This window comes from Schistocerca piceifrons, chromosome X (genome assembly GCF_021461385.2).
Source record: "Schistocerca piceifrons isolate TAMUIC-IGC-003096 chromosome X, iqSchPice1.1, whole genome shotgun sequence".
Classification (NCBI taxonomy): domain Eukaryota; kingdom Metazoa; phylum Arthropoda; class Insecta; order Orthoptera; family Acrididae; genus Schistocerca; species Schistocerca piceifrons.
This window is the reverse complement of record NC_060149.1, coordinates 775,820,954-775,893,042: the sequence shown is the minus strand read 5'-3', so window position 1 is coordinate 775,893,042 and position 72,089 is coordinate 775,820,954.

Here is a 72,089-nt window from a genome sequence, read left to right as displayed (position 1 = left end):
TACAAATTTCAAAACTCCGCCATCTCTCTCCCCACATCCACCACTGCTGGCGGCTCACCTCCAACTGCCTACGCCATTGTTTGCCGCCCGCTCCATTTCCCTATGCACAATTACCAAATTACTATGTCGAACATTAGTTAATTCATCACACGGTGGCGCTAACACAACAGGGGGTGGGTTGACTGGTATCTGAGAGCTCCAATGTTACATGCGTGTTGGAGCCCCTTATTGTATGCAACCCAAGGATAGGAAGAAGTCCAGTGCACATTCTGTGAGCATACCATGATGTGGAGTCACCCCAGATGTAGAATCGGTGCTTCCAGATGCCATGAAGAGCACAGGGTGCAGCCAGGTGGAGGTGGTGGCATTACTCGATACCAACGATGTGTGTCGCTTTAGGCTGAAAGACATTCACTCCGGTTTCAGGCGGCTGTCTGAAGTGGTAAAGACTTGCAAGATGAAGACGACAGGACTGGTTACGGACCTGTGGTACAGAGCTGAGTGGAGAGTCTGAATCACAAGCTCAGACGATTCTGCGACAGTGTAAGCTCCACTTTCCTCGACTTGCGCCACAAAATAGTGGGTTTTTGGATTCCACTTATTAAGTCACGGTCCATTGCACGCAGGAAGCAGCTACACGTATATCGGGGGCTGTGTGGAGAGGACTGGGAGGTTTTTAGGTTAGATAGTCTCAAAAATTACGGAAAGGTTATCGCTCTAAATGGATGCGGGACAAACACAGGACGAGGGTAGACCTAGCAACAATCGATATTGTACCTGTAAATTGTCGTAGCTGTGTTAGGAAACAACCAGAGTTCCGCCCACTAATAGAAAGCACTGAAGCTCAAATCTCAGCTAAATCCGGAGATAAGTTCGGCCGAAATTTTTACTTAGGACTTAAAGCTGCTCAGAAAGGACAAATTAAATACGGTTGCTGGTGGAGTGTTTATTGCTGTTGGATGTAGTTTACAGTGTAGGGAAATTGAAATACATTGTTCTTGTGAATTAGTGTGGAAAGAGGTTATACCTGACAACCGGAATAAATTAATAACTGGACCCTTTCACCGATCCGCGACTCAGGTGATACAGTTGCTGAACACTTAAAAGTAAACTTGTGATTTTTTTTTTTTCAAACAGGTACCCCACTCAACAGTTGTAGTTGGTGGTGAGTTTCATCTACCGTCGAAATGTTGACGAAAATACGTGTTTAAAGTCGTCGGTAGACTAAAAACGTCGTCCTGAATGCTTTCTCCGACAATTATTTTGAACAATTAGTTCAGGAGTCCACTGTAGTGTAAATGGTTGCGAAAACATGCAGTTGCTCCCTTTCCCCCTGACTACTAATACTCAAATAAATGTTTGAAGTAAAGGCTCGCCTCAAAAATGGAAATAATGGTTACCACTTGCCACGCGGATTTGTGATTATCACGGACAGTTCACTAAACGTTACTTTAGCAAAATCTAAGCGATCCAGGACGGTGTAGTCCTCTCGAGCTCACTAGGAGTTATCACAGAAAATACGCCTTTTGTCACAGTACGCCTCTGACGTCATCCACGGCAGAGCGCAATCCGACGTTTAACAGATGCGTATCTTACAGTGCCTGAGTGCGAAGTGAACCTTTCTCCTGCCTCTCGGGCTGTATTGATATATGTGCCGCAGCGGACGGCCGAGGGAATATCTGTCGTCATCTGCCTGATGGACACGGCAGCAGCCTCTAAACGACCGCTTTCTCGGACACATAATCTTTCATAACAAAGTTATGAATTAATTTAGAAGCTTCTTAATTCGTACATGTATTCTGGTAAGTTATTTGAAATCACAGAAAAAGTTTCAGCTCGCTTGAATAAAAACTTTGGCTTCTAGAATTTTTATAGTGGGAATAACGGTAGATCATTACCTCTGAACTACAACTTTAATAGAACTTGTATTGGCTGTTATTAATACTACAGTTCTAAAATTTGTTATACCTCTATTATTTAGTAGGTTTTATCATCTGCTGTAACCAAAATTTACTATCATAAAAATTACAGGTACTTAATCTACTACAAATGGGTATATTGTAGTTACAAATTTGATTTTCCTTAAATTACTCAAAAACTATAAGAGGTAGCTTAACTTGGTCTCTTTGTTATTATTTTTAAGTTAACCTGAAGCATCTTAGAAATTTTTACGTTTCTAAGCCTAGTATTTAGCGCCTTCAATTTTTCTTAAAAACGTGGATTCTGGGTGTAATTTTTACTCTTTTGCTTTGAAACTTGCACCACTTATTTATGACCTCCACAGGCACATTCTGATCAAATTCTGGCTTTCTAGCTTTATTATTTAGCGCCACTTATTTTTTTTAAAGTGTACTTTTGCGAAAACTATTGATTTAATTACCTTAAAACTTGATATTTAAAACGTCAGTACAATAAAATATATGTTGACAAATTTTGAAATGGAAATTTTGACTTTTAATTTTATACTTAATTATGGTGCAATACTTGTGCGCTAGGTGCAGCGTGTCAAAGTGATGTGGCGCTGCTAGCAGCGAACTGGGGTAAGTCCCGGTCCACTCGCTCGCCTCTGTATCTCACACACGATACAGCGCTTGTTTCGCTTCAACACAGTCGATTTGCTGTAGGTTCAAATGGCTCTAAGAACTATGAGACTTAACATCTGAGGTCATCAGTTCCCTTGACTTCGAACTACTTAAACCTAACTAACGTAAGGATATCACACACATCCATGCCCGAGGCAGGATTCGAACCAGCGACCGTAGCAGCAGCGCGGTTCCGGACTGAAGCGCCTAGAACCGCTCGGCACAACGGCCGGCTCACTAGGCAGCCGTCAAGGATAGTAAACAGGGGATATGTCGATACCAGGGTACAAAGTCTTTGCGAATTTCATTCCGTGTACTCAGATGGACAGTAACTATGCCTCGCAGGCAGACGCGTGAACAATATACCGTGACTGTGGCTATAATCTTAGCAAGGCTTGGGAACCAGCGATTGGGTTAATCAAGAGTAAATCGAGCAAACGTATAGTTGTGACGACCACGGCGGACAGAGCCATCACACCGACGTCATCTCAGACGCCGTCGCAATCTGTTCCACCGCGCGACCGTGGCGCGGGGCGCGGACGGCGGAGGGAGCGCGCCGCGGGCGGAGGGTATTTAAATCGGCCGCCGCCGCGACCGAACCCAGTTCCCTCTGAGCAGCCATAGCGTACGGATCTCCGTGCCGGCACGTTCACAGGAGCTCAGTCCGTCAGTTCACCTGATGATGGCGACATGTATGATCGCCGAAATATTGTGCCCGTTGAACACTGTAGACCGGCAGCACACCCGTGGATATTTTGAATATACGCACACGTCATCATTTGAGAGACGACTTTCAGTTCGGTTCAGAGAAGTCAGTTGGAGCAATCGGCGAATCGCTCGACATTTGAATAGGAACTATGTCACTATTTGACGACGTTTTGGCTGGAATGGGTGAAGCATGGCTGAATACAGCAACAAGAAGGAAGCAGTCGGCCCAGAGAGAGTACAGAACTTGAGGACCGAGCAATCCTCGGAATAACATGGTCAGTCGTCAGAGAGGAGCTCAGAGCTCCGTAGTCGTCATTATCTTCGATCCGAGGTGCAACTGGTGCTTCAGTGAGCACAAGTATCATTAATAGGCGTCCCACAGAAAAGGGCCTGAGCTCACGACGTCCCTTGCATCGACTTCCATTGACCTCTACACACCAACAAGCCCGTTGGTAGCGGTGTCGGGAAAATTCAGCCTGGAATCTCACTCACTGGAATAGAATTGTCTCCGATGAACAGCGAAGACTTGTCTACGGACTCCCCATTCAGCGGTGTGATACAAACCGGACTGTCGCCAGCCATACAACCATGATTTATGGTCTGCAGTAGCTTTTCATTTCATAGCATGACTCCTTTGGTTGTCATCCGCAGCTCCCATACAGCACTGTGGTAGGCCGACGATATTATACGCCTCGTTTTGTTTTCCTTCATGACAAGCCATCCTGGACTTGCATTTCAGCATCATAATGCCAGCCCGCAAGCGGCGAGGATTTCTACTGCTTGTCTCCATGCTTCCCGGATCTCTCCCCAGTTAAGAACGTTTGGAGAATTATGGACAGGGCCCTCCAACCAGCTCAGAATTTTGGAGATCTAACGCACCAGTTGGACATCCCTTAAGAGGACATCCAACTACTCTGTTTAATCAATGCCTGGAGGAAAAGCTGCTTGCATAAGGGACAGAGGAGGACCAACAGGTTATTGACTTCCTTAATTTCTGAAGCTCTTCCTCCTGAATCAATCATTCAATTTTTTCTGAATTGTAATCATTTGTTTGTATGTGCATTTATATCACATCCACCTTCCTTCATGCGGCGTCGTTTTATTTTATCTTAAGCCGTCCGGTGTGGCCAATCCGTTCTTGGCGCTTCAGCCTGGAACCGCGCGACCGCTACGGTCGCAGGTTCGATTCATGCCTCGGGCATGGATGTGTGTGATGTCCTTAGGTTAGTTAAGTTTAAGTAGCTCTAAATTCTAGGGCACTGATGACCTCAGATGTTAAGTCCCATAGTGCTCAGAGCCATTTGAACCATTTTATCTTAGTGTGTAATTAAAATACCCAACCGCCCTCCTGCATATACCCACCATATGTTACCAGTGGTAACGTGGCAGTGGTCAACAGCGCTGAGCTCGAGAGACTCTAAGTAAAGCTTACAACAAGGTCACATAGTTACAAAGACAATATACAGGGTGAGTCACCTAACATTACCGCTGGATATATTTCGTACACCACATCAAATACTGACGAATCAATTCCACAGACCGAACGTGAGGAGAGGGGCTAGTGTAATTGGTTAATACAAACCATAAAAAAATGCACTGAAGTATGTGTTTTAACACAAACCTACGTTTTTTTAAATGGAACCCCGTTAGTTTTGTTAGCACATCTGAACATATAAACAAATACGTAATCAGTGCCGTTTGTTGCATTGTAAAATGTTAATTACACCCGGAGATATTGTAACCTAAAGTTGACGCTTGAGTACCACTCCTCCGCTGTTCGATCGTGTGTATCGGAGAGCACCGAATTACGTAGGGATCCAAAGGGAACGGTGATGGACCTTAGGTACAGAAGAGACTGGAACAGCACATTACGTCCACATGCTAACACCTTTTTATTGGTCTTTTTCACTGACGCACATGTACATTACCATGAGGGGTGAGGTACACCTACACACGTGGTTTCCGTTTTCAATTATGGAGTGGAATAGAGTGTCTCCCGACATGTCAGGGCAATAGATGTTCAATGTTGTGGCCATCATTTCCTGCACACAATTGCAATCTCTGGCGTAATGAATGTCGTACACGCCGCAGTACATCTGGTGTAATGTCGCCGCAGGCTGCCACATTACGTTGTTTCATATCCTCTGGGGTTGTAGGCACATCACGGTACACATTCTCCTTTAACGTACCCCACAGAAAGAAGTCCAGAGATGTAAGATCAGGAGAATGGGCTGGCCAATTTATGCGTCCTCCACGTCCTATGAAACGCCCGTCGAACATCCTGTCGCCGGCCGAAGTGGCCGAGCGGTTAAAGGCGCTACAGTCTGGAACCGCACGACCGCTACGGTCGCAGGTTCGAATCCTGCCTCGGGCATGGATGTGTGTGATGTCCTTAGGTTAGTTAGGTTTAAGTAGTTCTAAGTTCTAGGGGACTGATGACCTCAGATGTTAAGTTCCATAGTGCTCAGAGCCATTTGAACCATTTGAACATCCTGTCAAGGGTCAGCCTATTGTTAATTGCGGAATGTGCAGGTGCACCATCATGCTGATACCACATACGTCAACGCGTTTCCAGTGGGACATTTTCGAGAAACGTTGGCAGATCATTCTGTAGAAACGCGATTTATGTTGTGTTTGTTACAACACGCAACTGAACGTCGGAGGTTTCAAGCGTCAACTTTAGGTTACAATATCTCCGGATGTAATTAACATTTTACAATGCAACAAACGGCACTGATTACGTATTTGTTTATATGTTCAGATGTGCTAACAAAACTAACGTGGTTCCATTTAAAAAAACGTAGGTTTGTGTTAAAAAACATACTTCCGTGCATTTTTGTATGGTTTGTATTAAACAATTACACTAGCCCCTCTCCTCACGTTCGGTCTGGTGTGGTTTACGAAATATATCCAGCGGTAACGTTAGGTGACTCACCCTGTATATCAGAAATATACGTACTCATATGCATACGGTTCTCGAATTTTGACAAGATCAATATGCAGTATTAAGGGAGGCCTCTTGGACCCTGTAATATGCTGTGGCAAAGAATACATGAGTATTTCATCTCAAAACCATATCAAGTCCCCTTAATGAAAGCAAGGGTCCAAAGCATCAGTACATACGAGGGTCACTCCAAAAGAAATGCACACTATTTTTTTTAAGTAGATATTTTATTCAACATGTTTGAAAGGCTTAAAATATGTAGATACATCCTTTAGGAACAATATTTTCATTTCTCCACATAATTTCCATCCCTCTCAACTGCCTTACGCCATCTTGAACCAGCGCCTGTATACCCGCACAGTAAAATTCTGAACCAACCGGTTGGAGCCACTATTTGGCAGCGTGAACAAGGGAGTTATCATCTTCAAACCTTGTTCCACAAAGAGAGTCTTTCAGTTTCCCAAAGAGATGATAGTCACATGGAGTCAGGACTGTAAGGCGGTTGTTTCAGTGTTGTACATACGAGTTCTGTGATCGCTTCCATGGTTTTTTGACTGACATGTGGCCGTGCATTGTCGTGCAACAGCAAAACATCCTGCTTTTGCCGATGTGGTCGAACACGACTCAGTCGAGCTTGAAGTTTCTTCAGTGTCGTCACATATTCATCAGAATTCATGGTGGTTCCATTTGGCATGATATCCACAAGCAAGAGTCCTTTGGGATCGAAAAACACAGTAGCCATAACTTTTCCAGCAGAATGTGTGGTTTTGAATTTTTTTTTCCTTGGGTGAATTGCATGATGCCACTCCATTGATTGCCTCTTCGTCCCTGGTGAAAAATGATGGAGCCATGTTTCATCACCTGTAACAATTCTTCCAAGAAATTCATCTCCACCATTCTCGTAGTGTTCCAAAAGTTCGCTACATACCGTTTTTCTTGTTTCTTTGTGAGCCACTGTCAACATCCTGGGAACCCACCTGGCACTAATCTTTTTCAACGCCAACACTTTCAGTATTCTGCAAACACTTCCTTCCCCTATCCCAACGTAGTGTGACAAATCGTTCACTGTGATGCGTCTGTCAGCAGTCACCAATTCGTTAACTCTCTGCACATTGTCTGGAGTGTGTGCAGTACGAGGCCTGCCGCTGCGAGGACAATCCTCAATATTGCCGTGCCCGCTTTCATCACGTAACCTGCTGGCCCACCGGCTAAATGTACTGCGATCGACAGCAGCATCTCCATACACCTTTCTCAACCTCTTGTGGATGTTTCCCACTGTCTCGTTTTCACAGCACAGGAATTCTACGACAGCACGTTGCTTCTGAGGAACATCAAGTGTAGCAGCCATCTTGAAGACATACTGTGATGGCGCCACTCACGGGAACAGGTTGAACTAAGTTTGGAAACAAGCGGGAATGATGTATCTACACACTGTAAAACTTTCACACATGCCGAATTAAAACTGTATTTTTACAAAAATAGTGTGCATTCCTTTTGCAGCGACCATCGTACATTAGCGCTCTTGCTATACCTCACTTAGTTGCTAATTATATGATGCAGTACACGTATTCATGTCTGATGTAACACACGTAAGTTTTTGAGGTGAAATACTAGTATAATATGATGTGCAAGGGGACTCCCTTGATACTAAACAGTGATCTTGCCAAAAGCCGAGAAGCATATGCATATGAGTAGGTATACCTTTGCTGTATATTATCTTTGGATGTACAGAGTGGTAATCATTAAACTTCAGCTACCTGAGCCAGTGCAGACAAAAAACTACCGTATGGGCACCCACATTTATAGGAATGATGCCCGTCCGGCTAGCTGTGCGGTCTAACGCACTGCTTCCCGAGCGGGAATGCGTGCCGGTCCCCGGCACGAATCCTCCCGGCGAATTAGTGTCGAGGTTCGGTGTGCCGGCCAGCCTGTGGATGGTTTTTAAGGCGGTTTTCCTTCTGCCTCGGCGAATGCGGGCTGGTTCCCCTTATTCGGCCTCAGTTAAACTACACTCCTGGAAATGGAAAAAAGAACACATTGACACCGGTGTGTCAGACCCACCATACTTGCTCCGGACACTGCGAGAGGGCTGTACAAGCAATAATCACACGCACGGCACAGCGGACACACCAGGAACCGCGGTGTTGGCCGTCGAATGGCGCTAGCTGCGCAGCATTTGTGCACCGCCGCCGTCAGTGTCAGCCAGTTTGCCGTGGCATACGGAGCTCCATCGCAGTCTTTAACACTGGTAGCACGCCGCGACAGCGCGGACGTGAACCGTATGTGCAGTTGACGGACTTTGAGCGAGGGCGTATAGTGGGCATGCGGGAGGCCGGGTGGACGTACCGCCGAATTGCTCAACACGTGGGGCGTGAGGTCTCCACAGCACATCGATGTTGTCGCCAGTGGTCGGCGGAAGGTGCACGTGCCCGTCGACCTGGGACCGGACCGCAGCGACGCACGGATGCACGCCAAGACCGTAGGATCCTACGCAGTGCCGTAGGGGACCGCACCGCCACTTCCCAGCAAATTAGGGACACTGTTGCTCCTGGGGTATCGGCGAGGACCATTCGCAACCGTCTCCATGAAGCTGGGCTACGGTCCCGCACACCGTTAGGCCGTCTTCCCCTCACGCCCCAACATCGTGCAGCCCGCCTCCAGTGGTGTCGCGACAGGCGTGAATGGAGGGACGAATGGAGACGTGTCGTCTTCAGCGATGAGAGTCGCTTCTGCCTTGGTGCCAATGATGGTCGTATGCGTGTTTGGCGCCGTGCAAGTGAGCGCCACAATCAGGACTGCATACGACCGAGGCACACAGGGCCAACACCCGGCATCATGGTGTGGGGAGCGATCTCCTACACTGGCCGTACACCACTGGTGATCGTCGAGGGGACACTGAATAGTGCACGGTACATCCAAACCGTCATCGAACCCATCGTTCTACCATTCCTAGACCGGCAAGGGAACTTGCTGTTCCAACAGGACAATGCACGTCCGCATGTATCCCGTGCCACCCAACGTGCTCTAGAAGGTGTAAGTCAACTGCCCTGGCCAGCAAGATCTCCGGATCTGTCCCCCATTGAGCATGTTTGGGACTGGATGAAGCGTCGTCTCACGCGGTCTGCACGTCCAGCACGAACGCTGGTCCAACTGAGGCGCCAGGTGGAAATGGCATGGCAAGCCGTTCCACAGGACTACATCCAGCATCTCTACGATCGTCTCCATGGGAGAATAGCAGCCTGCATTGCTGCGAGAGGTGGATATACACTGTACTAGTGCCGACATTGTGCATGCTCTGTTGCCTGTGTCTATGTGCCTGTGGTTCTGTCAGTGTGATCATGTGATGTATCTGACCCCAGGAATGTGTCAATAAAGTTTCCCCGTCCTGGGACAATGAATTCACGGTGTTCTTATTTCAATTTCCAGGAGTGTATGTCGGCCATTGCTGCACAAACACTGTCTCCACGTACGCGTACACCATAATTACTCTACCACGCAAACAATAGGTGTTACACTGGTCAGGTGTGAGACGTTCCCGGGGGTCCACTGGGGGCCGAACCGCACAGTAACCCTGGGTTCAGGGTGTGGCGGCGGTGGGGCGAGTGGACTGCTGTAGCCTGTTAGCGACATAGGCCGACTGCCAATTGCGCCTCCAACTGAAGAAGTTACTGTTGCCATGGCTGAGAGTTCTGGAAACAGTGTGTGATCTTCAAGCAGTGCACGAGAGGTGGTACAACAGCTGAACATTCTATAGTCGACCTTTCGCAAAGTGCTGCGAACAATTGTGAAATGGTATCTCTAGTGCGTTTCCAGGCTGCTTTGGTTACAGATGGGCGTCACACACAACGTATGTAACGTGAAATGTAAACATGGTGTGCATTTGAAAAACGTTAGACTCTCATGTGGAAATTAAAATGTCTTTCTTTCAATGGTTTATTCGTTATTTCTCTTCCGCATGTCCTTAAAAATGTTTTCACAAAGTTACGTTGTCCTACGATCATACGCTCTCTGAAGTACCGAAAGTTTAATTATAACCACCGCGTATGTGACCTTGCTGTAATCTTTACTTAACATCCCGCCCCCTCGCCTCTATCACCACTTATTAGATATGGTGCGTGTGTGGTGGGGGCGGGGTTAGGTATTTTAAAATATTTGTGGTACATACAGAATGTAACCACGTCTGGGAGGAAGAAAGCCAAGCCTAGATAAAGTGGGAGGATTAATCATTGGACTAACCATTCAACATTGTAAAAAACTGGAGGGTTCCTATACACTCACACCCAATCTCGGACTGGAACGGATGTTACGGAAAACGGTCCAAGCTTACGAATAAAGGACTACGAATAGGAACATGGAATGTAAGAACATTATACGATAAAAGACAGACGAAGATACTTGATGAAGAACTGGTAGAGTACAAGACGGATATTACAGCCCTGCGGGAGGTAAGATGGCTTGGGCAAAGCATGCACAGAGAGAAAAACTATAGAATCATATACAGAGGAAACAAACATGGTCACCATATATTTGGGACAGAATCTGCGATACATAATAAAATAATGCTCAATGTGATGAAACATGTCAATGAAAGAATATGCTACATCAGAATCAAAGGTAAATACAGAAACCTCTCATTAGTAAGTTTCCATGTCCCAACTGAGGACATGGAGAATGACAATAAAAGACGAATTCTATGTCACCTTAGACCAGATGTGCTCCATGTTACCACATTATGATATCAAAATTGTGCTGGGAGGCTTAAATGTCAAAATAGGACAAGAACACCAATGGCAACCATGTATAGGCATGTTGAGCTTGCACACTGAATCAAATGATAATGGTATAAGGCTCATCAACTTCGCCACAGTTAGAAACATGAAAATACTCAGTACATCATTTCGCCATAGAGGCGTAAATAAAGCAACAGGGACCTCACTGGATGGGCTAACTAGGAACCAGATACACTATGTGTTGATATACAAAAAACATAGAAAGGCAATAACACATGTTAGGACAATGAGAGGGGTTGAAATACGGTCAGATCATTCTCTTGAGCTAATAAAGATGGAAACAATCATTACCAAAACAACTACAGTATGTAAGAGCAACAGTGGCAAAAGAACCGAAAGAGTGAATGTGAGTAAACGAAAAGAAGGTGAATAAACAGTTTAAGATCAAGTTTAGAAGTAGATTCACAGAATTAGAGTACGAAAGCTATAGGAAAGAAGATGAAGATATCAATACAAACTGTAACAAGATAACAATAGTTATGAAGGAGGGAGCACAGGAACAATTAGGAGGTAACAATATTAACAATATCGAGCGCAAACCATAGTTCAGTGAAACATGTAATAAAGCATTTCTGGCCAGGAAGACAGTCAGACAGGCAATGATGAGCAATAATAAATATGAAAACGAAATGAAATACAGGACAGCCACGAGAGAAATGAAGAGAACAATCAGGTGAGAGGAAAGATCATTCATAAATAAATAGATAGAGAAGACAGAGGAGGACTATAGCCAGAACAATAGTAAACAGTTTTAGAGGACAATGAGAAACTAAAGAGAGGAGAACAGAGCTAGGCCTGTTGTAATGAAGGATGAGAATACAAAAGTTATTACTACAAATGAAGGGAATCTAGGTACTGGCAGAGATAATCAAAGAACTGCTTAACAACCCGGTAGACACCTACGACAGTGAAAACAGAGTAGAAAACAACCAGAACGTACAACTATTAGTCGAAGAACTAACTCTGAGAGAGGTGCAGGAGGCATAAAGAGATTGAAAAATAGGAAGGCCCCAGGCATGGACATGATATCTATCGGCAAAGCTCATCAAAGACGGGGTAGGCAAGACATATAAGTGGTTAGCCGATTTGATAAAAGAGGTGTGGAGGAAAGAAGTACTGCCGGAAGAATGGAAAACTATACAAGAACGGACACAAAATGTTGACACAGAACTATAGAGGGATATCTCTACCATCCACGTGCTATAAAATAATATCAAGAATTATACTGAACCGACTCAACCCACACAATGAAGAAATATTAGACACAACACAAGCAGGGTTAAGAAACGGTAATGCAACAACCGACCAAATATTCACACTAAAACAAATACTAGATAAGAACTGGGATCACAATCAGGATATTTTCTGTATGTTTATTGACTTGAACAAAGCATATGACAGCACAGTGAGAGAGGAGATGTGAAGGATAATGGCAGAGTGTGAGATAACGGACAAGTTGATAAAGCTAACTAAAATGTGTATGATGGAATCAAAGTATAGAGTGAAAGTACAGGGGGTCTCAGAAACATTTGAAGTAAAAGCAGGAGTGAGACAGGGATATACTATATCACCAATACTGTTCAGTTTGGCACTCAACAACAACCTGAGGAGAGTAACTTAAGAATCTGCAGGAGTCACCATAAGGAAAACGATAAATGTCTGGCTTTTGCGGATGATGATAGGAAAGAGCGTGGAAGACCTGGAGAAAATGGGAAGTTTACTCATGGGAGAAGCTAAGAAAGTAGGTCTAAGTATAAATTAAAATAAAACAAAGTTTATGGTAATAGGAAAAAGAGCTCAGTTAGCACTAAATCATCTAACAATCAGGAACCTAACATTCACTTACCTCGCTGTCAACATCAACCAACAAAATCTTGCAGAACAAGAGATCGTAAAGAGGAGAAGGGGAAGATGACTATGAGCTATAAATAACATCATAAGATCTAAGTTACTAGCCACGATGGCAAAAATAAGAATACATCAGACCATCATCAAACCAATAAAAAAAACTTGTCAATCACTTACTTTTTAAAATAAAGTACTGAGAAAAATATAAGGACAAATATATGGACCAGTGAAAGAAAATGAAGAGTGAAGAATAAGGAAAAACGGAGAATTCTGACAGCTATACACACACTACGGACACGTGAGGAGGAGAAGGGACAACACGGTAATAAAGGCAGTGATGGATGGAGACGCCAAACGAACGAGACCACTAGGACAGGTGAGAACGAGATGGGCGGATCATACCATCGGAGACATGCAGATACTGGGTCTGGGAGATGAAGATGCAGCTGACAAGAAGGTAGGCAAGGCTGGAATGAGTGAGGCCTATAAGTAAGTAAGTATATACAGGGTGGTCCATTGATCGTGACCGGGCCAAATATCTCACGAAGTAAGCGTCAAACGAAAAAACTACAAAGAACGAAACTCGTCTAGCTTGAACGGGGAAACCAGATGGCGCTATGATTGGCCCGCTAGATGGCGCTGCCATAGGTCAAACGTATATCAACTGCGTTTCTTTTAAAATAGGAACCCACATTTTTATTACATATTCGTGTAGTACGTAAAGAAATATGAATGTTTTAGTTGGACCGCTTTTTCGCTTTGTGATAGGTGGCGCTGTAATAGTCACAAACGTATAAGTACGTAGTATCACGTAGCATTACGCCAGTGCGGACGGTATTTGCTTTGTGATACATTGCCCGTGTTATAATGGACCGTTTACCAATTGCGAAAAAGGTCGATATCGTGTTGATGTATGGCTTTTGTGATCAAAATTCCCAGCGGACGAGTGCTATGTATGCTGCTCGGTATCCTGGACGACATCATCCAAGTGCCCGGACCGTTCGCCGGATAGTTACGTTATTTAAGGAAACAGGAAGTGTTCAGCCACATATGAAACGTCAACCACGACCTACAACAAATGATGATGCCCAGGTAGGTGTTTAGCTGCTGTCGCGGCTAATCCGCACATCAGTAGCAGACAAATTGCGCGAGAATCTAGAATCTCAAAAACGTCGGTGTTGAGAATGCTACATCAGCATCGATTGCACCCGTATCATATTTCTATGCTCCAGGAATTGCATGGTGACGACTTAGAACATGGTGCACAGTTCTGCCACTGTGCACAAGAGAAATTGCGGGACGATGACAGATTTTATCACGCGTTCTATTTAGCGACGAAGCGCCATTCACCAACAACGGTAACGTAAACCGGCATAATATGCACTATTGGGCAACGGAAAATCCAGCGACCTTGGTGGGTTAATGTACGGTGCGGCATTATTGAAGGAAGGATAATTGGCCCCCATTTTATCTATGGCAATCTAAATGGTGCAATGTATGCTGATTTCCTACGTAATGTTCTACCGATGTTACTGCTAGATGTTTCGCTGCATGACAGAATGGCGATGTACTTCAAACATGATGGATGTCCGGCACATAGCTCGCGTGCGGTTGAAGCGGTATTGAATAGCATATTCATGAGAGGTGGATTGGTCGTCGAAGCACGTTCACCGGATCTGACGTCCCCGGATTTCTTTCTGTGGGGAAAATTGAAGGATATTTGCTATCGTGATCCACCGACAGCGCCTGACAACATGCGTCAGCGCATTGTCAATGCATGTGCGAACATTACGGAAGGCGAACTACTCGCTGTTGAGAGGAATGTCGTTACACGTATTGCCAAATGCATTGAGGTTGACGGACATCATTTTGAGCATTTATTGCATTAATGTGGTATTTACAGGTAATCACGCTGTAACAGCATGCGTTCTCAGAAATGATGAGTTCACAAAGGTACATGTGTCATATTGGAACAACCGAAATAAAATTTTCAAACGTACCTAAGTTCTGTATTTTAATTTAAAAAACCCACCTGTTACCAACTGTTCATCTAAAATTGTGAGCCATATGTTTGTGACTGTTAGAGCGCCATCTATCATTACTTTACGTACTACAGGAATCTGTAACAAGAAATGGGGGTTCGTATTTAAAAAAGCGCAGTTGATATCCGTTTGACCTATGGCAGCGCCATCTAGCGGGCCAACAATAGCGCCATCTGGTTTCCCCCTTCAAGCTAGACAAATTTCGTTCTTTGTAGTTTTTTCGTTTGACGCTTATTTCGTGAGATATTTGGCCCGGTCACGATCAATGGACCACCCTGTAGAATGTAGATTTTACTTCTGCTCAAGCTTGGCTTGCTATTGCTAGGTACGGCATACCTGGAGAAACTCCCTACCTGAAGAACTTATCTACTAATAGACTGCCGGCTGTTGTGGCCGAGCACTTCTACGCGCTTCTGTCTGGAACTGCGCGTCCGCTACGACCGCAGGTTCGAATCCTGCCTCGGGCATGAATGTGCGTGATGTCCTTAGGTTCGTTAGGTTTAAGTAGTTCTAAGTTCTAGGGGACTGATGACCTCAGAAGTTAAGTCCCATAGTGCTCAGAGCCATTTGAACCATTTTACTAATAGACTAAAGACGGTATTGCATGGTCGTAGCGTTACACAAGCAAAACGAGAATAATGGAATGTAGTCGAATTAAATCGGGCGATGCTGCGGGAATTAGATTAGGAAATGAGACGCTTAAAGTAGTAAATGAGTTTTGCTATTTGAGGAGCAAAATAACTGATGACGGTCGAAGTAGACAGGATATAAAATATAGACTGGCAATGGCAAGGAAAGCGTTTCTGAAGAAGAGAAATTTGTTAACATCGAGTATAGATTTAAGTATCGACAAGTCGTTTCTGAAAGTATTTGCATGGAGTGTAGCCATGTCTGGAAGTGAAACGTGGACGATAAATAGTTTGGACAATAAGAGAATAGAAGCTTTCGAAATGTGGTGCTACAGAAGAATGCTGAAGATTAGACGGGTAGATCACATAACTAATGAGGAGGTATTGAATAGAATTGGAGAGAAGAGAAATTTGTGGCACAACTTGTCTAGAAGAAGAGATCGGTTGGTAGGGCATATTCTGAGGCATCAGGGGATCACCAATTTAGTATTGGAGGGCAGAGTGGAGGGTAAAAATCGTAGAGGGAGACCAAGAGATGAATACAGTAAACAGATTCAGAAGGATGTAGGTTGCAGTAGGTACTGAGAGATGAAGAAGCTTGCACAGGATAGAGTAGCATGGAGAGCTGCATCAAACCAGTCTCTGGACTGAAGACCATAAAAACAACAGCGTTATGTCCCCTGGGGGTGACCAAGTTTTTGTCTGATATGTTTAGAATCGTTTTATTGCCCGGCACGAAGACTGCGTGGCGTTTTAGTGGGTTGAATTGGTCAGGGCTCGTGTACGAAGTTCGGTGCGAAAAATAAAGAAAAAAAAAAACAGCGTCACCTCAGTGCAGGTAAATATTGCACGGCGCGGCGCAGCGTGTTTGGAATGTCGCCTTTGTTAGGAAGCTGTGGCCGTGGGCGCGTATTTGCGGTGAGTAAGGCGGCCCGGGGCTCGGAACTGGCAATATTATGCGCGCTCCTGCCGGTGGGCGGGCCGAGCGCCGAGCGGCCGTGAGCCAGCGCCCAGGAATCTCACCAGCGCCGAGGCTGCAGCTTTGTTTCCGCTTTAATTTATGCTTCCATTATCCGCCATTACGCGCTCGCAGGGCTGCTCGGCGAATCTACAGGCATCTGAGAGAACTACAACCGCGATACACAAGGGACGGTCAAAAAGTTTCCGTTCAAAGTCCGTACAGTCCAGAATCTATATGACGATCGGGTAAAATCCCTGTGAGAATTGAGGCATTTATCCCGCCGACGCACCAGGTCGAAGCTACATCTACACCTACAACTAAATACATACTCCGCAATCCATCATATGGTGCGTGGTGGAGGGTACCTCGTACCACAACTAGCATCTTCTCTCCCTGTTCCACACAAAAGCAGAATGAAGGAAAAATGACCGCCTATATGCCTCTGTACGAGCCCTAATCTCTCTTATCTTATCTTTGTGGTCTTTCCGCGAAATGTAAGTTGGCGGCAGTAAAATTGTACTGCAGTCAGCCTCAAATGCTGGTTCTCTAAATTTCCTCAGTAGCGATTCACGAAAAGAACGCCTCCTTTCCTCTAGCGACTCCCACCCGAGTTCCTGAAGCATTTCCGTAACACTCGCGTGATGACCAAATCTAGCAGCCCGCCTCTGAATTGCTTCTATGTCCTCCTTCAATCCGACCTGATAGGGATCCCAAACGCTCGAGCAGTACTCAAGAATAGGTAGTATTAGTGTTTTATAAGCGGTCTACTTTACAGATGAACCACATCTTCCCAAAATTCTACCAATGAACCGAAGACGACTATCCGCCTTCCCCACAACTGCCATTACATGCTTGTCCCACTTCATATCGCTCTGCGATGGTACGCCCAAATATTTAATCGACGTGACTGTGTCAAGCGCTACACTACTAATGGAGTATTCAGACATTACAGGATTCTTTTTCCTATTCATCCGCATTAATTTAAATTTATCTATATTTAGAGTTAGCTGCCATTCTTTACACCAATCACAAATCCTGTCCAAGTCATCTTGTATCCTCCTACAGTCACTCAACGACGACACCTTCCCGTACACCACAGCAAACAGCCGCACATTGCTATCCACGCTATCCAAAAGATCATTTATGTAGATAGAAAACAACAGTGGACCTACCATACTTCCCTGGGGCACTTCAGATGATACCCTCATCTCCGATGAACACTCACCATCGAGGACAACGTACTGGGTTCTATTACTTAAGAAGTCTTTGAGCCACTCACATATTTGGGAACCAATCCCATATGCTCGTATCTTAGTTAGGAGTCTGCAGTGGGGCACCGAGTCAAACGCTTTCCGGAAGTCAAGGAATATGGCATCCGTCTGATACCCTTCATCCATGGTTCGCAAGATATCATGTGAAAAAAGGGCGAGTTGCGTTTCGCAGGAGCGATGCTTTCTAGAGCCGTGCTGATGCATGGACAGCAACTTCTCTGTCTCAAGGAAATTCATTATATTCGAACTGAGAATATGTTCGAGAATCTTGCAACAAACCGATGTTAAGGATACTGGTCTGTAATTTTGAGGATCCGTCCTTCTACCCTTCTTATATACAGGTGTCACCTGCACTTTTTTCCAGTCGCTCGGGACTTTACGTTGGGCAAGAGATTCGCGATAAATGCAAGCTAAGTAAGTAGCCAATGCAGTAGAGTACTCTCTGTAAAACCGAATTGGAAACCCATCAGGACCTGGCGATTTGTTTATTTTCAACTCATTCAGCTGCTTCACAACCCCAGGGATGTCTGTCAGTATGTCCTCCATACGGGAAACTTTACGAGACTCAAACGGCGGTATGTTTGTACGATCCTCCTGCGATGCTTTCTAAAGCCGTGCTTATGTAAGGACAGCAACTTCTCTGTCTCAAGGAAATTCATATTATTTACCCGTTTGGTAAAACACCGTGCTTAACTGCCTGCTCCACTTCCTCGTCCTACAGCAATCGTCGGCTGTTCAAGGCCTTTTATAAGGGGCCGAAGGCGTGATAGTAGCGCGGAGAGAAACCAGGACTATAGGGCAGGTGCTCGGGTGTCACCCACTTGAGTTGGCGTTACGATATTTGTGGTATTGGGATGAATTGCGACCAGCGCGAAACTTGGCGCACCATTCCACAACGGTGGACATGCTGCCCCATACACATTCTTCATTCTCCGATGGATGTATTTCGGCAGCCAAGAAAATAACAGCATGTTGGTCCTATTTGGGCGCATTTGATAATAATGTCGCCATAGTTCATGTTTCCCCATTCACTACACGTGCTTCGGAAAGACAGGAATATCGCACTAATCCCCTGCCTACATGTCAGTGCTTATGTACCCGCGTCAGGGTCGTGATACATTGCATATATGCTGCCGCTCCGCCCTCAAACGGAAACTTTTCCATCATCCCTTATATGAATTCACTCCTCCAAACTATTACCCTCTCCGAATCAAATGTGCTTTCATAGTTTTCTTTCATATCTACAGGGTGCCTCCCCGATGAGGTTACAAACTTTCAGGGACAGTGGACAAAGATAAGTGGTTTAATTTGAGGTATGGGACCCTTGTCGGGAAACTAATGATTCGAAGGTTATAAACGAAAATCTTTTTGATATCTTTGTCCGTGGAATATATGTATCGGTACTGTGTTTGTTAAACTAATAGGGTAGCAAAATTTCAGAGGTGGTATTATCCATTTCTGTCCTCTGCTCTTGGTCTCGCGGTAGTGTTCTCACTTTCCGAGCACGGGGTCCCGGTTCGATTCCCGGCGGAGTCAGGAATTTTTCCTGTCTCGAGATGACTGGGTGTTGTGTCGTCTTCATCATCATCATTCATCCCTATCACGGTCGGAGGAAGGCAATGGCAAACCACCTCCCCCAGGACCTTGCCTAGTAAAGCGGTGCGGGTCCCCCGCATCGTTCCCCTACGCTCTGTAAAGAAGCATGGGACTTCACTTTCATTTCCATTATCTACATCTACATCTACAGCTATACTCCGCAAGCCACCTGACGGTGTGTGGCGGAGGGTACCTTGAGTACCTCTATCGGCTCTCCCTTCTAGTCCAGTCTCGTATCGTTCGTGGAAAGAAAGATTGTCGGTATGCCTCTGTGTGGGCTCTAATCTCTCTGATTTTATCCTCATGGTCTCTTCGCGAGATATCGTAGGAGGGAGCAATATAATGCTTGACTCCTCGGTGAGGGTCTGTTCTCGAAACTTCAACAAAAAAGCCCGTACCGAGCTACTGAGCGTCTCTCTTGCAGAGTCTTCCACTGGAGTCTTTCTATCATCTCCCTAACGCTTTCGCGATTACTAAACGACCGGTGGGCAGTACTCAAGCAGTGGGCGAACAAGTGTACTGTAACCTACTTCCTTTGTTTTCGGATTGCATTTCCTTAGGATTCTTCCAATGAATCTCAGTCTGTCATCTGCTTTACCGAATATTAATTTTATATGGTCATTCCATTTTAGATCACTCCTAATGCGTACTCCCAGATAATTTATGGAATTAACTGCTTCCAGTTGCTGTCCTGCTATTTTGTAGCTAAATGATAAAGGATCTTACACTTGACTACATTGAGGTTCAATTGCCATTCCCTGCACCATGCGTCAATTCGTTTCAGATCCTCCTGCATTTCAGTACAATTTTCCATTGTTACAACCTCTCGATATACTACAGCATCATCCGCAAAAAGCCTCAGTGAACTTCTGATGTTATCACAAGGTCATTTATATATATTGTGAATAGCAACGGTCTTACGATACTCCCCTTCGTCACACCTGAAATCACTCTTACTTCGGAAGACTTCTCTCCATTGAGAATGACATGCTGCGTTCTGTTATCTAGGAACTCTTCAATCCAATCACACAATTGGTCTGATAGTCCATATGCTCTTACTTTGTTCATTAAACGACTGTGGGGAACTGTATCAAACGCCTTGCGGAAGGCAAGAAACACTGCATCTACCTGGGAACCCGTGGCTATGGCCCTCTGACTCTCGTGGACGAATAGTGCGAAGTGGTTTTCACACGATCGTCTTTTTCGGAACCCATGCTGATTCCTACAGAGTAGATTTCTAGTCTCCAGAAAAGTCATTATACTCGAACATAATACGTGTTCCAAAATTCTATAACTGATCGACGTTAGAGATATATGTCCATAGTTCTGCACATCTGTTCGACGTCCCTTCTTGGAAACGGGGATGACCTGTGCCCTTTTCCAATCCTTTTGGACACTACGCTCTTCTAGAGACCTACGGTACAACGCTGCAAGAAGGGGGGGGGGGGGCAAGTTCCTTCGCGTACTCTGTGTAAAATTGAACTGGTATCCCATCATGTCCAGCGGGATTTACCTCTTTTGAGCTATTTTAATTGTTTTTCTATCTCTCTGTCATCTGTTTCGATATCTACCATTTTGTCATCTGTGCGACAATCTAGAGAAGGAACTACAGTGCAGTCTCCCTCTGTGAAACAGCTTTGGAAAAAGACATTTAGTATTTTGACCTTTAGTCTGTCATCCTCTGTTTCAGTACCATTTTGGTCACAGAGTGTCTGGACATTTTGTTTTGATCCAAAAAAAAAAAAATAGTTCAAATGGCTCTGAGCACTATGGGACTTAACATCTATGGTCATCAGTCCCCTAGAACTTAGAACTACTTAAACCTAAGTAACCTAAGTACATCACACAACACCCAGGCATCACGAGGCAGAGAAAATCCCTGACCCCTCCGAGAATCGAACCCGGGAACCCGGGCATGGGAAGCGAGAACGCTACCGCACGACCACGAGCTGCGGACTGTTTTGATCCACCTACCGCTTTGACATAAGATCAAAATTTCTTACGGACTGAAACAAGAAAAAAAGGTCTAGTACTCAAGGGTAGTAAAGCGCATACCATAAGACGTACAAGCACTTGTTCATCTTCGGTGCTGTGATACACCTACGGAATCGATGCGTACGGATCCGAAGAGTATGTCTAGTTTAAAGTTTTTACATAATACCGGTTCTTGAAACTCCGTAGCTCCGCTTTTTCGCGAGGTAACTGGCATATATGAGGGGCGTCCAATAAGTAACGCAACACATTGTTTCCTGAAAGCAAGTTGGTTTCATTCAGGATTCCAACATACCATACTATTCCCCGCACCGTTGGCTACAAAATCTTGTTTTTAAACACAATCTCCGTTCAATGCGACGGCCTTACACCATCTTACTCAGAAAACCTATATGCCCGCATGGGCATTTATTTAATTTTTCTGCTTACTTTGCTGACTGAAACTGAATACAAGTGAACCTGCTTAAACTGCTGAGCGAAACTAAACGTACTGTCTCTTTGCGTGGCTTTATCATTTCAACACTGACCTACAGCGCTTGCCCTGACAAACAGAACTCAAACTTTATCTATTCATTAATTACTCACAATATTCAAGGATAACGCCATCTGACTGCTTTAAAATTAACTCAAAAGCATGGTCCTGAACTAATGGAAATACATTTCATAAGTCACTTACCTCACAAAAATCTTCATTACACGAACTATTGCAATATAGCAAGCGCCAATACATCCAGCTAAATAAAAGATTCTCACTACTGAAAGCTCTAACTACTAATAGGCATGTGGTTAGCAAAGGAAAGATTTTGTTGCAGAGCAAACAGTGTACACTACTGGCCATTAAAACTGCTAACCACGAAGATGACGCGCTACAGACGCGAAATTTAACCGACAGGAAGAAGATGCTGTGATATGCAAATGATTAGCTTTTCAGAGCATTCACACAAGGTTGGCGCCGGTGCCGACACCTACAACGTGCTGACATGAGGAAAGTTTCCAACCGATGTCTCATACACAAACAGCAGTTAACCGGCATTGCCTGGTGAAACGTTGTTGTGATGCCTCGTGTAAGGAGGAGAAATGCGTACCATCACGTTTCCGACTTTGATAAAGGTCGGATTGTAGCCTATCGCGATTGCGGTTTATCGTATCGCGACATTGCTGCTCGCATTGGTCGAGATCCAATGACTGTTAGCAGAATATGGAATCGGTGGGTTCAGGCGGGTAATACGGAACGCCGTGCTCAATCCCAACGGCCTCGTATTACTAGCAGTCGAGATGACAGGCATCTTATCCGCATGGCTGTAACGGATCGTGCAGCCACGTCTCGATCCCTGAGTCAACAGATGGGGACGTTTGCCAGACAACAACCATCTGCACGAACTGCTCGACGACGTTTGCAGCAGCATGGACTATCAGGTCGGAGACCATGGTTGCGGTTACCCTTGACGCTGCATGCGACATGAGCGCTTACGATGGTGTACTCAACGACGAACCTGGGTGCACGAATGGCAAAACGTCATTTTTTCGGATGAATCCAGGTTCTGTTTACAGCATCATGATGGCCGCATCCGTGTTTGGCGACATCGCGGTGAACGCACATTGGAAGCGTGTATTCGTCATCGCCATACTGGCGTATCACCCGGCGTGATGGTATAGGGTGCCATCGGTTACAAGTCTCGGTCACCTCTTGTTCGCATTGACGGCACTTTGAACAGTGTACGTTACATTTCAGATGTGTTACGACCCGTGGTTCTACCCTTCATTCGATCCCTGCGAAATCCTACATTTCAGCAGTATAATGCACGACCGCATGTTGCAGGCCCGGTACGGGCCTTTCTGGATACAGAAAATGTTCGACTGCTGCCCTGGCTAGCACATTCTCCAGATCTCTCACCCACTGAAAACGTCTGATCAATGGTGACCGAGCAACTGACTCGTCACAATGTACCAGTCACTACTCTTGATGAACTGTGGTATTGTGTTGAAGCTGCATGGGCAGCTGTACCTGTACACGCCATCCAAGCTCTGTTTGACTCAATGTCCAGGCGTATCAAGGCCGTTATTACGGCCAGAGGTGATCGTTCTGGGTACTGATTTCTCAGGATCTATGCACCCTAATTGAGTGAAAATGTAATCACATGTTAGATCTAGTATAATATATTTGTCCAATGAATACCCGTTTATCATCTATATTTCTTCTTGGTGTAGCAATTTTAATGGCCAGTAGTGTATTTAACTTGAGAATGTGACAACCAGTTGAAAAATTATATTATCATCAGTAAGAAATCTCAATGACGGATATACATTCAGACCGTCCGCTCGCGCTAATGCTGCAAATCTCCAACACTGCTAAGTATTAACCTCTAACCCCCACTACTGCTGACTACTCACTCCCAACTTCCATCATTGCTGGCCGCTCACCTCCAACTGTCATACACGCTGACTGTTAAGCCCAGTTTACACGACGACATTGGGTTGCGCCACTCGTTCCGTGGTATGAGTTGCATGCAAGTGGTTTCATATATGACTGTAGACACGGCGACACCAGTATACACTTCAGTTTCGTCGTTTTGTGGGTCTCTGAGTCGTGTCTGAAATGAAAGTTTTGGCAGCTGCACGACGCACGAGTTGTGATGGAGTTAAAACTTGTTGCGTGTAATCGCTGCATAAGAAAAAAATAAGAAACGTATTTCGATTCGTGACTGGATGAAGAAAAGACGTCAGCTCGGTTGTTCAGCATCCTTGCTGAAATAATTTATAACCGTAGATCCAAGAAGTTTTTTTAATTATCTTAGAATGTCACCAGAACTGTTCACGTTTCTTCTAAATGTAATTAATTATGCGATGAGGAATAAAGGTACTGTAATGCATGAAGCACTGTCGCCAGAGCTGAAGTTACATATCATATTGCGTGCATTACAATCGAGAACAATCAGCGTGCTATAAGATGCGGTTTAAGTTGGTGGTGACGCAATTTTCATTAACACCCACAATTATTAACATTAACAGTAATAATTATTAACATTAACAGCAATTATTATTCGAAGCAGGCCACATTAAGAAGAGAATGATTTGCGAACTGCAATTATTATTCGAAGCAGGCCACATTAAGAAGAGAATGATTTGCAACCTACTCTCTTTAAAATAGATCTGAACAGTGGCAATATTTCAGAATTCTAACATATGTGAATGGGGAGCACTGCAGTGACGTTGTAAACAGATGAATATTGAATAAAGAATGTAGCTTCTTGAATTTTTATAGCCTTCCCTCCTGTCAACAATATTGCTTAAGAAAGAGTTGGGCAAGTCGAACGATGGGATTTCAGTCTTGTAGACGAGAGTATTGCCACAGCTAGAATTACACTTGCTTGTATTTTTCTTGATTCAGTTGTATATGTGCTCCAAACTCAATAAATTTTGCGCTGCAGCTCACATATTATCAAACCATCTATGTTATGATCGCACATGACGGTCTCAGCGGCAGCAATATGTCGCTTATTCTGGTAATCAGCATAACTGAAATCCCACAAACGCCTATCAAAGCATAGATATCCAAAAAGCGAACATTATTCTCCGTTCCCCACTTCATATTTCAGTTTGTCTACACTCTACGAAAACACACAACCTCAAAAACTCATGCAACTACGAGGTGCATTCAAGTTCTAAGGCCTCCGATTTTTTTTTTTCTCTGGACTGGAAAGAGATAGAAACATGCGCATTGTTTTAAAATGAGGCCGCGTTCATTGTCAATATGTCCCAGAGATGGCAGCACCATACGGCAGATGGAATTTTACTGCCAGCGGCGAGAATGAGAACTGTTTTAAATACTTAAAATGGCGACGTTTTCCTTACTTGAACAGCTTGCAATCATTCCTTTTCTGAATTTGCGAGGTGTGAAACCAATTGAAATTCATCGACAGTTGAAGGAGACATGTGGTGATGGAGTTATTGACGTGTCGAAAGTGCATTCATGGGTGCGACAGTTTAATGAAGGCAGAACTTCGTGTGACAACAAATCGAAACAACCTCGGGCTCGCACAAGCCGGTCTGACGACATGATCGAGAAAGTGGAGAGAATTGTTTTGGGGATCACCGAATGACTGTTGAACAGATCGCCTCCAGAGTTGGCATTTCTGTGGGTTCTGTGCACACAATCCTGCATGACGACCTGAAAATGCGAAAAGTGTCATCCAGGTGGGTGCCACGAATGCTGACGGACAACCACACGGCTACCCATGTGGCATGTTGCCAAGCAATGTTGATGCGCAACAACAGCACGAATGGGACTTTCTTTTCGTCGGTTGCGACAATGGATGAGACGTGGATGCCATTTTTCAATCCAGAAACAAAGCGCCAGTCAGCTCAATGGAAGCACACAGATTCACCGCCACCAAAAAAATTTCGGGTAACCGCCAGTGCTGAAAAAATGATGGTGTCCATGTTCTGGGACAGCGAGGGCGTAATCCTTACCCATTGCGTTCCAAACGGCACTACGGTAACAGGTGCATCCCACGAAAATGTTTTGAAGAACAAATTCCTTCCTGCACTCCAACAAAAACGTCCGGGAAGGGCTGCGCGTGTGCTGTGTCACCAAGACAACGCACCCGCACATCGAGCTAACGTTACGCAACAGTTTCTTCGTGATAACAACTTTGAAGTGGTTCCTCATGCTCCCTACTCACCTGACCTGGCTCCTAGTGACTTTTGGCTTTTTCCAACAATGAAAGACACTGTCCGTGGCCGCACATTCACCAGCAGTGCTGCTATTGCCTCAGCGATTTTCCAGTGGTGAAAACAGACTCCTAGAGAAGCCTTCGCCGCTGCCATGGAATCATGGCGTCAGCGTTGTGAAAAATGTGTACGTCTGCAGGGCGATTACGTCGAGATGTAACGCCAGTTTCATCGATTTCGGGTGAGTAGTTAATTAGAAAAAAAATCGGAGGCCTTAGAACTTGAATGCACCTCGTAGTGTCGCCAAAGTTGTAACACGCCGAAAGTGTTTAGTTTCACCAACAAGTTGCCCAAACGCGCGGCGCGCATGCGCAGTGGCCGGTAGCGCAGTTGCCTGCAACTAGTGTCGTCGTGTAAACTAGACTTTAACTTCCAACTCCTAGTCCGACCAGCCACAGAGTCCCTTACAAAGTGCGCACAGTGCTGCCCGAGTTATTAATGCAGAGCGCTACATAGCGCTGCCAACATACAAACACATAAACAGCCTACTTACAACAGGTCAACGTCGGGGCCAACGTTGTGCCGCATCATTAACGACTACATTATCTATGCACTGCTTCCCACGGGGTGCATCCTTCTTTAGGCCAAACAGATGAGAGTCGGAAGGTGCGACATCCGGACTGTAGGGTGCCGGAAGAAGAGCAGTCCAATGAAGTTGTGTGAGCTCCTCTCGGACAGACTTGTGTAAGGCCTTGCCTTGTTATGGAGAAGGAGTTCATTTGCATTTTTGTCGCTACAAACACGCTGAAGTCGTTTCTTCAATTTCCTGAGGATAGTACAATACACTTCATAGTTCACCGTTGTACCTTGAGGGAGGAAATCAAACAGAATAACCCCTTCAGAGTCCCAGAAGACCGTCACTATGTCTTAACCGGCTAAGGGAACGGCTTTGAATTCTTTCTTCGGAGGAGAAGTGGTGTGGCACCACTACATCTACATCGACATGGATACTCTGCAAATCACATTTAAGTGCCTGGCAGAGGATTCATCGAACCACCTTCACAATTCTTTATTATTCCAATCTCGTATAGAGCGCAGAAAGAATGAACACCTATATCTTTCCGTACGAGCTCTGATTTCCCTTATTTTATCGTGGTGATCGTTCCTCCCTATGTAGGTTGGTGTCAACAAAATATTTTCGCGTTCGGAGGAGAAAGTTGGTGATTGGAATTTCGTGAGAAGTTTCCGTCGCAACTAAAAACGCCTTTCTTTTAATGATTTCCAGCCTAAATCCTGTATCATTTCTGTGACATTCTCTCCCATATTTCGTGATAATACAAAACGTGCTGCCTTTCTTTGAACTTTTTCGATGTACTCCGTCAGTCCTATCTGGTAAGGATCCCACACCGCGCAGCAGTATTCTAAAAGAGGACGGACAAGCGTAGTGTAGGCAGTCTCCTTAGTAGGTCTGTTACATTTTCTAAGTGCCCTGACAATAAAAAGGAAGCCTTTGGTTAGCCTTCCTCACAACATTTTCTATGTGTTCTTTCCAATTTAAGTTGTTCGTAATTGTAATACCTAGGTATTAAGTTGAATTTACGGCTTTTAGATTAGACTGATTTATCGTGTAACCGAAGTTTAACGTGTTCCTTTTAGCACTCATGTGGATGACCTCACACTTTTCGTTATTTAGGGTCAACTGCCACTTTTCGCACCATTCAGATATTTTTTCTAAATCGTTTTGCAGTTTGTTTTGATCTTCTGATGACCTTACTAGTCGATAAACGACAGCGTCATCTGCAAACAACTGAAGACGGCAGCTCAGACTGTCTCCCAAATCGTTTATATAGATAAGGAACAGCAAAGGGCCTGTAACACTACCTTGGGGACCGCCAGAATTCACTTCTCTTTTACTCGATGACTTTCCGTCAATTACTACGAACTGTGACCTCTCTGGCAGGAAATCTCAGATCCAGTCACATAACTGAGACGATATCCCATAAGCATGCAATTTCACTACGAGCCGCTTGTGTGGTACAGTGTCAAACGCCTTCCGGAAATCCAAGAATATGGAATCGATCTGAAACCCCTTGCCGCGCGGGATTAGCCGAGCCGGTCTACGGCGCTGCAATCACGGAACTGTGCGGTAGGTCCCGGCGGAGGTTCGAGTCCTCCCTCGGGCATGGGTGTGTGTGTTTGTCCTTAGGATAATTTAGGTTAAGTAGTGTGTAAGCTTAGGGACTGATGACCTTAGCAGTTAAGTCCCATAAGATTTCACACACATTTGAACATTTTTTGAAATCCCTTGTCAATAGCACTCACCAGTTCATGTAAATAAAGAACTAGTTGTGTTTCACAGGAACGATGTTTTCTAAACCCATGTTGACTGTGTGTCAATAGACCGTTTCCTTCGAGATAATTCATAATGTTCGAACACAATATATGTTCTAAAATCCTGCTGCATATCAACGATAACGATATGGGCCTGTAATTTTGTGGATTACTCCTACTATCTTTCTTGAATATTGGTGTGACCTGTGCAGCTTTCCAGCCTTTGGGTACGGATCTTTCGTCGAGTTTACGGTTGTACCGGGTGATCAAAAAGTCAGTATAAATTTGAAAACTGAATAAATCACGGAATAACGTAGATAGAGAGGTACAAATTGACACACATGCGTGGAATGACATGGGGTTTTATTAGAACCAAAAAAATACAAAATCTCAAAAAATGTCCGACAGATGGCGCTTCATCTGATCAGAATAGCAATAATTAGCATAACAAAGTAAGACAAAGCAAAGATGATGTTCTTTACAGGAAATGCTCAATATGTCCACCATCTTTCCTCAACAATAACTGTAGTCGAGGAATAATGTTGTGAACAGCATGTAAAGCATGTCCGGAGTTATGGTGAGGCATTGGCGTCGGATGTTGTCTTTCAGCATCCCTAGAGAAGACGGACGATCACGATACACTTGCGACTTCAGGTAACCCCAAAGCCAATAATCGCACGGACTGAGGTCTGGGGACCTGGGAGGCCAAGCATGACGAAAGTGGCGGCTGAGCACACGATCATCACCAAACGACACGCGCAAGAGATCTTTCACGCGTCTAGCAATACTTTGTTGTTTTTGTTTTGGTTCTAATAAAACCCCATGTCATTCCAAGCATATGTGTCAATTTTTACCTCTCTATCTACATTATTCCGTGGTTTATTAAGTTTTCAAATTTATACTGACTTTTTCATCACCCGGTATATGATTGTTAAGTATGGAGCTAATGCATCAGCATACTCGGCACATCGGATACATGGATTGTCGTTTTGTTTCCGGTTCGAAGTGACGAATCCATGTGTCATCGCTTGCGACAGACAAAAAAATTGTCACGCTCTACCTTGTAACACATAACCAATTCCTCGCAGATGGTCCGTCATTGCTTTTTTTGGTCTTCTGTTAGGCGCTGAGGAACCCAGTGGGCTCACTCGTTTGAGTACCCAAACTGTGGATGAGTATGTCAGCATTACCGACAGAGACGTCCAGTTAAGCAACAGGTGTTTGATTGTGATCAGACGATCACCTCGAATGAGAGTGTCCGCACGTTCCAACATTGCAGGAGTCTTAGCTGTGTGCGGCCGGCCGGCACGCGGTAGATCGGACAGGATTGCGCCCCCTTGTTGCTATGACGTTAGAAGCCTCGCCCAAAGACTCACCGTACTTTTATCCTCTACCAGGTGTCCGTACACATTCTGCAAGCGCTTCTGAGTATCTGTGACGCTCTGGTTTTCCGCCAAAAGGAACTCGACGGCAGCTCTCTGCTTGGAAAGCACCTCAGTTACAGACGGCAGTTTGAAGGGCACGTATAGCGCCGCCACCTATCGGAACTTCATGAAACTTTAGTGGGAATATTCCACTACGCCCAGCAACAAATTCCGCATTTTTAAACCGAAATCTGCCGAGAAAAAAGGGTTGCATTACCTACTGAAAGCCCCTCGTATCTTCTCCAGTACGCCGATGACACCGCCTTCCTTGCCCTCGCCCCCACCCTCCAACGTTCCCAACACCTTTTCCAATCCCATCTTGACCGGTTCACTACTTGGTGCAACCAGTAGTTACTCAAGCTCAATCCTTCTAAGACCCAGGCGATCACTGTAGGCAAAACCACCCCTTCCTTCCGTCTCCTCGATTTCTATATCACCATTTATGGCGGTCCTATCGCACTCACGCCCACCCTCAAGTACCTTGGCGTCACCCTTGACCTTCGCCTCTCCTGGACCCCCCATCTCTGGACAATCTAAGCCAAGGCACACTCCCGACTCCGTCTCCTCAAGCTCCTTTCTGGCCGCACATGGGGTCTGGACCCCTCCACCATTCTTCATACCTATAAATCCCTCATCCGCCCTATCCTATACTATGCCCACCCTGCCTGGATCTCTGCCCCTCCTACCTTTTACAAATCCCTTCAAATCCTAGAACGCCATGCTCTCCGCCTTGCCTATCCCATCCGTCTCCCCTCCCCCACGCGGATCCTGTATGACCTTATTCCATTCCCACACCTCCTACTTTTCCTCGAACAGATACAGACCCTCTACACCTCCTGTAAACTTGATCCCCCTCACCCGCTTGTCTCTCCCATGCTCTCCCAGCCCCAACCACTGTCGCACCTGTTTTCCCACGTCCCACCTGCTCTCCATCTCTCCACTCTACATACCCTCGCCCAAGGTGGCATCCACCAACTCCCCTCCCTGATGATGCCCTCATCCCCTCCATCTACCCCTCCTGCCAACTTTGATCCTCCCCTTCCACACTGTGTTTTTTTCCTTAGGGCACCCTCTCTCCCTCCTCCCTTCCTCCCCCCTCCTCCCCCAGGCTTCCACTACCCCCCATACCTTCTTTCCTCCCCGTCCCATCTCCTCTGCCACTGGCATCTACACTCTCCCCTCTCCCTCCTCTTCCACCTTTTCCTCTTTTGGCAGGTCCCCGGACTCGCACACATCAAGTGAACATTTGCACGCGAGATCCTTGCCATCGGTTCTGTGTGCATGCTGTCGTGTTAGTGCTTCAGTGTTTTCACCGCCCACGCTCCACCGTTCACATGTGTCATCTCAGTCATCAGTGTTCATGTACAGTGCTGACCGTTTTTTATTTTTCTCCACCTGTGAACGGCTCCGTGTTTTTTACTCCTGTGTCTACTGTTTTTTGTCCACCATTATGTTTTGTTTTTCTGTTTCTTCCTTGATTCTATTTGTGTAAGGTGTTAAAATGACAATAAAGAAAAAAATATGCGCTTAGTCTTGCTTGGTACAGATTTTTTCCCCAGCATCCTTCCAATGAACTAACATCTGCCACCTGCCTTTCTGAATGCTGATCGTATGTGATTGTTCCGTTCATATCGATACAAACTGTTATACCCACGTGAATGAGCTGACTGATTCTAATAGTGACTCACACTGGATTTTACTTTCCAGAGTTCCGCGAAGTATACAGTTTTATATTTACCTATATTTGAATCAAGATTCCAATCTTTGCACCACTTTGAAATATAATCAAGATCTGACTGGATTTTTGTGCAGCGGTTTTCATATGGTGCTACATTTTAGACAACTGTATCAATTACAAAAAATCGTTGTTAACATTGTCTGCCGTGCCATTACTACACAACATGAGCAACAACGTCCCAACACACTTCCCTGCGGTACGTCTTAGTTATTTCTGCTTCTACCGATGTTCTCCCATCCCAGACAACTAACTGCATCCTTCCGAGCCCGTAATCCTCAATCAAGTCACAAATTTGGCTAGATACCCCATAATTATCGTACTTTTGTTCGTACATGGGTGTGGTACCGACTCATATGTTTTGTTATTGTATTAGACAACAGAATGGGCAAACATCGGAAAAGTTCAGTTACATTTTAACAGCTATGCCGTACCACTGAAATTTAGTGAACAAACCTTACACATTTCAGCTTAAAAGCTGGAAAATCTCTTTCACGACAGAAAAACAAGTTGCGCAGAGATTTAAAACACTTATTGACGATAGACTGTCTGCAGTTCGTGTCCCCAAACGCATCCACGTAAGTAAAGTCGTACTGACGTGATCCTGCGACCCTGGCAAAACTGCCAAAGTTGTTCTGCTGCCTGCAGTGGCGCAGTGAGGGAGGGGGCGGGGGGAGGGGGGGAGGCGCAAAGATATCTGTCATGCTCCGAGCACAGAATAGAAAGTGTAGAGAGCAGAGAAAGGAAAGCGGAGGGTGACTCCTGTGATTTGTATGAAGTCAAGCATTGCACTCGACCCCATATTGAAACCGAGTAAACTCGAAACGCTAGCTGCTTACTACTACGGTTAGAAATGGAGATTCTTACGAAACAGAACTAGTCTAACTGAATAACAAAAACCTTTACGAAAGGAAACGCTAATGAAACAAGGCGTGATACACGTTTAGTTAAAAACTTACGACATGAACTTTTCAATTAACTGCTGTTCGCATGTGGAAGCTGTGAACTGCTACTGCTTTTAGCTTCAGATGAAAATGAAGCTACTTTGTTTTTCCCTTGCAGTAATTTTAATTTACTCCTACATTTTATTTTTCTGTGACTGTGAGCTCATAAATCAACTTCGCTTCCAACAAAAACAGCGGTGATTGTACACTCTGCAGAAGTTTCATTGTTTGTATCAACGCTGGAATTTTCATTCGTATTTTCAACCTGAAAGTAACGCATAAATATTACTTCAAATAAAGTCAATAGGCTGATTAAAATTTAATTTACACAAATGTGTTTGATTAGGCTCAGACCTCAGTGTTCACTGTAGCATATTACTTGAAATGAAGCATATTCATTTTTTAAATGGCACTTGGTAAGTGTTGCAAGGAAACTTTTGTCAGAATTTGTCTTGAATACGCGCATCAAAAAAAGTTTTGCATAACCTCGATTTCGAGAGTTCCGGAACCTGTACAGAAAACTGGAATAGAGATCAACATAAACATCATTCCCGCCCTTTTTATGGCTCATGAAAACCACATATTGCATGTTGCACCACCATACAGCGAGACCTTCAGAGGTGTTGGTCCAGATTGCTGTACATATTGGTACCTCTAAATACCCAGTAGCACGTCCTCTTGCATTGATGCATGCCTGTATTCGTCGTAGCATACTATCCACAAGTTCATCAGGGCACTGTTGGTACAGATTGTCCCACTCCTCAATGGCGATCCGGCATAGATCCCTCAGAGTGGTTGGTGGGTCACGTCGTCCATAAACAGGCCTTTTTAATCCAGAATGAGATTTTCACTCTGCTAGGAAGTTTCATATCCCAGGCATGTTCGATAGGGTTCATGTCTGGAGAACATGCAGGCCACTCTAGTCGAGCGATGTCGTTATCCTGAAGGAAGTCATTCACATGATGTGCACGATGGGTGAGCGAATTGTCGTCCAGGAAGACGAATGCCTCGCCAATATGCTGCCGAAATGGTTGCACTATCGGTCCGAGGATGACATTCACGTATCGTACAGCCGTTATGGCGCTTTCCATGACCACCAGCGGCGTACGTCGGCCCCACATAATGCCACCGAAAACAGCAGGGAACCTCCACCATGCTGCATTCGCTGGTCAGTGTGTCTAAGGCGTTCAGCCTGACCGGGTTGCCTCCAAACACGTCTCCAACGATTGTCTGGTTGAAGGCATATGTGACACTCATCGGTGAAGAGAACGTGATGCCAATCCCGAGCGGTCCATGCGGCATGTCGTTGGGCCCATCTGTACCGCGCTGCATGGTGTCGTGGTTGCAAAGATTGGCTTCAAATGGCTCTGAGCACTATGGGACTCAAATGCTGTGGTCATCAGTCCCCTAGAACGTAGAACTACTTAAATCTAACTAACCTAAGGACATCACACACATCCATGCCCGAGGCAGGATTCGAACCTGCGACCGTAGCAGTCGCACGGTTCCGGACTGCGCGCCTAGAACCGCGAGACTACCGCGGCCAGCTGCAAAGATGGACCTCGCCATGGACGTCGGGAGTGGAGCTGCGCATCATGCACCCTATTGCGCACAGTTTGAGTCGTAACACGACGTCCTGTGGCTGCACGAAAAGCATTAGTCAACATGGTGGCGTAGCTGTCAGGGTTCCTCCGAACCATAATCCGTAGCTGGCGGTCATCCACTGCAGTAGTAGCCCTTGGGCGACCTGAGCGAGGCATATCATCGGCAATTCCTGTCTCTCGGTATCTCCTCCATGTCCGAACAACATCGCTTTGGTTCACTCCGAGATGCCTGGACACTTCCCTTGTTGAGAGCCCTTCCTGGCACAAAGTAACAATGCGGACGCCATCGAACCGCGGTATTGTCCGCCTAGGCATGGTTGAACTGCAGACAACACGAGCCGTGTAGTTCCCTCCTGGTGGAATGACTGGAACGTATCGGCTGTCGGACCCCCTCCATCTAATAGGCGCTGGTCATGCATGGTTGTTTACATCTTTGGGCAGGTTTAGTGACATCTCTGAAGAGTCAAAGTCTGTGATACAATATCCACAGTCATTTATTTTTATTATTTATTTATTTATTTATCTCTTGTTCTGGTGATCCATGTTGTGACACTATCACAGGATATGGAACGTGTCAATTTTACACGCTTTTGGCCAGAATTTATGGTAATACATAAAACAAAACAAAAACAGTAAACAGTAACTTAGGTCCCACTACAAAAAAATACATTTTAGAGATAGATAGAGATTACAAAACAAAAAAAGTAAACAGTTACTTAGGTCTCACTACAAAAATACATTGTAGAGATAGATAAAGATTACAAAATAATAAGTGTTACAGAGAAATAAATATTGCAAAATATATGTTTACAATAAAAATATTCGGTATTACAAATACAAATTCGGGCATACATTTGCAATTTACAATACAAGAGATGTTAAACACTGTAGTTCAGGAACTCTTCTAATGTATAAAATGATCCTTGCAATAGGAACTGCCTTAAGGTTTTTTTAAACAAGAGATCATCATCTACCAAACATTTAGTTCTTGAAGGGAGGGCATTAAAAATCTTACAGCCACTGAAATGGACTCCTTTCTGCACCATACTTAGATTAGGCTGTTCATAGTGGATATCATGTTTCCTTCTAGTATTGTGACTGTGATATGCACTATTCAGCTTAAAGATGGATTTTTCTTTCCTTATGAAGCACATCAACGAGAATATATATTGGGCAGTGGATGTAAGTATTTCAAGCTTCTTAAAAAGATTCCTGCATGTGGCTCTAGGATGGACTCCACACATAATCCTTATGGGTCTTTTTTGTACACACAGTACTTTTTTAGCCAGTGGCTGATTTCCCCAAAATATAATTTCAAATGCCATAATTGCATGAAAGTAACTATAATACGCTGATTTCATGGTTTCCATATTTCTATAAGAAGAAACAATGCGCAATGCGTATGTTGCTGAACTTAGTCATTTGCACAGATCCACGATGTGGTTTGACCAATTCAGTTTGCTATCAATATGCAAGCCTACGTATTTTGAGGAATCTACCCAGGTTATTGTCTGCGCATCTATCTTTACAAATATTTCCTCATCTTTGGATGTTTTGTGGAACTGAATGTAGTTTGTTTTACAGTAATTTAAAATAAGACCATTAATGTTGAACCAGTTCACCGTTTCATTTAAAACCTTATTTGCCGTTACCTTAAGTTTATCGACTGAATTATCAATAAGTAGTGTAGTGTCATAAGCGAAAATGGTGAATCTACAATATTCTGTAGAGAGAGGAAGATCATTTATAAATATAATAAAAAGTGGGGGCCCAGAACTGAGCCCTGCGGCACTCCACATGTGATGTTACCCCATTCTGAAGATAATGGGACACCATCTTGACTATCTACTACAACTTTTTGTTTCCTGTTTGACAGATATGAGTCGAGCCATTTCCCTGCTGCACCACTTATACCGAGATGTGCAGCTTTTTGTAAAAGAATTTGGTGATTTACCCAGGCAAATGCTTTTGTTAGGTCACAAAATATGCCAATCACTTTCAGTTTTTTGTTGATAGATTCCAAGAGTTTGCCAGTAAATGCAAATATTTCATTTTCTGTTGACAAACCTTTCTGAAATCCAGACTGACTTTTGCTGAAGCTATTGTGTTCGCTGAGATGCTTAACTATCCTGGCATGCATTAGTTTCTCTAAAACCTTTGAAAAGCTTGTCAGTAGTGATATTGGCCTATAGTTAGCAGTATCCGTCTTATCTCCCTTCTTATACAGCGATTTACAACTGCATACTTAAGCCTCTCAGGAACTATTCCTTGCTTAAATGACGCATCAAAAATGTGGCAAAGGACTTTACTTACATGGCTGGAGCAGTATTTTAATAATTTGTTAGAAATGTTGTCAATTCCAGCAGAGTTTTTACTTTTCAGGTATTTAATAACTCTTTCAATTTCTTGAACACTGACTGTTTTTACCTTCATGTGTTGTACTGAACCAGGTACTCTAGCTTTCATAAGATTGATGGCTTGCTTCATGGACCCTTGTAAACCTATTTTTTCTGTTACTGTTAAAAAATTGTTGTTGAATGTGTCTGCAACTGTTTTTGGATCACTAACAAGATTACCCTCACTTTTGATTTGGATATTTTCACTACAAATTGCATTTTTCCCCATTTCCTTCTTTACAAATTTCCAGATAGTTTTTACTTTATTGCTCTAGTTGTCAATTTCTGCCTTCAAGCACATGTTCTTTGCTGCCTGAATGGTCTTATTCAGAACTTTATTGTAGATTTTATAGTGTGTAAGCCTACTGTTATCATTTGAACTCCTGGCTGCAGCATATAGTTCTCTTCTTATTTTACAAGAGATTTTGATGCTTTTAGTAATCCAAGGCTTGTTTCCAGATTTGAACAGGTTTTCTCCCACTGATTTTTTAGGAAATGCTTCTTCAAAAAGGCTTGTAACTTCATTGATAAATATATTAAATTTTGAATTAACATCAACGTCTACCTTCAGGAGTTCTGAGAACTGAGTTGATGCAAAAAATTTTTTATGTGTATATGAGCTGTGTTGTCCGCAGCTCGTGGTGTAGTCGTGAGTCTGCCTTCGGCAGTGGTGAAGCGCGACACCTTGTTAGCGTCTCGGCTATTGTGCTGCTAGCGAGCGAGCGCACACTTGTTTACTCCCACGTAGCGGCTTGTCTCCGAGTCGGACTTCATCGACCATCATGGCGTATTCTTACCCCGAAGCCACAAGAAAGTTAACTTTTCCTTTGGGTCACGAAAGGTCCGAGGCGTATGAAGTATTACGTTTTATACGGGATGAAATGCGTCTCCCGCCGCATGATGTTCTTAGAACTCATTTTTCGATCCTCAGCACTACTGTGCACATAAAGCTGGCGAATGACGAGCTGTGCGCCGACATTGTGCGATGCCACGCTAACGTTCTCCAGTTCCGATATTCTGACAACATATACGAGGAGGGTTTTTTAAGTAAATACCGTTTTGAAATTTAAAAAAAAGACGTGCTAAGATATCTCAATAATTTTACTTTTACATGAAAGCCTGTACCTTAATCTACTTCTCTACATAATTTCCCTCAATATTGAGGCACTTGTCATAACGTTGTACCAGTTTTTGAATACCCCCTAATAGAAGTCTGCCACATGACTTGTTAACCACTGCGTCACCACTCCTTTGACTTCGTCATCGTCTTGAAGACGCTGACCGCCCAGGTCTTTCTTCAAGTGCAGGAACAGATGGTAGTTACTGGACGCAAGATCGGGGCTGTACGGAGGATGAGCTAGAGTTTCCCATCGAAAAGATGTGATGAGATCTTTGGTCTGCTTCGCCACATGCGGACGGGCATTGTCTTGCTGCAAAACGATGCCCTTGCTCAACTTTCAAGGACTGTTCTTTTGATCTGGTGTGACGTAGGCCACCCATGTTTCATCGTCCGTAACAATTTGGCTTAAGAAATCACCACCGTCGTTGTGGTACCGCTCAAGGAAAGTCAATGCACTGTCTAAACGTTCGGTTTTGTGCACATCCGTCAACATTTAAAGTACCCAACCACAATTGTCGGTAATTCAAGTGCTCGGTTACAATGCCATACAAAACACTTCGAGAAACATTAGGAAAGTCATCCCGCAAGGAGGAAATCGTAAAGCGTCTGTTTTCTCCCACCTTATTGTCCACTTCCTGCACCAAACTTTCATTAACGAACGAAGGACGCCCACTCCGTTGTTCATCATGCACTTTTGTGTGGCCATCTTTAAATGCTCTCACCCACTTTCTCACCATTCCATCACTCATAATGTTTTCTCCGTAAACTGCACAGATCTCACGACGAATATCGATCGCTTTTAGGCCTTTAGCACTAAGAAATCTTATAACAGCCCGTACTTCACAGCCGGCGGGAATCACGATTATGGGAGGCATCTTAAACACTCAGTACACAACGAAAACAAGGAAGAATCAGACTGTAATGGCGCCAGTGCGTAGGTTACGGTACAGGCGTTAATATAAAAATAAAATTATTGAGATATCTTTGCACGTCTTTTTTTAAATTCCAAAACGGTACTTACTTAAAAAAAACACGCCTCGTAGGACTGTCGTGGTTGATCACACTGGTTTTGGTCTCCGAACTTTGCGGGTTTTCGAACTCTCGTTTGAGATATCGTCGAACGCTGTGGTGGCTGCCTTTAAACCTTACGGCAACGTCGACAGTCACGTTGTTGAAATGTGAAAGACGTTCGAAACATACCGTGTTCTCATTGGTGACCGTCAGATAAAAATTGAACTACGAAAACATGTGCCTTCCTACTTGGTTATTGCCAACTGCATGGCTGTCATGCACGATGGCCAGCGGCGCACCTGTTCAGGTTGTGGCCGTAAAGGCCATGTCCGTGCTGAATGTCTCGGACGAAGACTGGTTCAGACACCGATAGGAGACTTTGCTCTTCCTGCGGCGCCCGCTATGTGTAAGAAGGCTGTTTATGTTTTTATGTTGGTAACGCCACGTAGCACACTGCATGAAAATCACTGACTGTGCTGTGTGAAGTCTGTGGCTGGTTTGCATTGTTGGAATATTTGCTATTGTAGTGTTGGGCAGTCGGATGTGAACAGCGCGTAGCGTTGCGCAGTTGGAGGTGAGTCGCCAGCAGTGGTGGATGTGGGGAGAGAGATGGCAGAATTTTGAGAGCGGACGATCTGGACGTGTGTCCATCAGAAGGAGAAAATTTGTAATATTGGATATCATGAACTGATGTATATATATGATGACTTTTGAACATTATTAAGGTAAATACATTGTTTGTTTATGTGACTGTAGGCTTTCCCGGCGTAAACTATTGATGAAGGTTTCTCGGGTCTCCAGCCGGGTGGTAGCGCTGATATCTCGCGACGTTTCGGGAAGTGTCATACTGCCCATCTTCAGGCGAAGATGGGTAGTATGACACTTCCCGAAACGTCGCTAGATATCAACGCTACCACCCGGCTGGAGACCCGAGAAACCTTCATCCACATTGTTTGTTCTCTATCAAAATCTTTCGTTTGCTAACTATGTCTATCAGTAGTTAGCGCCTTCAGTAGTTAGAATCATTTATTTAGCTGGCAGTATTGGCGCTCGCTGTATTGCAGTAGTTCGAGTAACGAAGATTTTTGTGAGGTAAGTGATTCATGAAAGGTATAGGTTATTGTTAGTCAGGGCCATTCTTTTGTAGGGATTATTGAAAGTCAGATTGCGTTGCGCTAAAAATATTTTGCGTCAGTTTAGTGTTGAAATAAATGGTTCAAATGGCTCTGAGCACTGTGGGACTTAACTGCTGTGGTCACCAGTGCCCTAGAACTTAGAACTACTTAAACCTAACTAACCTAAGGACATCACACACAGGATTCGAACCTGCGACCGTAGGGGTCGCGCGGTCCCAGACTGACGCGCCTAGAAACGCTCGGCCTCTCCGGCCGGCTTCAGTTTAGTGTTGATCAGAATAAGTAACGAGAGAAATGTCTGTGTACGTTCAGTTCTGCTCAGCTGTTTGAAAATCAAATGACTTAAGAGGTTTATCAGCACTGTAATTCAATAATTTTTCTAAGGGGACGTGACATATGTCACCTCTATCTTACGCGTTTGCGGCGGTGCTGCCACGTCTCGACGACGCGATGGACGTTCTGCCTGACTCTCCTACACTCCTGCCGGAGGCAATACAAATGAATGACGACCGTCAGTAGGCACAGGCTATCTGCCCCGATCCCATGGTTGTTTATCACAGAGCTGTACCGATCTCCGCTTTTCTGCCATCGCCGGCCGGGGTGGCCAAGCGGTTAAAGGCGCTACAGTCTGGAACCGCGCGACCGCTACGGTCCCAGGTTCGAATCCTGCCTCGGGCATGGATGTGTGTGATGTCCTTAGGTTAGTTAGGTTTAAGTAGTTCTAAGTTCTAGGGAACTGATGACCTTAGAAGTTAAGTCCCATAGTGCTCAGACCCATTTGAACCATTTTTTTCTGCCATCAAGCCACTTGTCGGACGACAGCCGCCCGCCATCCGACACGGAAGAGCATGTTAGGAAGCAACGGTGGCGAGAAACAGCGGAGAGAACGCCGTACCGCTTCTGATGATTGCCTCCATCGGATGTGTGCTCGAGACGACGACCGTGCTACTGATGGTGCGCTGTCCTCTGACGCCCTAACACGTAAGGACGCGACGTTGTCCTCGATGGTGAGTGTTCATCGGAGGTGAGGGTATCATCTGGAGTGCCCCAGGGAAGTGTGGTAGGTCCGCTGTTGTTTTCTATCTACATAAATGATCCGCTGTTTGCTGATGATGCTGTGGTGTACGGGAAGGTGTCGTCGTTGAGTGACTGTAGGAGGATACAAGGTGACTTGGACAGGATTTGTGATTGGTGTAAAGAATGGCAGCTAACTCTAAATATAGATAAATGTAAATTATTGCAGATGAATAGGAAAAAGAATCCTGTAATGTTTGAATACTCCATTAGTAGTGTAGCGCTTGACGCAGTCACGTCGATTAAATATTTGGGCGTAACATTGCAGAGCGGTATGAAGTGGGACAAGCATGTAATGGCAGTTGTGGGGAAGGCGGATAGTCGTCTTCGGTTCATTGGTAGAATTTTGGGAAGATGTGGTTCATCTGTAACGGAGACCGCTTATAAAACACTAATACGACCTATTCTTGAGTACTGCTCGAGCGTTTGGGATCCCTATCAGGTCGGATTGAAGGAGGACATAGAAGCAATTCAGAGGTGGGCTCCTAGATTTGTTACTGGTAGGTTTGATCATCACACGAGTGTTACGGAAATGCTTCAGGAACTCGGGTGGGAGTCTCTGGAGGAAAGGAGGCGTTCTTTTCGTGAATCGCTACTGAGGAAATTTAGAGAACCAGCATTTGAGGCTGACTGCAGTACAGTTTTACTGCCACCAACTTATATTTCGCGGAAAGACCACAAAGATAAGACAAGAGAGATCAGGGCTCGTACAGAGGCATATAGGCAGTCACTTTTCCCTCGTTCTGCTTGGGAGTGGAACAGGGAGAGAAGATGCTAGTTGTGGTACAAGGTACCCTCCGCCACGCACCGTATGGTGGATTGCGGAGTATGTATGTAGATGTAGATGTAGACGTCCTTCCCCGCCTCCGTCGCCAGTCAGCGCCCACCTCCGGACACAGACCTTCCCACACCAGCGTCTGATGCTGTTGCCTCCCTTTCTGTGTCTGACGCTACCTGTGGGAGATCTCTGATAGCGTTCCACTGAACCAGCCCTGTGAGGCGTCTGTCTCCTGAGCGGACGACGTCGATGCTGAGGATGGACATTCTGGAGGTGCACAGAGCTATGGACGCCCCTAGGTGGGGTCGGCTCCCTCCCCATCACAGCGATGTGCCCTTCTACTCGTGCCTAACAAGGAGTTCCCTGTGCTTTCCCCGTGTTTGGATCCCCTATCTCCTTGGCGATGGCAGCTTTCCAGACATACCGCATAGCCACAGTCAATGTCAACACCACTCGCGTACGCCTCAAACTGACTTTAGTCCAGGACATGCTGTATGCTGCGGGCGTTGACGCTGCTCTCCTTCAGGGGGTGGACATTGCAACTTCCTGTGCTCCCCGAGGTTTTACAGCATATGTCTCCCATGCTCACACTACTGGTAGTGGGGTGGCGATCCTCTTACGTGACGGTAATCCGCGCTGATCTACATCTACATCTACGTGATTACTCTGCTATTCACAATAAAGTGCCTGGCAGAGGGTTCAGTGAACCACCTTCAAGCTGTCTCTCTACCGTTCCTCTTTCGAACCGGTTCAATCCCGCGTCCGGCCATCCAGATATAGGTTTTCCGTGATTTCCCTAAATCGCTCCAGGCGAATGCCGGGATGGTTCCTTTGAAAGGGCACGGCCGGCTTCCTTCCCCGTCCTTCCCTAGTCTGATGAGACCGATGACCTCGCTGTTTGGTCTCTTCCCTGACACAATCCAATCCACTCTCGAACGGCGCTCGGGAGAAAGGAGCACTTAAATTTTTCTGTGAGAAACCTGATTTGTCTTATTTTTTCGTAATGATCATTTCTTCATATGTAGGTGGGTGCCAACAGAATATTTTCGCAATCGGAGGAAAAAACTGGTGATTGAAATTTCACGAGAAGATCCCATCGCAACGAAAAACGCCTTTGTTTTAATGACTGCCACTCCAATTCACGCATTATATCTGTGGCAATGTCTCCCCTGTTTCGCGATAATACAAAACGGGCTGCCCTTCTTTGAACTTTTTCAATGTCATCCGTCAGTCCCACCTGATGCGGAACCCACACCGCTCAGCAATACTCCAGAATGGGACGGACAACGTTGGTGTAAGCAGTCTCTCTAGCAGAAGACCTGTTGTACCTTCTAAGCGTTCTCCCAATGAATCGCAGTCTTTGGATTGCTCTATTCATAACATTATCTTTGTGATCGTTCCAATTTACGTTATTTGTAATTGTAATCCCTAAGTATTTAGTTGACTTTACAGCTTTCAGATTTGTGTGACTTATCGCGTAATCGAAATTTAGCGGATTTCTTTTAGTAATTATGTGAATAACTTCACACTTTTATTTATTCAGGGTCAATTGCCACTTTTCGTACCATACAGATATCTTCACTAAATTATTTTGCAGTGCGTTTTGGTCGTCTGATGACTTTACAAGTCGGTAAATGACAGCATCATCTGCAAACAATCTAAAAGGGCTCTCAGACTGTCTCCTATGTCGTTAATATAGATCAGGAACAATAGAGGGCCTATAACACTTCCTTGGGGGACGCCGGATATTACTTCTGTTTTACTCGATGACTTTCTGTCTTTTACTACAAACTGTGACCTTTCTGACACGAAATCATGAATCCAGTCGCACAACTGACGCGATATTCCATATGCACGCAGCTTGGTTAGAAGGTGCTTGCGAGGAACGGTGTCGAAAGCCTTCTGGAAATCTAAAAATATGAATCAATTTGACATCCCCTGTCGACAGCACTCATTACTTCACGAGTATAAAGGGCCAGTTGTGTTTCACAAGAACGACATTTTCTGGATCCGTGCTACGTATCAACAAATCGTTTTCTTCGGGGTAATTCATAACGTTCGAACACAGTACAAGTTCCAAAACCCTACTGCAAATCGACGTTGTGATATGGGCCTGTAATTCAGCGGATTACTCCAGTTTCCCTTTTTGGATATTGGTGTGACTTGAGCGATTTTCCAATCTTTAGGTACGGATCTTTCTGTGGGGGTTTGGTTGTATATAATTGCTAAATATGGAGCTATTGTATCAGCATACTCTGAAAGGAACCTGACTGGTATAGAATCTGGACCGGAGACCTTGCCTTTATTAAGTTATTTAAGCTGCTTTGCTACACCGAGGATATCTACTTCTATGTTTCTCATCTTGGCAGTTGCCCTTGATTGGAATTCAGGAATATTTACTTCGTCTACTTTGGTGAAGGAGTTTCGGAAAACCGTGTTTAATAACTCTGCTTTAGTGGCACTGTCAACAGTGACTTCACCGTTGTTATCGAGCAGTGAAGGTATTGCTTGCGTCTTGCCACTTTTGTGCTTGGACTGTGCGGCTGGTACCGGCGGAGGTTCGAGTCCTCTCTTGGGCATGGGTGTGTGTGTTTGTCCTTAGGATAATTTAGGTTAAGTAGTGTGTAAGCTTAGGGACTGATGACCTTAGCAGTTAAGTCCCATAAGATTTCACACACACCTGCATTTTTTTTACTGTTGTGCTTTATGTATGTCCGCCAGAATCTCTTAGGGTTTTCTGCCAAATTCCGAGACAGAGTTTCGTTGTGGAAATTATTAGGAGCATCTCGCAATGAAACAACGCTGCTCCTTTGCGTGTAGCTGCTACTATCCGATGCTTAGGACTCGATTTCTCAAGTGATCTGCGGCACACGATTGCCCTCAAATGCCGGCGCCTACTTTCCTAACTACGAGCTGGGTTCTTAGATCACCGTATACGAGCAATCGATCTTCTACACTGGACACAATATATAAATGTATATTTGGTGTCACGTATGCGGGGGCGCATGGCACAGACGTTTCCTATTCCGCTATATATGGCCCGCCGCATGCTAGCGGCATTGGGTTCATTTGTTTGCCACGGCTTGCTGTTCAAGATAAGGTAGGAGAACCTCACCCTCCCGCGGTGCAGGGGCGGTTTAAGTCTGTATCTGGTGCCTGACAAAGTGATAGCCCTTTTCATTAGCTCTCACATGGCGTTGTGGCTCCATAGTCCTATGTGCCTTACCAGGCTATTGCTGGAGGCCCTTGCAGCAGTGAGTACTACAATAAATCGTGATCACTAGTTTGAAAACCGTGCATTTACTTCCACGAACTGTTCACGAATGACAAGGGGACCGCGCCTACGTGTCCTCACCGATTTCCTCCACACTTACCGGTAAACGCAGAGCTTGGGCAGAAATGAAAGTGAGAGAAGGGGGAGCTGCAGACAGCCAAGTGTTTAGAAAAAGTTGCATTTTTGGCGCGAGTCGGGAGTGGCATGAGCCACTGTTGTTAGCGTAGGTTCTGGGCAGCGGCTGGCGCAGTGGAAAGAATACGGAAAGGTAACTTGAGGCTCACGGGCTCAATTTTTACGTTACTTACATTGAAAATAAACCGAACTAATGCTCTGTATATTGTAATCATCAATATTTTCATACAAGGCGTGAAAAAGAAAGACGAAGGCAAAATACACTCCTGGAAATTGAAATAAGAACACCGTGAATTCATTGTCCCAGGAAGGGGAAACTTTATTGACACATTCCTGGGGTCAGATACATCACATGATCACACTGACAGAACCACAGGCACATAGACACAGGCAACAGAGCATGCACAATGTCGGCACTAGTACAGTGTATATCCACCTTTCGCAGCAATGCAGGCTGCTATTCTCCCATGGAGACGATCGTAGAGATGCTGGATGTAGTCCTGTGGAACGGCTTGCCATGCCATTTCCACCTGGCGCCTCAGTTGGACCAGCGTTCGTGCTGGACGTGCAGACCGCGTGAGACGACGCTTCATCCAGTCCCAAACATGCTCAATGGGGGACAGATCCGGAGATCTTGCTGGCCAGGGTAGTTGACTTACACCTTCTAGAGCACGTTGGGTGGCACGGGATACATGCGGACGTGCATTGTCCTGTTGGAACAGCAAGTTCCCTTGCCGGTCTAGGAATGGTAGAACGATGGGTTCGATGACGGTTTGGATGTACCGTGCACTATTCAGTGTCCCCTCGACGATCACCAGTGGTGTACGGCCAGTGTAGGAGATCGCTCCCCACACCATGATGCCGGGTGTTGGCCCTGTGTGCCTCGGTCGTATGCAGTCCTGATTGTGGCGCTCACCTGCACGGCGCCAAACACGCATACGACCATCATTGGCACCAAGGCAGAAGCGACTCTCATCGCTGAAGACGACACGTCTCCATTCGTCCCTCCATTCACGCCTGTCGCGACACCACTGGAGGCGGGCTGCACGATGTTGGGGCGTGAGCGGAAGACGGCCTAACGGTGTGCGCGACCGTAGCCCAGCTTCATGGAGACGGTTGCGAATGGTCCTCGCCGATACCCCAGGAGCAACAGTGTCCCTAATCTGCTGGGAAGTGGCGGTGCGGTCCCCTACGGCACTGCGTAGGATCCTACGGTCTTGGCGTGCATCCGTGCGTCGCTGCGGTCCGGTCCCAGGTCGACGGGCACGTGCACCTTCCGCCGACCACTGGCGACAACATCGATGTACTGTGGAGACCTCACGCCCCACGTGTTGAGCAATTGGGCGGTACGTCCACCCGGCCTCCCGCATGCCCACTATACGCCCTCGCTCAAAGTCCGTCAACTGCACATACGGTTCACGTCCACGCTGTCGCGGCATGCTACCAGTGTTAAAGACTGCGATGGAGCTCCGTATGCCACGGCAAACTGGCTGACACTGACGGCGGCGGTGCACAAATGCTGCGCAGCTAGCGCCATTCGACGGCCAACACCGCGGTTCCTGGTGTGTCCGCTGTGCCGTGCGTGTGATCATTGCTTGTACAGCCCTCTCGCAGTGTCCGGAGCAAGTATGGTGGGTCTGACACACCGGTGTCAATGTGTTCTTTTTTCCATTTCCAGGAGTGTACACTGAAGCGCCAAAGAAATTTGTATAGGCATGCGTATTTAAATACAGAGATGTATAAACGGGAAGAATAAGGCGCGGTAGTCGGCAACGCCTGTATAAAACAACATCAGATCGGTTACTGTTGCTACAATGGCAGGTTATCAAGATTTAAGTGAGTCTGAACATGGTATTATAGTCGGCGCATGAGCGATGAGATACAGCACCTCCGAGGTAGCGATGAAGTGGGGATTTTCCCGTACGACCACTTCACGAGTGTACCGCGCATATGAGGAATCCGGTAAAACGTGCAGCCTCCGACATCGCTGCGGCCGGAGAAGATCCTGCAAGAACGGGACCAACGACGACTGAAGAGAATCGTTCAACGTCACAGAAGCGCAACCTTCCGCAAATTGCTGCAGATATCAATGCTGCGCCATCAGCAAGTGTCAGCGGGCGAACCATTCAACGAAGCATAGTCGATATGGGCTTTCGGAGCCGAAGGCGCACTCGTGCACCCTAGATGACTCCACGACACAAAGTTTTACGCCCTATCTGGGCCCGTCAACACCGGCATTGGGCTGTTGATGACTGGAAACATGAAGCCTGATCGGACGAGTCTCGTTATCAATTGTATCGAGCGGATGGGCGTGCACGCGCATGGAGACAACCTCATGAATCCATGGACCCTGCATATTAGCAGGGGACTGTTCAAGCTGGTGGAGGCTCTGTAATGGAGTGGGGCATGTGCATTTGAAGTGATATGGAACCCCTGACACGTCTAAATACGACTGTGACAGGTGGCACGAACATAAGTATCCTGTCTAATCATCTGCATCCATTCATGCCCATTGTGCATTCCAACGGACAAGGGCAATTCCAGCAGGACAATGCGACACCTCCCACACGTCCAGAATTGCTACAAAGTGGCTCAAGGAACACTTTTCTGAGTTTAAAGACTTCCGCTGGCCGCCACACTCCCCAGACATGAATATTATTTAGCATATCTGGGATGCCTTGCCAACGTGCTGTTCAGAAGAGATCTCCAACCTCTCGTACTTTTACAGATTTATGGACAGCCCTGCAGGATTCATGGTGTAAATCCCCCCCGCACTACTTCAGACTCTAATCGAATCCATACCACGTCGTATTGCGGCACTTCTGTGTGCCCGTGGGGGCTCTACACGATATTAGGCAGATGTACCAGTTTCTTTTGCTCTTCAGTGTATAAGAATGTCGTCATTACCATTGAAAGTCTTGGAAACTTATAACAGTTTTATACAAAAGCTTTTTATTCTTGTCTTGAAGCCCTACGTACAGGAGAACAAAGTTCGTCTGTTAAAAAGAGGAGAGGACAAACATATCCATAATTATACGACGAGATTTTTCAAGATGAAGAAGTATTGTCATCGTGCAGAGTTAAAGTGATTCCCCCAGATGCACTAGGCTAGTGCAAACCTGCAATGTCTGTTTCTATCACCAGGCAAAGAATTTGATCAGGAAACTTCAAAACTCTTTTCTCACTGAGAAAAAAAAAAGAAATCACATCCCGAGAAGACTGCATCAAAATATATACTCTTGTACACCACCGGCTATCTTCGCCAATTTTTGGCGACATGATGCGTTACGTGTAATTTTCTGCCAAAGTGTACGATGAGAGGGAACTTTTTATGAACATAAGCCAAGCTTGCTTTTCCATTGAAACTTTCAAACAACTAAGTAACTGTAAAGATGCGACGTTTATGACGTACGAATCAAGCCGAGAGAATTACTGCATTCCCTGTTTTTACGATTAATATCATCCCAGCAAGTGTAAATCATAAACTGTAACATAAAGAAATCATTTAATTTTACAAATGTAGTTCCCGTGTACAATCGCTTCTTGGAAAATTATATGTAATCCCAGATTTTTCTTTGTCTTTTCTTTTCATTCCTTTTATGAACGTATTAATAAATACATTATATTAGACATCATTTCCCTTTTATTTTGCAGTGTAAGTAAAGTAAAAATTCAAAATACAAAAGATTAAAAAGCTTCTGCAGGTGGACTCGAACCCCCAACAAAAGGCTTATCATTCCACACTCCTTCGACTATGCCACGCCTTTGATGGGAACTGTGCTACCTTATTGCTTATGCCTCACCTGAGTCGCGCTAAAAATGCTATTTTTTAAACGCCTGATCACCTGTAGCACCCACTTGTGTCCCTTGCATTTCTGGCCAAGCCCTACTCGTACCAAAATTTCGAAGAAATCGGTGATAATTAATAGGCGCGGTTCCCGTGTGGGCTGCAGGTTTCTTGTGCGTGGCGCGCTCAAATAAAGTACTTTAACTTCCATTTTGTCCGCCCCTGGTAGCTGAGTGGTCAGCTCGACAGAATGTCAATCCTAAGGGCCCAGGTTCGATTCCCGGCTGGGTCGGAGATTCTCTCCGCTCAGGGACTGGGTGTTGTGTTGTCCTAATCATCATTATTTCATCTCGATCGACGTACAAGTCGTCGAAGTGGCGTCAAATCGAAAGACTTGCACCTGGCGAACGGTCTACCTGATGGGAGGCCCAGGCCGTATTTTCCCCATACTGTGGTGCTATAGGGCTTTCCGTCCAACTTTAAAAACAATTACGATATGTTAGCTACATTTAATGCACAGAAACGTATCATCTAAAATGAACCAAACGTAAAGTAGTCAGCGACCACATTTTTCGCTGCAAATCCTTCAGATTTTATGCTACAGAGTACTTGGAAATTAAGTAGTTATCACAGTAACTATGACCCATATTGAAAAATAGACGTTTCATCATCAAGCTGTGATATGAAACTATAAGATACGAAAGAAATAAATTTTATATGCCAATTATTTTCCACAGGATCGAATGAGGCACATTAGACACGGCAGTGAAGAACATGTGTGAAACAAGTCGTCTTTAATTTTTTAAAGGGAAAGGAGAGCCTCTACCGAAAATCTAACTGCAGGAGGTCATGAGCGTTGCTTCATTTACATACAATATACTTTACAGTTTAATGAGCTTTTATTGTTTGCAGCAAGAAAATCGGAAAACCCACTTTTCTCATTTACTGCTATCCGCCGTGTGGTGTCACCGCCAGACACCACACTTGCTAGGTGGTAGCTTAAATCGGCCGCGGTGCATTTAGTACATGTCGGACCCGCGTGTCGCCACTGTGTGATCGCAGACCGAGCGCCACCACAAGGCAGGTCTCGAGATACGGACGAGCACTCGCCCCAGTTGTACGACGACATTGCTAGCGACAATACGGACGAAGCCTTCCTCTCATTTGCCGAGAGACAGTTAGAATAGCCTTCTGCTAAGTCCATGGCTACGACCTAGCAAGGCGCCATTAGCCTTACATAGTTTGAGAGTTATAGTATAAATGTCTCCAGAAGAATGCTGTATTCATCAACGAATAAAGTTAAGTATAAAGCAGCTACGTACTTTTCTTGCTACCATTCAATAGTTATCCTGTTCCAGAATTCACGCCCATCTGCGTTAGATAGCGTGCCTATCGGCCCCCTCAAAATAACACTGTGTCGGCACTTCTGTCGACACATCATTTGGCGACGAGGCTTAAAGGATCGTGTTCTTTCTCCTTGCTTTGCTCTGATTTATTTGTGTCATGGCTTCGCCACAATCTCCAGATGTACTGTCCGAATTTTATCGCTTGCAGAATCAGCAGACGCAGGCGTTATTGGATGCCCTTGGACAGCTCGTCCAGGGTCAACGTGCCATTCAAACCGATGCGGCAGCCGCCGCTTCACCGCTACCGCAGCCACAACATGCAGTTGCACCGCCGTTTCGCAGTTTTGATGCGGCGCACGAATCGTGGACAGAATGGTCACGACAGTTCGCCTTCCATCTAGCCGCCTACAGAATTCAAGGTAATGAGCGGCAGCCGTTTTTGCTTTCTTCTGTCGGTGTGTCCACATACCGTGTGATAGTGAAATTGTTTCCCCGACGCGACGTAGCAACTCTGTCCTACGAGGAAATTTTGTCTGCTTTAGATGCCTATTTCAAAGAAACAGTTAATGTGGTTGCAAAACGGTATACGTTTTTTCGTACGAAACATACGGCCGGTCAAACTAATAGGGAGTGGGTAGCAACATTGCAAGGACTTACTAGGGACTGTGCCTTTGATTGTGACTGTGGCCTTTCTTATTCAGATACAATGGTATGTGATGCAATTGCACAGAACGTTTCTGATGTTCGCATACGGGAGCACATTTTGAAACTAGTTAATCCCTCCCTTCAACAAGTGATAGACATATTGGATAGACAAGACACACTTGACTGTGCTCAGGAATCTTTTGAAACTTCGCCAGCAGTGTGTAACATTAACCGGCCCGCCGGGCGAGCTGCGCGGCCCGGTCAACTGCCCTCGCGCACACAAACGCAGCTGCCGCCGCGCTCTAAACCAGGTGTGCCGCGCCAGCCCACACATGCAGTGAAATCATGCCCGCGGTGTGCTACTAGACATTCGCGTGAACATTGCCCGTCACGCCAAGCTATTTGCTTTTTCTGTAATAGGAAAGGACATGTTCAAAGTGTTTGCCAGAAAAAGCTCCGATCAGACAATCACAATCATTCCAGGCCCTTTGCTTCGCGCCGGAATCGTACCATGGACACTCAGGATCGTGGACCTTCGCCCATGGACATTCATGTAGTTAATTCCGATTCGTCCAGTGCCACTTTCTCTAACAGTGACTGTGTTCGTCCCACACAAACTGTGCGTCGACGTCGCCGGAAATCACGTCAATTAGCAAGTGCTTCTGTATAAGTCTGTTCAAATTGCACAAAACAGTCGCTCTTGTCGTCAGCAGGACAATAAACTTTTTGTAGATTTGGACTTTAATGGAAAGGTCATACCATTCCAGCTCGATACCAGAGCTGCAGTTTCATTGCTCAATCACGACACGTACAAACAACTGGGCGCACCTCCGTTGCGTGCCGCAAATGTTAAGTTACATAGTTATTCAGGACAGAATATACCTGTGTTAGGACAGTGCACTCTTCTTGCAACATACAAGGGACATACAAAACTTGTGCCATTTTACGTTCTTCGTTCTTCTACTGCAGTGAACTTGTTTAGTTTAGATTTATTTCAGTTGTTTAACATGTCTATTGTAAATCAGGTCCTATCAGTGAATCAAACTGTGCCTTCAGACAGTGTTTCTCGTCTGTGTGACGAATTTGCAGACAGTTTTGCACCGGGCCTTGGTTGTGCTAAGAACTATGAAGCACAATTGGACCTGAAAGTCCACGCGCAACCGAAATTTTTCCGAGCGCGCAATGTTCCCCACGCATTGCGTGATGCGGTCGCACGACCGTTAAAGGATATAGCATCACAAGGTGTAAGTGAATGTGCGCAATGCCTCTTCCACTTCAGCTCCGCTTCCTCGCTTACGCCGTACAGGTGTTCCGTTTATCTGGACGACGGAATGCGAACGCGCCTTTCGCCAGTTGAAATCGGCGTTGCTTTCTAATACTTGCCTTACGCCTTTCGATCCCCGGAAACCCCTTTTGTTGATGGTAGATGCATCGGATTTCGGGATCGGTGCTGTGCTCGCGCACAAAGTTGGCTCGCATGATCGCCCTATTGCCTTTGCATCAAAATTGCTCTTGTCTGCGCAAAGAAATTACTCACAGATAGAGAAAGAAGCTTTGGCTCTCGTGTTTGGTGTTACTAAGTTCCATGATTTCTTGTATGGTCGTCACTTTACCATCATCACAGACCACAAACCTTTGACAACACTTTTTCATCCGAACAAGCCTGTACCTCCGCGTACAGCGCAGAAATTCATTCGCTGGTCTATTTTCCTCTCGCAGTACCACTACGATATCTTGTATCGGTCCACTGCTAAGCACGGCAACGCTGATGCGTTGTCCCGTTTGCCTGTTGCTGAGGATCAAGCATTCGATTCTTCCGAACTTGCTTGCATGTTAATTGATTCGGAAACGGATGAAGTGGTCGAATCGTTTCCGATTGATTTTCGTCGTGTAGCTACCGCCACAGCTGCTGACCCTGTCCTTGCTACTGTTTTGCGTTTTGTTGCTACGCAATGGCCTTTGTCAAAGTCTCGGATTGCGGATCCGTTGGTTCGCCGATTTTTTGCTCACAAGGAGAGACTTTTTGTTCGACGTGGTGTTTTGTTGTTGCGTTCTGATAATGATCAGTCCAGAGTCGTGGTCCCACGGTCGTTACAGTCCTCTGTTTTACGGCTTCTTCACCAAGGACATTGGGGTATAGTGCGAACGAAACAACTTGCTCGTCAGCACTGTACTTGGTTCGGAATCGATGCTGCAATTACGAATATGTGTTCTTCTTGCATGGCGTGTGCCAAACAACAATCCGCACCGCCGCGGAAAGTCTTTGCATGGCCAAACGCCACTTCCCCTTGGCAACGCTTGCACATTGATTTTGCTGGTCCATTCTGGAATGCTCAATGGTTGGTTCTGGTTGACGCCTTCAGTCATTTTCCTTTTGTTGTCCGGATGTCTTCCACGTCGTCCTCTGCCACCATCCAAGCGTTGTCTGCTATCTTTTGCATTGAAGGTCTTCCGTAGACTATTGTTTCCGACAATGGCCCACAATTCATGTCCGCTGAATTTCAGTCATTCTGCCAGGCGAATGGTATTCAACATCTGACATCCGCGCCGATTTCGCCTCAGTCAAACGGTGCCGCTGAACGATTGGTCCGGACTTTCAAGTCACAGATGTTAAAGTTGAAAGAGTCGCATTCTCGGGAGGACGCGCTGTTGCTCTTTTTGTCTTCGTATCGCTCTCAGCCCCGAGATGGTCGCTCGCCGGCTGAGTTGCTCCACGGTCGTCCTCATAGAACCTTGATGTCTTTGCTGCATCCGCCGCATCGGGTTCCTGTGCAGCGGCAGTCCCCTGCTTTTGCTCCAGTCGACGTTGTATTTTATCGCAACTATCGAGGTTCACGGCGTTGGCTCGCAGGGCGCATTCTTCGCTGCCTCGGCCGCGCGATGTATTTGGTTTTGGGGGCCTCTGGTGAGGTGCTTCGGCATCTCAATCAGCTGCGCCTCTGTCGTCGCACGGGTTCTGCCGCTCCCCGTCTGCTTTCAGCGATGGTGCCGTCCGGTCAGCGCCCTGGGGACCCATCTACTGGCTCGCCTCATCCCCAGGTGTTACCGACGATGCCTTCCATTTTTCCCCATGGCGACGCGCCGCCGCAGCAGCCGGCGCCGCCGCCGCCGCCGCCGCCTGTTCTCCCGCCGGCGCCGCCCGCATTCGACGCTTCGCCGCAGCCGCCAAGCGCCTCCCTGGGTCACGCGCCGCCGATCGCGTCCCGTGACCAGCTGTCCTCCGCCATGGAACTCCCGCCCGCTCCGGACCACATGACGTCTTCGCGCGTCGGCTACCCCGACGCAATGGAGGTCGACCCTTCGGCCCCTCCTGTCTCTTTCCGGGCGCATACGCCGCATGTTGACGTGCACCCTGGACTAGGTTTTCAGGCGTTTCCTAGCTCCCCTCGGACCGAATGGCCGGGTGCGGGTGGCACACCCTCGCCTGTTGTTAGGCTCCCCACCTCATCGCATACGTCAACATGGGGTCCTCCCCACGGCGGGTGGAAGCCTTATCTCACGACCGTTCGCCGATTTGCGGGGGAGGAATGTGGTGTCACCACCAGACACCACACTTGCTAGGTGGTAGCTTAAATCGGCCGCGGTCCATTTAGTACATGTCGGACCCGCGTGTCGCCACTGTGTGATCGCAGACCGAGCGCCACCACAAGGCAGGTCTCGAGATACGGACGAGCACTCGCTCCAGTTGTACGACGACATTGCTAGCGACAATACGGACGAAGCCTTCCTCTCATTTGCCGAGAGACAGTTAGAATAGCCTTCTGCTAAGTCCATGGCTACGACCTAGCAAGGCGCCATTAGCCTTACATAGTTTGAGAGTTATAGTATAAATGTCTCCAGAAGAACGCTGTATTCATCAACGAATAAAGTTAAGTATAAAGCAGCTACGTACTTTTCTTGCTACCATTCAATAGTTATCCTGTTCCAGAATTCACGCCCGTCTGCGTTAGATAGCATGCCTATCGGCCCCCTCAAAATAACACTGTGTCGGCACTTCTGTCGACACATCACGCCGCTTCTTGGGAATCGCTCGTTACTTTCCCGTGTGGCCCTTTCTCTTTAATGCTCATAATATGTTTCTAACTTTTACTGTTCACCAAACAACTGTTTTCTTGTAGTTAAGCCCAGCAGCTAAAATGTACAATTAATAAAATAAATAAAACGTATACATTCGCCTTTGGCTTCAAACACAGCTGTTTACTGGGTTTCAATACGGGAGTCTTCGCACATGAGCTATAAATTTTGGCGCGCGGATTTCACCTGAGTTTCTACACAGTGTACTTTCTATTCTGTGCCCCGGGCGCCACTTGCAGAGGGGCGCCAAAGATCTCCGGAATGGGCATATCAGAGTAAATTCTGCATATTATATTACTGTACGTGTTTCTGGAGACGGGGGGGGGGGGGGGGGGGGAGACAGCAAAATGTGTCGTATCCCGGGCGCCCAGGAGGTTATTGGGAGGGGGACATTAAGTGTCGTGCCCCGAGCGTCAGTTATGATGTTCACTGCGTCACTGGCCACCCCTCTCCCCTCACCCCCCCCCCCCCCAAACAAACTCGTAGACTACTTATTTATGCTTCGGTTAAGTAGAATATTTGCCGTTTTTTTTATTTTATCCTCTAGGTTACATCTGAGGCCCTACAATACTGCAGCAGCAAAAAATTCACTGTTGAACATGAATGAGCTGTGCAGCCGGTGGCTGTATAAACAAGTACACTGTTGACACATAAAATATGTTATCTAAGTACATCAGTTCCATAATAGTCTTTTTTATGACACTGCCTGCATGAAACGACACTCTACAAATGACTGCGACACTAACCTTCGTTTTTAGTCACGAGCCGAGGAAAAGGCTTCTTCTCGTAGACAGAAGATGGGAACATGGGGTTGTGGGACATCTCACATACATTCCCCAATTAATTCTTATACCGCCTTTCTGTCACCTTCTTTTTTTCCAGTTTCTGTGTCCCTTTTGTCACTGTGCCCTTGGTGGAGGCCTACTCATATTACGGCACATCTAAGTAGTAGGGCAAACTTCGTTTTGATGCATTTTGTTAGTACAGGTTGCCTACGTTAGGGACAGGTAGGGACTAAGGGGAAAACCTATTGTTCTCCTCTGACTGACAGGTCATTAACCTATTGTTCTTCTTTCATTGTTCTGCTAAAAGGATCCTTCCTTTGGTTTGACAGGTCCTTAACACATTGTTCCCCACCTCTCCCCACCACCGCCCAACCCCTCAGGAAACTTCCAATCCACCCTTTCCTCCTCAATGATACAAGTACACTTTCAGGTCTGCGTTATTCGAATACTCCCTCTCACTCTTATCAATTTGATTGATTACTTAATTAAATCGATCAGTTAACTAACCCCTCCCCTTTGGCACCCCCTCACCTTCTTCTCACTTCTGCCTCTCCCCTCCTCTACTTGGAAACTGGTGGCTCTGTGGTGCAGAGGAAAGATCTAACGACACGAAAATCAAGGGTACATAGTTTATTTATTAAAAAAAATCAGTTTGCAGAGGCTGGATTTCTCCCACTCCTGCTTTTTGGAAAGCCACAGTTCTTCTAAGAAGTAATTAAATCGCTCACCTTTCTTTTTTTATTCTGATTGCGCAAGGAATACAGTCATGAAACACACATCACACGTAATTAGACAGTTAAAAATCTGTCGATCACAAAGCACGTGCTGCCCCCTGTCCTCTGTCCACTGAACTCCACAGAATGCCACTGCACATGCCGCCAGAAGTCGGGGTGCACCTGCAGCACCCCACAAAGCGTTGACGTTGCTGTCAGCTGCCGAGCGACATGCAGTTGTCCATTCAGGTCCCGCAAGCATGAGGCGGCAGAACCCCTTTTATATTTGACACCTCAGAAATTCCTGTTGAAACATGTGTTTACCTAGTCAAAGTGGCTGATGCATAGCCTTTGTACCTGCATCCAGCAAGATGTCTGCCTAGCGGCTCACCCTCACAGGCGCAGATAAAAGGTGGCCAGTGTTATACTGATGTCGCATTTCTATGTAAATAACAGTCAAGTCTCTGGATGTGCTATAGAAATCATGTTGCAATGCTTCCTAGAATAACACAGGATGCATTGTCCCTAGTGAACCTAATGGGACAGCCTGGCCCTACTTTCAACCTACATCTCAGAAATGGTAATTGATTGCACTTGTTCTCACCGCTGAAAGCCTTCATCATGCCTGTGCATGCTTGCAAAAACACCGTTAATCATAAAACCAATCTTGTTGTTTGGAAAGAGAGCACTGTCTGAGCACAGATGGGAAAGTCAGAAGAATTAAGCAAACAGAATTCACAAGTTACTCCCAGAACTTTCCATGGATACCTTGCCCCCACCTTGTTCAAAACGGTCTGTAGAGGCTCCTATTTCCTAGCACCAAAGATGTCTTGTGAATGAATGGAGCATTCTGATTGGCTCTTACTGAATTTACCTTCCAAACTGCTGCTGCTGCTGCTGCCTGTGTGTCCTATCATGAGGAGGTACGGATTTTATGTGGAAAACTGCGATAGACGTAAGGGGAATGAGAGATTTTTTTATTTGGAAAATTATGGACATTGACATTCGTTTTAGAGCCACAGCCGTCATGCGGAGACATTTCCAGTATATTGCTCAGTGTCGGACTGCAGCAGCAATCCTAATATTTAATTGTTTTTACACTGATGAATATGTGCCTGGTTCCCAATGTTTTTGTGAGTCGGGAGATGGCCGTAGAAAGTGTAGCGGCAACCAAACAGGTTGGGGCTGTAAACAGCATCTCAGCAGACGTCTTTGTTCCATACTGGGGCTTGCCCATCCTTGACTTCGCCTGGATGGGTGAATAGTGAACTAATACACAGTTTCCATTGAGTTGCCTTCGAGTCCATTGTGTTGCATGTATACTCTGTAGGAATTTGAGAAGATTCAGCACAATGAGTGTTTGCACTAGCGGTATTGATAGCATTCGAACTCCTGCCACTCAGTTCCTCTTCGGGTGAGAGGTCATCCATGGTTAGCTGGCCTCTCTCTGGCAGACAAGCACTTCCGCAGCTGCTGTCATGGGCCACGTTTATTGTGGCAGCTTCCTCCATCGGCGCTGCATTGCAGCACAGTAACTACATAGGATGTGCTTGACAGTCTATAGACCACTTTTGCAGGCTTTAAATGCCAGTGCAATACGACGATCTGTACAACATATTTTTGCAGCTGAAAGTCTCATCTGCAGAAAAAAATGGCAGACAGTGGTCCCACACAGGCAGCAGCAGCAGTTTGGCAGGTAAATTCAGTAAGAGCCAATCAGAATGCTCCATTCATTAACAAGACATCCTTGGTGCTGACCAAAACGAGATTCTACAGACCGTTTGGAACAAGATGGGCCAAGGTATCTACGAAAAGTTCTGAGAGTAACTTGCGAATTCTGTTTGCATAATTTTTCTGATTTTCCCATCCGTGCTCAGACAGTACTCTCTTTCCAAACAACAAGAATGCTTTCATGTTTAATAGTGTTTTCACAAGCATGCATAGGCATGATGAAGGCTTTTATTAGTGAGAATAAGGGTGAACGATTACCATTTCTGAAAGCAGGACAGCATAACACATGATAGACGACAGACTGTCCCATTAGCATTGCTAGGAAGAGTGCATCCTGTGTTATTCAGGGAAGCATTGCAACAGATTTCTACAACACGTCCAGAGGGAGACTTGGCTGTTATTTACATAGACATGTGACATCGGTATAACACTGACAACCTTTTAGCTGCACCTGCGATGGTGAGCTGCTATGCAGGCATCTTGCTGGACTGCATGTACAAAGGCTATGCGTCAGCCACTTTGACTAGGTAAACACATGTTTTGATGGGAATTCTCAGGTGTCAAACAGGAAAGGGATGCCACCGCCTCATGCTTGTGGGACCCGAACCGACACCTGCCCGTGGCTCGCCAGTGACGGCCACCTCGGCGCTTTACAGGGGGCCGCCGGTGTACCCCGACTTCTATCAGCGTATGTGGTGGCGTTCTGTGCAGTCCAGTGGACAGGGGACAGCTGGCAGTGCGTGCTTCACGATCGAAAGATTTTTAACGGTGTAATTGCATGTGATGTATGTTTCATGACGATATTCCTTGTGTAATCAGAATAAAAAAAGAAAGGTGATCGATTTAATTACTTTTTACAAGAACTGCAGCTTCCAAAAAAGCAGAGAATGACGAGCAAAAGAAATCCAACCTCTGAAAACAGATTATTTTTATATAAATAAACAATATACCCTTCATTTTTGTGTCATGAGATGCAGCCTCTCTACAACATAGCCACCAATTTCCAGGTAGAGGAAGGGAGGGGCTGATGGGAGGAGGAGGTGAGGGGGTTACCAGAGTGATGGGTGAATTAATTGATCAATTTAATTAAGTAATCAATCAAACTGATAAGTGTGGGGTATTCGAATAGCTCAGACCTGGAAGTGTACCTGTATCAGCGAGGGGGAGAGGATGGGAAGAAAGTTTCCTGAAGGGTGGGGGGGTTGGGGGAGGGGTGGAGGAACAATGGGTTAAGGACCTTTCAGTCAAAAGGAAGGATCCTTTTAGCAGAACAATAGGTCAAAGACCTGTCAATCAAAGGACCACTACAGTAGGTAAATGATCTGTCAATCAAAGGAGAACAATAGGTTTGCCCCTGAGTGCATACCTGCCCCTGATGTAGGCAACCGGCACTAACAAAATTCATCATAACGAAGTTTGCCCTTATGGTGCTGCCATGCACGCAAGTTCGATAGCATTTAGACGTGGAGACCTCGCTCGAAATTCGATACAGTAAATGTCATCACTTAAATTGAGTGGGCTAATGCCACTGGATATTTATCCGTTTTGAAGATGTGCCGCTATAACGTCAGAATTTCTCAGCTTGACACAAAGTATTAAGCTAGCGTAGACTCAATATCTGGGCAGCCTGCTACATACAGGCGTGTAGTGAACACAGCAATACGTTGCGAGGTAATCGCCACAGAACGTGAGATGATAATCGATGCAAGACTCATGGATAACAGCATATCGAAGTTTACTCAAGAATTCGGTTTTCCGAAGTCAACAATGTCTAGGGTGGATCTTTAGTATCACAGAGATACTGTTACCACGCGCGTAAACCGTCGCGAAGGGCGACCACAAGCGTTTGGCGAACAGACGCCTGCGCCTCCACAAAGCCATATGGGCCCATGGTCGGTCTACTGTTAATTAGATTTCCTCCAATTCTCATATGGGATGTCAGGATGCCCATTTCTACCATGTCATTACGGAGGCTAATCCACCCCATAAGTTTCGGCAGTCGACGATCGTCTCGTGTGCCTTTGCCTTCCTATCGCTATCGGCCACTCAATACATGAAATGGTCTTGCGTTGCTGATGACCACGATCTGCATTGTTATCTATCGCTACCTACATAGTGAGTCATAAAATACGATTGTACTTGGCTGTTAACTTGCTTGAGAGGCTGAGAGTGTAGTCGCCTGCCCACCTACACTGTGCAACACAATTCATGGGTCATTTCTTTGAAACCCCCCCCCCCTCCCATTTTCTCCCACTGCGACGCAGACGTCTGTATCGGTGCACCATTCCCCCTTTCAATTATCGAACAAACGAAAGTATGGCTGACATAGTGTTTAGTGTATATGGGATTGTAAAACAGTTAAGATCCTTAGACGCCAGAAAGGCATCTGGCTCAGACGGTATCCCCGTAAAATTTTATGTTGACTACGCTACAAATATAGCACCATTCTTATCCGTCATCTATCAGAGATCATTGGAAGGGCGGAAAAATCCACGGGACTGGAAGAAGGGTTGGGGTTGGGTTGTTTGGGGGAGGAGACCAGACAGCGAGGTCATCGGTCTCATTGGTTTAGGGAAGGACGGGGAAGGAAGTCGGCCGTGCCCTTTCAAAGGAACCATCCCGGCATTTCCCTGGAGCTATTTAGGGAAATCACGGAAAACCTAAATCAGGATGGCTGGACGCGGGATTGAACCGTCGTCCTCCCGAATGCGAGTCCAGTGTCTAACCACTGCGCCACCTCGCTCGGTCTGGAAGAAGGCCCAGGTCAAAGCAATCTATAAAAACGGTAGAAAATAGGATGCACGTAACTACCGGCCAATTTCACTGACATCGATTTGTTGTAGAATCATGGGACATATTTTGTGCTCAGACATAATGACATTTCTAGACTCTGAGAAGCTCATCCGCAGAAACCAGCACGGTTTTAGGAAACAGTGGTCATGCGAGACACAGCTGGCCCTTTTTGTGAACGATATACAACAGGCTGTAGATACCGGCTCCCAGGTTGATGCCATATTTCTCGACTTTCGAAAGGTGTTCGACTCAGGTCCACACTGTCGCTTGCTACAAAAAGTGCACGCTTACGGTCTATCCAATGACATATGCGGTTGGATAGAAAGTTTTCTAACAGACAGGGAGCAGTATGTCGTCCTGAACGGGGTAACTTCAACAGAAAAAAGAGTAACTTCAGGTGTGCCCCACGGCAGCGTAATAGGTCCTCTGCTTTTTACGATTTACATAAACGATCTGGTTGATGGTATTGACAGCGGCCTTAGACTGTTTACCGGTGATGCTGTAGTCTACAGGAAAGTAGACCGCTACGGTCGCAGGTTCGAATCCTGCCTCGGGCGTGGATGGGTGTGATGTCCTTAGGTTAGTTAGGTTTAAGTAGTTCTAAGTTCTAGGGGACTGATGACCTGAGATGTTAAGTCCCATAGTGCTCAGAGCCATTTGAACCATTTGAACCTACTGCGTATAACAAGGCGAAAATCCCCATTAATGTACAAGTACAAAATAAATGATAAGTCTTTGGAAGCGGTAACATCAGTCAGCCGGCCGCAGTGGCCGAGCGGTTCTAGGCGCTTCAGACTGGAACCGCGCGACCGCTACGGTCGCAGGTTCGAATCCTGCCTCGGGCATGGATGTGTGTGATGTCCTTAGGTTAGTTCGGTTTAAGTAGTGCTAAGTTCTAGGGGACTGATGACCTCAGATGTTAAGTCCTATAGTGCTCAGAGCCATTTGAACCATTTTTGAACATCACTCAAGTATCTGGGTGTGACTATGCGAAATGATCTCAAATGGAATGATCAGATAACACAAGTAATGGTTAAGGCGAACTCTAGATTGCTGTTTATTGGTAGAGTCCTGAAGTGATGCAGTCCTTCAACAAAGGAGATAGCTTACAATACGTTAGTTTGTCCAGTTTTAAAGTATTGTTCGTCTGTATGGGACCCTTACCAGTTGGGGTCTGATTCAAGAGATTGAGAAGGTCCAAAGAAGAGTGGCAAGATTCGTGACTGGTACATTTAGCCATCGCGAGAGCGTTACAAATCTCATAGGAAGTTTGAAGTGGGACACACTTGCAGATAGACAACACGCTAAACAGAAGGGGCTGCTCACTAAATTCCGAAATCCAGTCTACACCGAGAATGTAGAGCATATATTATTACCACCAACTTTCAAATCGCGTAATGATCATCATTCAAAGCTAAGGGAAATAAGAGCTCGTACTGAGGCGTTCAGACAGTCGTTTTTCCCTAGCGGGATCCGCGAGTGGAACAGAGGGGGGGGGGGGGGGGATTTGACTTTGGCGCGTATTGTGCCCTCCGCCACACACCGCTTTGTGGTTAGCGGAATATATTTGTAGATGTAGATGAAAAGCGAGGCGCCCTGCAACATCATCCTCGCGCTCGGAGACGCTTCAGACAGCATGGTGTCGACACATGCCGAAAAAGGCCAGAGCTCAGGTGTTCTTGTTCGGTGTAAGATGGGTTAATGATGTCACATTGACATCAAATTTCACCACAGTTCTTCTCAACATCACCGTAGACATGTCACACGATACGAAGGTCATCACACATTGCTTACTCACATCACACACCTTCTCTTGATGTCTCTGCAATGGAAGTCAAAAGCGCGGCGTCCAGCGATGAAATTACATGGTTTCCTTATGAGAGACCGCAGAAAACATAACAGACACACCGCAGTTCAGAGACGACACGAAAAGGCCCCGGGAGTTGGTATAAAGGGACGTCGAAGAAACCACGCCTTGCCTTGGGACGTTCATTTACAAACGTTTCGCGGTCGAAAACGACAGTTTGCAATGCGATGTGCAGCAGAATGATGTTCTTGACAACCTTAGAGATTGCTGACATCCCCAGGACGATTCAGAACCATTCTATAACGACACCATGATGTTACAATCCCACTGAACGTGATCTAACCTCTAGTGCGGAGCGCGATTGCAATTTTTGTTCTGGTATACAGATGGAACCACTATGAACTTTTCAAAATTATTCGAAGAAATTTGAACGTGGTCCGAAGCATCAAAGGGAGTTTATGCTCTTTCAGCTCTCCTCTTTCGCGCCCTATGGTGGCATGATCACGGTGGAGTGTGACATTGACAAGCACTTGAACAAAAGGGGAAAGGTTCCGTTTAAGACCCCCCTCCCCACACACACACATACCGCACAGTTCGGCAAGACCCTACGTGCCTCTCACGATGGGCATTTGAAAAATGTCTCTATACTGAGACATGCATTCACCTGTGGCTACATGTTGGTGGTATAGGCAACCCTACTGCTACAACCTCAGTTGAGTGTCGCTATATCGCTGCATTAACGCCTGCTGGTTGCATGTGAAATATGAGGGCTGTCAAAAGTGTTACGAGGTGTGTTTTTTAAATGAGTACTGCTTTGAAATTAAAGAAATACGTGCTAAGATGTCTCAATAATTTTATTTTTCCATGAAAGCCTGTACCTTAATCTACTTTTCTACATAATTTCCCTCAATATTGAGGCACTTGTCATAACGTTGTACCATTTTTGAATACCATCCTCATAGAAGTCTGCCGCCTGACTTGTTAACCACTGCATCATCACTCTTTTGACTTCGTCATCGTCTTGAAGACGCTGACCGCCCAGGTGTTTCTTCAAGTGCAGGAACAGATGGTAGTCACTGGACGCAAGATCGGGGCTGTACGTAGGATGATCTAGAGTTTCCCATCGAAAAGATGTGATGAGGTCTTTGGTCTGATTCGCCACATGCGGACTAGCATTGTCTTGCAGCAAAACGATGCCCTTACTCAACTTCCATGGACTGTTCTGTTGATCTGGTGTGACGTAGGCCACCCATGTTTCATCGCCCGTAACAATTTGGCTTAAGAAATCATCACCCTCGTTGTGGTACCGCTCAAGGAAAGTCAATACACTGTCTAAACGTTTGGTTTTGTGCACATCCGCCAACATTTTCGGTACCCAACGTGCGCACAATTTTCGGTAATTCAAGTGCTTTGTCACAGTGCCATGCAAAACACTACGAGAAACATTAGGAAAATCATCCCGCAAGGAGGAAATCGTAAAGCGTCTGTTTTCTCTCGTCTTATTGTCCATTTCCTGCACCAAACTTTCATTAACGACCCGAAGGACGGCCACTCCGTTGTTCATCATGCACAATTGTGCGGCCGTCTTTAAATGCTTTCACCCACTTTCTTACCATTCCATCACTCATAATGTTTTCTCCGTAAACTGCACAGATCTCACGATGAATATCGATCGCTTTTAGGCCTTTAGCACTAAGAAATCTTATAACAGCCCGTAATTCACAGTCGGCGGGACTCACGATTATCGGAGGCATCTTAAACACTCAGTACACAACGTAAACAAGTAACAATCAGACTGTAATGGCTGGCTAAATGGCTCTGAGCACTATGGGACTTAACATCTGTGGTCATCAGTCCCCTAGAACTTAGAACTACTTAAACCTAACTAACCTAAGGACATCAACACATCCATGCCCGAGGCAGGATTCGAACCTGCGACCGTAGCAGTCATGCGGTTCCGGACTGAGCGCCTGAACCGCTAGACCACCGCGGCCGGCAGACTGTAATGGCGTCAGTGCGTAGATTAAGGTACAGGCTTTAACGTAAAAATAAAATTATTGAGATATCTTAGCATGTCTTTTTAATTTCAAAACGGTACTTACATAAAAAAACACGCCTCGTACATGTTCCGCTGGTGCGTAGTAGTCCGTGTATGCATTTCTCTGTACAGGGACATTTTTCAAGTGCTCAAAAAACGTGTGCAGATGGCACCGAGGGTGTTGTCGAACTGGGAGTTCGTAGAAGGACCCTTTCTCACTTCATAAACGTACATATCACTGTTGCACACCCCCATGATCATTCCACAGGAGGGCGCGAAGCAGGAGGGCTGGAAAAGCATAAACACCCTTTGTTGCATCAGGCCATATTCAAATTACATTGAGTGGTTTTGCACAGTCCCTAGTGAATCCACAATTTATACCAGAAGAAAAATTCCGGTCGCACTACAATCCAAAGGGGTCATATCACGTTCAATGAGGCTGCAGCACCGCGATGTCCAAAGAGTAGAGTGGAATCGTCCGGGAGGAGTCAGTAGTGTTGAACGTTGTGAAGAAAGTTGTTTAAGTAGTGTGTAGGCTTAGGGACCGATGATCTAAGTACACTGGTGCTCATAAATTAAGGATAATTGCAGAATGTGGTGCCATACAACGTGGCACTACACAAAACTGGCGCTAATAGCATAGGCACATAGGGAACACACACGACACAGATCTTTAAGTCCACGGTATTGGTGATAAGTTGAGAAAACCGTCCCGAAACACATGTGCTACAAAACGCCACTGTTTCCTGCGCATATACCCCGACATCAATATGGGATATGATCACCATGCACATGTACACAGGCAGCACAACGGGTTGGTATACTCTGGATCAGTTAGTCGAGTAGCTGCTGGGGTATAGCCTCCAATTCTTGCACCAGTACATGTCGGAGCTCCTGAAGTGTCCTATGGGTTTGAAGACGTGCAGCAATACGTCGACCGAGAGCATTCCAGACGTGCTCGATGGGGTTTAGGTCTGGAGAACAGGCAGGCCACTCCATTCGCCTGATATATTCTGTTTCAAGGTACTCCTCCACGATGGCAGCTCGGTGGGGCCGTGCGTTATCATCCATCAGGAGGATGGTAGGACCCACTGCACCCCTGAAAAGGCGGACATACTGGTGCAAAATGACGTCCCGATACACCTCACCTGTTACTGTTCTTCTGTAAAAGACATGCAAGGGTGCACGTGCGCCAATCATAATCCCACCCCACACCATCATACCACGACCTCCATACAGGTCCCTTTAAAGGACATTAAGGGGTTGGTATCTGGTTCCTGGTCCACGCCAGATGAAAACCCGGCGAGAATCACTCCTCCATGAACATATCTTGGGACCTCTGTTCCAATGACCATATACTGTGTTCCTGACATCAGGCTTTACGGGCACTCCTGTGACCAGGGGTCAGTGGAATGCACCTTGCAGGTCTCCGGGCGAATAAACCATGTCTGTTCAGTCGTCTATAGACTGTGTGTCTGGAGACAACTGTTCCAGTGGCTGCGGTAAGGTCCCGAGCAACGCTACCTGCAGTACTCCGTTGCCGTCTGCGGGCACTGATGTTGAGATATCGGTCTTCTTGTGGTGTTGTTCACTGTGGACGTCCCGTACTGTAGCGCCTAGACACGTTCCCTGTCTGCTGGAATCGTTGCCATAATCTTGAGATCACACTTTGTGGAACACAGAGGGCCCGTGCTACGACCTCCTGTATTTGACCAGCCTCTTAGTATTCTGCCCCTCATAGCATCATCAATATGTGTTCTTTGAGCCATTTTCGACACACAGTCACCATTAGCACGTCTGAAAACGTCTGCATACTTACTCGATGCACCGTACTCTGACATGAACCAACACACCTTTGCGTATGTGGACTGCTGCCAGCGCCACCGTGTCACGACCGCAGGTCAAATGCACTGCATGGTCATACCCCGAGATGATTTAAACCCACTAACCGCCCACCAGAGCGTAGTTTCACCATTAATCAGCATTAGACATAATTTATTAGCATGAGTGTAGTTTGGTCCCATAATTGCAAACCCAGAGGCCTTTCCACGTCAGCTCTGAGTGGCGGCTTGTTTAAAAAGTGGCTCTGAGCTGAATTTCGAACTCGAGAATCACAATGGGAGAAAATAAATGGGTTTCATAAAAGTGACGGAGCCTTCTACGCACAATACTCAATTACGACCCACATCAGCGTGCCGTAGCGAAGGCAAGTCATGCTTGGGTTGTGAATTTTAAAAATTCCCTGCGCAAACTGAATACTACACGCCACGATATTTCTACAGGGCACCTGCCAGTCAATCCCAGATGATCCATCGAAGACGGACGAAGAGTTTTAAGTTCTCCACGAAAAAGTGGGTTGGCAGCGAATAAAAATGTTCTTTAGCCGCCGGCCGGAGTGGCCGAGCGTATCTAGGTGCTACAGTCTAAAACGGCGCGACCGCTACGGTCTCAGGTTCGAATCCTGCCTCGGGCATGGATGTGTGTGATGTCCTTAGGTTAGTTAGGTTTAGGTAGTTCTAAGTTCTAGGGTACTGATGACCTCAGAAGTTAAGTCCCATAGTGCTCAGAGCCATTTGAACCATTTTGTTCTTTAGCCAGTGGTTACACAACTTGGAAAGATGTTTTAAAATACATAAAAACGTATGAGAAAATGACGATTTTGGGAAACACGCGTTGGTGGACAATATTTACGATTTCTACATGAAAACAAATGGGAATAAATGAAGTTTTTTTTAACACATTGATAGACAGTTGGGTCTGCAACTTCTGTGTTCGGATGCAGGCTGAGTTGGCATCCCTTCGCTCCCAGCTTCAGGCAGTGTTGGCTTTGGTCACACAGCTTGAGGCTGTTGCCAATGGGCATCACTGTGGGGTTCCGGATGGGGGTTTGTCGGGGATGGCCAGCTCATCCCACGCATCCCCCGATCGGACTACGACTGTGGTTGCCCGGGATACTGCCCGCATTGAGGCTGATCCCTCACCTGCGGTAGAGTGGGAGGTCGTCTCAAGGTGTGGCAGGGGGCGAAAGACATTCCAGAGGGCTGAACGGAAGGCCTCTCCAGTTTGTCTGACGAACCGGTTTCAGGCTCTATCTCAGGCTGATACTGATCTTCGGCCTGACATGGCTGCTTGTCCTGTTCCAGAGGTTGCCCCTCAGTCTGCAAGATCCGGGCGGTCGCAGAGGGTGGGCTTACTGGTAGTTGGGAGCTCCAACGTCAGGCGCGTAATGGGGCCCCTTAGGGATATGGCAGCAAGAGAGGGGAAGAAAACCAATGCGCACTCTGTGTGCATATTGGGGGGAGTCATTCCAGATGTGGAAAGGGTCCTTCCGGATGCCATGAAGGGTACAGTGTGCACCCATCTGCAGGTGTTCGCTCATGTCGGCACCAATGATGTGTGTCGCTATGGATCCGATGAAATCCTCTCTGGCTTCTGGCGGCTATCTGATTTGGTGAAGACTGCCAGTCTCGCTAGCGGGATGAAAGCAGAGCTCACCATCTGCAGCATCGTCGACAGGACTGACTGCGGACCTTTGGTACAGAGCCGAGTGGAGGGTCTGAATCAGAGGCTGAGACGGTTCTGCGACCGTATGGGCTGCAGATTCCTCGACTTGCGCCATAGGGTGGTGGGGTTTCGGGTTCCGCTGGATAGGTCAGGAGTCCACTACACGCAACAAGCGGCTACACGGGTAGCAGGGGTTGTGTGGCGTGGGCTGGGCGGATTTTTAGGTTAGATGGCCTTGGGCAAGTACAGAAAGGGCAACAGCCTCAACGGGTGTGGGGCAAAGTCAGGACATGCGGGGACCAAGCAGCAATCGGTATTGTAATTGTAAACTGTCGAAGCTGCGTTGGTAAAGTACCGGAACTTCAAGCGCTGATAGAAAGCACCGAAGCTGAAATCGTTATAGGTACAGAAAGCTGGCTGAAGCCGGAGATAAATTCTGCCGAAATTTTTACATAGGTACAGCCGGTGTTTAGAAAGGATAGATTGCATGCAACCGGTGGTGGAGTGTTCGTCGCTGTTAGTAGTAGTTTATCCTGTAGTGAAGTAGAAGTGGATAGTTCCTGTGAATTATTATGGGTGGAGGTTACACTCAACAACCGAGCTAGGTTAATAATTGCCTCCCTTTACCGAACTCCCGACTCAGCAGCATTAGTGGCAGAACAACTGAGAGAAAATTTGGAATACATTTCACATAAATTTTCTCAGCATGTTATAGTCTTAGGTGGAGATTTCAATTTACCAGATATAGACTGGGACACTCAGATGTTTAGGACGGGTGGTAGGGACAGAGCATCGAGTGACATTATACTGAGTGCACTATCCGAAAATTACCTCGAGCAATTAAACAGAGAACCGACTCGTGGAGATAACATCTTGGACCTACTGATAACAAACTGACCCGAACTTTTCGACTCTGTATGTGCAGAACAGGGAATCAGTGATCATAAGGCCGTTGCAGCATCCCTGAATATGGAAGTTAATAGGAATATAAAAAAAGGGAGGAAGGTTTATCTGTTTAGCAAGAGTAATAGAAGGCAGATTTCAGACTACCTAACAGATCAAAACGAAAATTTCTGTTCCGACACTGACAATATTGAGTGTTTATGGAAAAAGTTCAAGGCAATCGTAAAATGCGTTTTAGACGGGTACGTGTCGAGTAAAACTGTGAGGGACGGGAAAAACCCACCGTGGTACAACAACAAAGTTAGGAAACTACTGCGAAAGCAAAGAGAGCTTCACTCTAAGTTAAAACGCAGCCAAAACCTCTCAGACAAACAGAAGCTAAACGATGTCAAAGTTAGCGTAAGGAGGGCGTGAAGCGTTCAGTGAATTCGAAAGTAAAATTCTATGTACCGACTTGACAGAAAATCCTAGGAAGTTCTGGTCTTACGTTAAATCAGTAAGTGGCTCGAAACAGCATATCCAGACACTCGGGGATGATGATGGCATTGAAACAGAGGATGACACGCGTAAAGCTGAAATATTAAACACCTTTTTCCAAAGCTGTTTCACAGAGGAAGACCGCACTGCGGTTCCTTCTCTAAATCCTCGCACAAACTAAAAAATGGCTGACATCGAAATACGTGTCCAAGGAATAGAAAAGCAACTGGAATCAGTCAACAGAGGAAAGTCCACTGGACCTGACGGGATACCAATTCGATTCTACACAGAGTACGCGAAAGAACTTGCCCCCCTTCTAACAGCCGTGTACCGCAAGTCTCTAGAGGAACGGAAGGTTCCAAATGATTGGAAAAGAGCACAGGTAGTCCCAGTCTTCAAGAAGGGTCGTCGAGCAGAGGCGCAAAACTATAGACCTATATCTCTGACGTCGATCTGTTGTAGAATTTCAGAACATGTTTTTTGCTCGAGTATCCTGTCGTTTTTGGAAACCCAGAATCTACTCTGTAGGAATCAACATGGATTCCGGAAACAGCGATCGTGTGAGACCCAACTCGCTTTATTTGTTCATGAGACCCAGAAAATATTAGATACAGGCTCCCAGGTAGATGCTATTTTTCTTGACTTCCGGAAGGCGTTCGATACAGTTCCGCACTGTCGCCTGATAAACAAAGTAAGGGCCAACGGAATATCAGACCAGCTGTGTGGCTGGATTGAAGAGTTTTTAGCAAACAGAACACAGCATGTTGTTCTCAATGGAGAGACGTCTACAGACGTTAAAGTAACTTCTGGCGTGCTACAGGGGAGTGTTATGGGACCATTGCTTTTCACAATATATATAAATGACCTAGTAGATTGTGTCGGAAGTCCCATGCGGCTTTTCGCGGATGACGCTGTAGTATACAGAGAAGTTGCAGCATTAGAAAATTGTAGCGAAATGCATGAAGATCTGCAGCGGATAGGCACTTGGTGCAGGGAGTGGCAACTGACCCTTAGAGTCCTTAGAAAATGTAGTCCATCAACAAAGGAGGTGGCTTACAAAACACTCGTTCGACCTATACTTGAGTATTGCTCATCAGTGTGGGATCCGTACCAGATCGGGTTGACGGAGGAGATAGAGAAGATCCAAAGAAGAGCGGCGCGTTTCGTCACAGGGTTATTTGGTAACCGTGATAGCGTTACGGAGATGTTTAACAAACTCAAGTGGCAGACTCTGCAAGAGAGGCGCTCTGCATCGCGGTGTAGCTTGCTCGCCATGTTTCGAGAGGGTGCGTTTCTGGATGAGGTATCGAATATATTGCTTCCCCCTACTTATACCTCCCGAGGAGATCACGAATGTAAAATTAGAGAGATTAGAGCGCGCAAGGAGGCTTTCAGACAGTCGTTCTTCCCGCGAACCATACGCGACTGGAACAGGAAAGGGAGGTAATGACAGTGGCACGTAAAGTGCCCTCCGCCACACACCGTTGGGTGGCTTGCGGAGTATAAAATATCCCACGAAATAAGCGTCAAACGAAAAAACTACAAAGAACCTGAAGGGGGAAACAAGATGGCGCTGTGGTTGGCCCGCTAGATGGCAATGCCATAGGTCAAACGGATATCAACTCCGTTTCTTTAAATAGGAACCCCCATTTTTTATTACATATTCGTGTAGTACGTAAAGAAATATGAATGTTTTAGTTGGACCACTTTTTTTGCTTTGTGATAGATGGCGCTGTAATAGTCACAAACGTATGGCACACAATTTTAGACGATCGGTTGGTAACAGGTAGGTTTTTTAAATTAAAATACAGATCGTACGTACGTTTGAACATTTTATTTCGCTTGTTCCAATGTGATACATGTACGTTTGTGAACTTATCAGTTCTGAGAACGCATGCTGTTACAGCGTGATTACCTGTAAATACCACATTAATGCAATAAATCCTCAAAATGAAATCCGTCAACCTCAGTGCATTTGGCAATTCGTGTAACGACATTCCTCTCAACAGCGAGTCGTTCGCCTGCTGTAATGTTCGCACATGCATTGACAATGCGCCGACGCATGTTGTCAGGCTTTGTCGGTGGATCACGATAGCAAATATCCTCCCACTTTCCCCACAGAAAGAAATCCGGGGACGTCAGATCCGGTGAACGTGCTTCGACGACCAATCCACCTGTCATGAAATATGCTATTCATTACCGCTTCAACCGCACGCGAGCTATGTGCCGGACATCCATCATGTTGGAAGTACATCGCCATTCTGTCATGCAGTGAAACATCTTGTAGTAACATCGGTAGAACATTACGTAGGAAATCAGCATACATTGCACCATTTAGATTGCCATAGATAAAATGGGGGCCAATTATCCTTCCTCCCATAATGCCGCACCATACATTAACCCGCCAAGGTCGCTGATGTTCCACTTGTCGCAGCCATCGTGGATTTTCCGTTGCCCAATAGTGCATATTATGCCGGTTTACGTTACCGC